Source organism: Chlorocebus sabaeus, chromosome X (genome assembly GCF_047675955.1).
Source record: "Chlorocebus sabaeus isolate Y175 chromosome X, mChlSab1.0.hap1, whole genome shotgun sequence".
Lineage (NCBI taxonomy): Eukaryota > Metazoa > Chordata > Mammalia > Primates > Cercopithecidae > Chlorocebus > Chlorocebus sabaeus.
The window spans coordinates 30,837,563-30,909,651 of NC_132933.1; the positions used below are offsets into that span (position 1 = coordinate 30,837,563).

The following is a 72,089-nucleotide window of genomic DNA, read 5'->3' on the forward strand; positions in this document are numbered from 1 at the left end:
TCTCTTCCCAGCTTTGCTTAGGCCTGGTAGAAGAACACTTAGGGTGTTTCTTTGGGGAGAAGCTACCAGATTCTAGAGAAGTAGCTACAGTGGGGGATAGACTGCACAGAGAATGAAGCCATCTTTACCTGAGCCCTACTCCTTCCAAGAATCATTTCTTACCTAATGATCATGTGTTCATTCAACAGAATATAATAAATCCCTATTCTTTGCCAAAAACTATCTAACTTAAGGCAACATATTAGGGGGAATTCAAAAGTAGCCTAAGAGAAATGAGCATCTACCTTGAGAAAACTCCAGACATCTATACGAAATTATGAGATTGGAAAGGCTAAGTTGAAGGATTTGTATAGCCACCAATGACAGAGTTCAAGAGAAGAGAAAGTGCAAGTAAACTGGTGTTGACCCGAGGACAGCTTCCTTGTGAATTCAGGTGGTGTGGGTATGGGTAGCAGAAATCATCACATGGTATACAATGAAATGATTACTGTGTGTAGCTTTGTTAAAAGAAATTATTGGCCGGGCGCGGTGGCTCAAGCCTGTAATCCCTGCACTTTGGGAGGCCGAGGCGGGCGGATCACGAGGTCAGGAGATCGAGACCATCCTGGCTAACACGGTGAAACTCCGTCTCTACTAAATATACAAAAAATTAGCTGGGCGAGGTGGCGGGCGCCTGTAGTCCCAGCTACTCGTGAGGTTGAGGCAGGAGAGTGGCGTGAACCCGGGAGGCGGAGCTTGCAGTGAGCCGAGATCGCGCCTCTGCACTCCAGCCGGAGCCACAGAGCGAGACTCCATCTCAAAAATAATAATAATAATAATAATTTAAAAAATTATTTTGTTTCAATATAATTTTAGACATTCTTAATAAAAATAGAATTCTGGTTCCTTTAAGAAAGGTATAGGCATATAATAGGTTATTAAAGGCTGCAAAGTCTGTAGTGGAAGGGCAATAACCTCTTCAAAGGAAAATAAAACATTGTCTTAAAAAAGGACATTGGGTAGGGATTGGACAAAAGTGAATGGATTGGAATTTTATGCAGTTGTGGATTGTTTAGTAACCTTTTCTTGACTGGAGCAAAAGCAAAGACTCATGTAGAAAGAAATATAGTAGGTAACCCTGCTTGAGTTTTTTTTTTTTTTTTTGTAAAGTGTACTAAAGAGTAAATTGAAAGAGTAAGAGGACTTGACACCTTCTCACTCAGAGGATCAGGAAATTAGGTAGCTATTTCACATGTATCAAGCACTTACTATGTGTCAAACACTGTGCCAAATGCCTTGTATACACTATTTCATTCAAAGTCCCCAGTAGTCCTGTAAGAAAAGACTTCCAATTGGACGTCTACAGTTAGACCCAAGGTAATGCCATTCAACTAGTGCCAGCCTCAGATATGTAGACATAGTATCTGGGGATACTCATTCTCAGTGGGGCTGGCATTGCAAATGAGACTTAATAGAAGAATGGCACATTTGCAATGTATGTTTAGGCTGGGAACAGTGAGATAAGAGGCCAAAAAGATGGCTTACAGTAAAGAGCCTTAAGTGCCAAATGTGTGGGTTTCAGTTATTTATTTTCTTTTTTATTTTCTGGGATTAAATAATGGAGTATAAATTTAGTTGATGGTCAAAAAGCACAGTTAGCATATTAGGACTCTTGTAATAATTAGTTTTCCTCAGGAAAAAGGGGAAAGGGTTATTTTCTCATATTTGATTCTGTACATTAGGCAAAATAATGGGAAGTGGAGGAGGAGGTTATGAAGCTCTTGAAGGTCTTGCTGAAAACATTTTAAAATGGTTTTACCAACATTCATTTTTTTCCATTCATTTATTCTCTTACTTGACAAATATTAGTTGAGCACCTATAATGTGCTAGGCTTTATATAAGTTGCTGGGTTTATAACAAAGTTTAAGATACAGTTCCTGACCTAAAGTATTTCAGAGATGAATTACAATACAGCAAGTATTTTGATGAGATGAGCAAAAGAAGGGGTGGGAAACTGAAGAGAAGCTCAGCCCAGTCGCAGGGTTTAGTTGCATCTCAACTTTACAACTAAGAATCCTAACAGTGAGACAAATAGAAGCTCAATTTGATTTTTTGTCATGCTCTACTTCCTTTCTGAGCACTCCATCCCTCCAGGATATATGATATGATTTGAAAGTCTATTATTTCAAGAACAAGGGCATTTGTCAGCATTTATGTTCCTGAGGGTCAGTTAGTAGTAGCAGCAGAGGGAAGGCCTTTAAGAGGGCTAAGTGCTACATGTGCAAAGATAGGGTTAAAAGAGTTCTGTTCAGATATCTCATCCTCAGAGATCAATGCCCAAAATAGCCAGAAAGAATATTAAGTCTTAGAAGTAACTTCCTATGAATGACGGATGTGGTGACAGATTGCATCCCGCTGGGAAAACCAGCATCAGCTACTCCGAAGAGGGAGCTTTTAAGTCTTGAGATATCGTTTCTGCACATTGCATAGAGCAGACAACTGCCTTCTCTGAATGGTATGTCTCGTGCTAACAATGGTAGCAAGTCCTAATTCAAACATTTTAGACAAGGAAAGGAAGGAAATTAACACATCTACTGTGCTATTTTCACATGTAAACTCACAATAATCCTGGAAGATAGTAATCAAAAGTCTCTTTTTATAGATAAGAACATCGGACTCAGAAAATTTAATATCCTAATTGGGGTCATGCAACTATAAGATGGCAAAGATTTGAATTCAGCTCCAAATTTCAACAGGCAGCAATAAAGTTATATTCAAAGGAAGATGTGTTTGGAGGGTGGACACACTTACGTGTTGAAAATGTTTGATTTCACTATTCTGTTTCCCTTGCCTCCAATGTAGTTATGGTGCCCTGGGTAATAGCTTGTGGGTGCTTAGGGTTAATCACCATAAATTCCCTTTACAAAGAGCTGTCTTGGTGGATTTGCCACTCTTGTCAAACTCTTGTAGGCACTAGCTAATCAGGTCATGAACATAGTAGTCAAGACCAGAGCCAAACAGAAACTTGTCAAACTATTTTGACTATCTTAACATGACTGAAGCACATTCACAGTAGAAACATTTGAGGAATATTCACAACTGTTGAAGCTCCAGTTCAGTGTAGTTCCCAGCACTCTTTATTTTCACCCCTACACCTACATTTTCAATGTATTTTGAAACTATTTTAGATAGGCCATGTTACTGGAGTGGAAAAGATTTTAAGGAAAAGGCTATGCATAAGAGCAACTTGCTGACAGCCCATTAGGAGGCTTCTGCTGAAAGTCTACCCTGAACTGACAGTAGAGATACAAATCTAGAGTAACCTGGCCAGACTGAAACATTCCCCTAATGGCCCTTGAAATGAGCTTTTGGGGGAAAACAAAAGTCCAAACTGTCATATATAGAAAGGTTGCTTGGGTTGTTTTTGTCTTTTTTTTTTAAGTAAGAAGAAGGGACAGTGAAAATGAGGTTTCCAGATTGTTTGCCTCTGTTTCCACCATTCTCTTTTCAGATGGATTATTTATTTTCTCTTCTGTAAAGAGAGACTACTTTTCCTTGATGCCTCAGTGTATATACATAGCCGTATTTATGACTTTTTCATATGGTGACTGATAAATACCCACTCTCAATACATGTTCAGTTTTTTGGGTGGTAGTGTGAAGAATTAGTCACAGACACAATGGCTATTGATTCAGATTGTTTGTCTTCTCTATGTTATAAATTATAATCCCATTTATCCTGAACATCACTTGACACCAGAGCAAGACAAGATATTTGGGAGGACCCAAGTGAGTCTTTCAGAATAAAAGATTTGCCTTAATAATAGAAATACTACTAGTGGTGATGATGTTTTTGATGGTGTTGATGATGATAATGACACAGTGATGATGATGATGCCCTTAGTTCTGCAGCCCTAATATAATGTAGGCTAGCATTTTCACCTTTAGAGAAGGAACTCCATAGCAATGTTTCTCAATGTGTCTTTTCTTTTCACGGCACATACAAAATAATATTATTTTCACGCTGTAGTAAAAGGAAAAGACTTCTTATTGCCAGAGTTGAATAGTCCAAGACTCTGGCTACTCTAGTGCTACCCCTATGCCGCCGGACCCCTGAGTGCTGGTGGACAATATTTCAGCACACCTGTAACTCTTGCACACAGATTCAAAAAGCCCTCTAATCTAGACAACAGATGACAAAAGGCTTCCTTCTGATTCAGACTCACATAGTAGTTTTCCCAGACAGCCCAAATCTTCATGCATCTTAAAATCCTTTAGAACTAATCTTTAATGTCGTCGATTTATCAATTTCAGCCGAAGTAGCATTGTCTTTTTTTTTTTTTTCATTTAATACTGACAGTTTATTGATATCTTGAAGGTCTTTGAGAACCCTATGTAAATGATTTGCTATCCTAATCACAGATGGATAGTGCTACAAGCTCCCTATTTATCAGCATGGTGAACAGTTTGAGCTACTCTTCCAGGAAAAAGATGGGTTTTCCATTACCCAACTATTTTCTCTCTATCTGAGGGCTTAGAGCCTAAAGGATTCTGTCTAAGGGACTGAGTGGGATTGAGGATTTAGTTTGTTACAACAGAAACATCAACTAGTCTTTGCTATGCTGTCTCCCCTGGCAAAAGTCTCTTTCCCTTTTCTCCAGCCTGGTAATAGCTACTCTTCTTTCAAGTTTAAACTCAGATCCCACCTCCTTCCAGAAGCCTTCTCTGAGCCCTCTCTTCTACTGTGTAGACTTCTCTTCTACTGTGACACCTTCTCCTCCATATACAATATGGTAACTAAAACCTTCTCTTCTACTGTGTCTACCTCTACCATAGCATTTATCACACCTTGTAGGAGATGTCTCTCACTGATGCCCTCTACACTGTGAGCTCCAAACAGGCAAAGACTCTTAGGACTGGCTTCCCAGGGCCTGGGTCAGGGCAAAGGAATTTGTTGAAAACATCCATGAATATGTGAACTGGCCTATATGGAGATCAAATTCACAACTTTGGACTTATGCTATATACCAACTCAAAATGAGAATAATAGTACTATGTATTAAGTACTTCCTGTGTGTCAGGTGTTTGATACATATTATGTCATATAATCATCTCAACAAAACGAGATGGGCACTACTTTCTCCATCTCACAAAAAGCTTAGGAGAAGGAATATAAAATAATTTGCCAAAGGGACGTGGCCAAGCCAGGGTTTAAAACCCAGGTTTGGTGGACTTAAATGTGTTGTTTTTATCAACTGCACCTCAGTATTTTTTCTAAATTGTCCATTCCTAAATGATCATTGATACAGAGCAGACCCTTTTAACAGATAAGAGATTATTATATATTTTACTTTTGAACTTTGGGGCCCTGACATTTCTGGGGCCCTATAATTTTTAGAAGTTGCTTGAACTGTAACCATTCTATAACTGCAGCATTATCAAATGAGATCAGCTCATTCCAGTACTTTTGAAAAATGAAATTCCATAGCGATGTTACCCAGAGATGCAAAAAATAAAGGACATACACAAGCAAGTTCAAGCTAGAGCTCTAAACTATTATTACTATAAACTGTTGTTTTCAGAATATTTCCATTTCTTCTTCTACTCAGGAGACTGCTTTAAGCTCAATATTCAGGATAAGTTATTGAAACATGGGTAATAGTTTTTAAAACTACCTGCTGTTATCACAATTATTATGCTTATAATTATTAATGCTTACCATAATGGTGTCACTCTAAATTTGAAGGGTGAATTAATGATGGCAAGGCCATGATAACCGGCTGCTCACTGTATATTAAAAACAGCCATTGCCAATATATGTGTCCAAGGCTGCAGTGAGCTGGGCCAGTGGAATTTTAAGATTATCTCAGCCGATGGCTTCTCCAAGTTGTCAAATTATGTAACTGATAACTTGTGAACTTACCAAATTCAAAGTTATGAACTTGATCTCCACACAGGTCAGTTTACATATTCACAGATATTTTCAACAGACCCTTTTGCCCTGAGCCAGGCTCTGGGAATTCAGCCCTGAGTCCCTGTCCCCTTGGCACTCACAGCTTAAAGACATCAGTGAGAGATGTCTACTACAAAGTATAATAAATGCTATTATAGAGGTAAGTTACATTTGCTGGTTACAGGCTGTAGATAGTGAGGTAAAAGTTTATGGGTTAAATGTCCAACCCAGGCTATTCACTGGGCTGGGTTCTGGAGCTCAGGTAGGCTTCTAAACTCTACCTACTCAGGGAGCACATGAGGGTCTATGGTGTTCTTTGTTAAGAATGATTGCAGAGCTCCTGGAGGTTCAGCATACATAAGGCTCAATTCCACTAAAATGTACACACTCACACATACACACAGATACACATACACTTACAGAAACACACAATTCTTCCTGAGCTCCTACCATGTGTGAAACCCTTTGATTCTATGGGTGATTTATAAATAAAAACATATAGGATCCCCCTTGTCCTTAAATAGCTTATAATCTAGTCCTTTAGAAAGGTATATATTTAAATAATTTTAATATAAGATTGACTATGTAAATCTTTATAAGGGGTGGTAAAAATTAGGTGCTGTGGGATTACAAGAGAAAGAGAGAGAAATTTCCACCGAGGTCTCTGAAGATATTTATGTGACTTAGGTGGGATTCTAGGAATGCTTGAAGGATGACTGTGCTTTTGAAACATAAATGTCTTTGAAGGGAAGGTAGCTTATATGGGACAGACCAAGCAGAAAGAATAACTTGAACATGTAAAAATCCATGGTGAAGTCTAGATTCACTTTGAAAGTACTAAGGAGAATAATATTGCCAGGTTTAGAAGAGACTTGAATTAGTAAAGGACTTTGAAGACAACATTGCTGGGTTAAGGTATTTGAAGTTTTAAATTTGTCATTGTTGTATCCATGCGCCATTCTAGGCCTGAGGGTGGCTTTATTTGGTCTATGAATCCAGGGCTAACTGAGGGATGTGGTAGAGCCAGTTGAGACTGAAATCTGGGGGGCTTATTTGGTAACTACTATTAGAGTTTGGACAAAAAAAAATAAAGGTTAAACTGAAAGGGGCTACTGGGGTTTCAAGCTCTGGTGGCCTTTAAGAGTAGCGAGACCACATGACAGGAAGTACTGGTTTGAGGAGGAAGGCAGGATATATTGCCAAGTTTAAAATCCAGCAAGAAATAGAGATTTATAACTTCAACTCAGTTGAGGTTAAGGTCAGAGTCATACATTTGGGACTCATTTACACAGAGTTAGCTCTTGCAGCTGCAGGATATGTGACTGCCTAGCAAGAGTGGGCTTTGTGGGAATTGGAGTGTCCCAGAGCTAGAACCTTGGAAAATATCTGTTGAAGAGGCTGGAGGAGAGAAGCTTCTAGTGCAGGAGATATTTTATGTAGCAGCAGGAGCAAAGGCAGCAGCAGTAACAGCAACAGAATATAATTTTAGAGTGACTAAAAAGGGAGAAATTTAAGAAAGAGGGATGGTCAATAAAGAACAATGTAGCAGACAGGGAAAACAGAATGAGACTTAAGAGCATTCGAATTGACATTTTGGAAGTTATAGATGACCTTTTTAAGAGTAATTTTAGTATAGTTGCAAGTCTAATGCTGGATTGCCAGCGGAGGAAAAGGAGAGGAAGGAGGCAGTAGTGCAACAGCCTGTTGCTAGGCATACATTCCTTATCTCCTTTAGTCCTCATAACAGAAATATGTATCAGGATTCCTGTTTTTCAGAGGAAGAAAATAAACTCCAGAGGTAAGAGTTACATTTGTCGAACACTCCCCCTGTGCCAGGCACCTTACTAAGCATTTCACATAATCTATCACATTTGGTGCTCACAGAATTTTTTGAGATAAATACTAATAGTTCCTTATGGATGAGACAATAGGGTTCAGAGGATTTAAATAGTTTAAGATCTCATCATTAGTAAATGTTAGAGCAGGTATTCATCAAACCCTGTTTTGTCCGATGCCAGAGCCCAAGCTAAGGTAATTTACCCAAAGGATAATGTTAGTATGACTCAGCTACAGGTCTTCTTGCGCAAAGCTTAGCATCTCACTTTCTCATAACAACCAAAATGTATTAGGTCTGGGAGTATAGATCCATGGAATAGGGTCATGTCTCTCAAGGGTTACAAAGTGTAGTCCAATAAGTGTTTTAGGGCCTTGACATAAGAAAATATGGTGGTGTTGAGTTATTGGCGCTCTATCTTGGTATAAAAACCAGGATCACCTTTGTACTTTTGTGGTTTACCCAAGCGGTTAAAAGTCTAGATTTTGAAGCCTCACTTTTGGATTCAAATCCCAGCTCCAACACTTCCTAGTTAAATAACATTGGGTGAGTCATTGAACCTTTCCAAACCTCAGTTTTCTCATCTGTTAAATGGGGGTAGTAATAGTACCTATTTCACAGAATTATTTTGAGAATTAATTAAGTTAATAAATATAAAATAGAATGGTGCCTGGCATACAAGAAATGTTAATTAAATGTTCTAGATGTTTTGCAGATCAATAGGTTCCTGCTTTCCAGCTTCTTATAATGTTTAAATCAGACCACTTCTGGGTCTCTTTCTCTGAGAAGACAGAGCAATGGACTTCAGCCCTAATTTTATTTGTCCATTTATTAATTTAGTCTACATATGCACACTGAGTACCTATTTTGTACCAGCTAATGTGCTAGGCACTATAAATATAAGAAAGAAATGACAAGTATGATCTCTCCTCTCATAGAGCTAACAGTCTTGACAGAAGAGATGGGCAAGTAACCAGAAAAACAATACAGTGGGGTCAGTGTTACGGTAGGGGAAGCACATGGCTCTGTGGATGCACACTAGTCCAGGCTTGGGTTTTGATGGAGGCTTGTCAGAAGAGGTGACATTTAAACTGAGATTTGACTTCCAGGTTCTATCCAGCAGCAACAAGGTTGCTGCCAGCTGCCATTCTTAGATCCATTGGAATTGAGTCCATAATGTCATTAAATTTTCCTTTCACTCAGTTTTATTGGTAGCTGTTAAATCCAGAGAAGTCCTGTGCATTGAAAAGAGAGTTCAAGCACTGCCTATGATGTCACAGCTAGTTCTGCTTTGGCACTTTCCTTTGTTAGGGGTGCTAGGGAAACTTATGATGGAAGGATCCCTAAAGCCAGAGATATAGTCCTTAGCTCTCATGATATGAAACAGACTGGGCAGTGAATTAAGACTTGTGCATCATGACCTTGTCCTGAGGGAGGCACCATCTATTATGGGCAATGGAACCTCAGCCTACTCAAAATGATTAAAGATTCTTTGTATGTTTTCTTGGCAAAAATTACATCAGCAAATTACATCCTGTCTGTCTGGACTGCATATAGTTGCTTGGATTGGGAAACTGCGCTTTTCCTGTCTGGCTCATGGTATTTAAAATTCCTACTATCAGCCAGAAAAGACCATGAACTGGTAGGGTTAGATCATAGTTTAACTCTTAGGTCAGTCTCTTACTATTAGGCCTTGAGCAAGTTGCTGATTTTCTTTGAGGTTCAGTTTTCTTTTTGCTAAATGGAAAAAATAATAATTCTTATCTCACAGTGCTGTTATGGAATTAAAAGGAGATAACAGCTTTGTCCCTGAAACATATTTGTACTTAATAAATAATGGCTTACTCTCTACTTACTTTTCTTTGCATCAGAACCTTGATGGCCATGTCACCGTACAAATAGAGTGAACATATTGTCATTTTCAGCCATGGATATATTAACTCATAGTAGGTACTCAATTAGTACTTGTTCTTTTCTTACTCACCTTGTTGTAATTGATCATATTTTCTAATAAAAAGAGGACATTTGGAACATAAGGCAGAAGAGTTATCAGTCTTATCCATTATGACATTTCCCTTCATGTTTAACTTTATCATATAGCCCCCATTATTAACCCTATGATATAACATTTGGAAAACTATAGGTACTCAGTATATGTTTGTTGAGTAATTGAGTAGCTGACTGAATACATAAATGAGTAAGTGATTGACAGGTAAGCTGTGATGAGAATAGGAGCTGACTGGAGCATAAGCAGTGACTAGTAGTGGCATGGTTGTGCTCAGAGGAGGGACATCAAATCAATGGGTCCTGAAAGTGAAGAGGGAGGAGTAGAACCTATGAAAGATGACTGTCTTGTGCCTCACCTTTTTTGTGTGTGCTGGGATTGACTAAACTGATAAGTAGGAGCTTGAAGTGACCACTTGGCTCCTCGGGTGGAGCCCAGCTAATCAAGCTGACTGGCTCGGGTCTACATTTCTAAAAAGAAATCCAGCATTATAGGAACAGAACTTGCAAGTAATGTTGAAGTACCAAAGGAATAACTTTCTGAGGAATTTTTTTTGAAAAACATGCAATGGAATCCTCCTTACATTGTTGCCACGCATGTAAATTGGTACAATTACTCTGGAAAATAATGTGTTATCCTTTGGTGAAGATGTGGATATACCCTACAGTCCAGTAATTCCATCCCTAGATACTCCCCCCCATATGGTTTGAATTTGCGCCCCACCCAAGTCGCATGTTTAATTGTAATCCTCAATGCTGGAGGTGGGATCTTATAGGAGGTGAATGGATCATGGAAGCAGGTTTCTCATGAATGTTTTAGCATCATCTCTTTGGTGCTGTTCTTATGATAGTGAATGAGTTCTCACAAGACCTGGTTGTTTAAAAGTGGGTGGCGCCTCTCCCACCTTTGCTCTTACTCCCACCATGTGAGATGTCTTGCTCACCCTTTGCCTTCTGCCATGATTGGAAGCTTCCTGGGGCCTCCCGAGAAGCAGAGGCTGCCATGCTTCCTGTACAGTCTGCAGAACCATGAGTCAATTAAATCTCTTTTCTTTATAAATTACCCAGTCTCTGTTATTTCTCTATACACGTGTAAGAATGGACTAATACACCCCCTCTAGGGAAGATCTTGCACATAAATGCCAGGAAACATTCTCACAGCAGTATTATTTGTAATAGCAAAAAGGTGGAAACAATCTGAATGTGCATCTACAGAGAAAACTTTATAAATTTGTAGTATATGAATACAATGGAATACTTACAGAAGTACAAATGATTCAACAAGAGCTATGTGCATCATTATGGATGAATCTCAACAATTGCAATGCTGAATGAATAAAAATTATTTAAAAATACATACAGTATGATATAAAACAAAAAGAAAATATTATATGTTGTTTATGGACATATATGTACATAGTATTAAAAATGCATGGGAATAGACAACACAAATTTACAATCAGTACAATAAGTGCTTACTTATTGGGGAGAAAGGAAGGGTATGGAAACAGGAAGAGATGCATGAGTGGCTTCATTTATATCTGTGATGTTTTATTTCATAACATGAGCAGTGGATAGGAGGGGGTTTTAATTATTTGCTATACCTTTTGCAATTCTTAAGTAAACAAATTTAAAAGCTGCATACCCAGAACATTCTCTGGAAGGCTGGGAACAAGGATTTCTGGTAGTGATCTGTCTTCACTGTGATACATACCTTCAAAATAACAAGCAAAAGTGGGAGGTTCTACTTACCCTAGAATATTTTACTATGCACAAAACCTGGGTGCTTGGTGATGAGGTCTGAAGCCAGAAAACAGCTTGACCCTTGGACAAAATTGTTTTGGACAGCAAAGACTCTGATTGTTCAACCTCTTTTTAAATGGGCCTTGCATGGTTAGAAGTACATTTCTGCTGCACTTGATTTGTGAACACATGGAAATTGCCACTTTTTATTTTTCATGGACAGCAAATGTGAGATTAAATGAACAATTTACAAAATTAAATTTTCATCTAACTGCTTTCTGTCAAGCCCAGCACCTCTTGTACCTAGATAAAATTGATTTCTGAGAAAAGTGGTGCTTATGTGAGCTATTTCAGCATTGTTTTAGCACCCCAGGTCTTCTAAAAATTAAGTGCATTGTGGAGAAATCTAGAGTTCCATGTCTAGGGATCCAGGATGTATCTTTATCTTACAGTAGCTGCTAATGCTGAGAAGATTTTTTTTTTTTTTTTTTTTTTAATTTGAGATGGAGTTTCACTCCCTCTGTTTCCCAGGCTGGAGTGCAGTGGTATGATCTCAGCTCACTTCAACCTCTGCCTCCTAGGTTCAAGTGAGTCTCCTTCCTCAGCCTCCCGAGTAGCTGGTATTACAGGCACGCCACCACGCCTCACTAATTTTTCTATTTTTAGTAGAGACGGCATTTCTCCATGTTGACCAGACTGGTGTTGAACTCCTTACCTCAAGTGATCCCTCTACTTTGGCCTCCCAAAGTGTTGGGATTACAGGCATGAGCCACCACGCCTGGCGCAATGCTGAGAAGATCTTAATGCACTTCAATGACTCATTCTCTAGTAAAACAGAACAAGTGGGGCCCTCTTAAAAATTTCATAGGAAGTTCATACAGAGCATTCACAACCATGTCTGAACTTGGCTTTTGCTCTATTTATGACTTTTGCTGAATAATTAGCATTTACAACTGCTGTTAGTAATTTATCATAATTAGTTCCACCAAAGCAGCTTTCCATCATTAGAAGTAACTTGCACATGAGCATAGTCTGAATAAATATCTACATTGCCTTCCAATTAAAATGCACATTATGCATATTATGTCATTGGAGACCTTTTCTCCTTAGTTATTCATATAATAAATGATTAGAAAAATTTCTATAGCGCTGAGGTGGAACCTGGTGATTAATCACCTATTGACAATGAAAGATGTAAACAAGAGGAAGTAATGGTGTCTTTTGCTCTTGGAAGATTTGTCTAGTCATTCCAGCTGCTCTGGATTGAATTGAACATTCTGAATGGGTTATGAGCTTGATTGGAGAGGGTAGCTGCTGACATGAAGGCTGGTCTGACATCACACTTATTTTATTTTCCTGACTTACAGAATATGGCTAAAGGTCTGACTTGATGAGGCCAATTAACTTGGCAATCAGTTCATCCATTCTAAATTAAAACCAAATCTGTAGATTCTTTGACACTTTGGGACCATAGTTTTTGATGAAATGAGAATAATTATTTCCCCTAAGTGCTGATAATTTACTATGTGAGTGTGTGAGTATGTGGGTGGATGATAGTGTTAATCAGTTTTACTCCTGATGTTATTAGCAACACAAAATTTACTATTTTTGCAATGAAATGATTGTGGAAGCCAGTAGGCTAGTGCTATATGATGTTTGTAAGGATTTTCTAGAAGAATAGAAAGAACAGCAGAGGGTCTAAGAATCTTGTATAAAGTTTTCTTGGTGAGCTCCAACCTGCAGAACGTAAACTCCTTGAAGTTACAGATTTGCTTTATTCATCTCTGTATCTCTTATTCTTAGTATAGGATACACTGGAAGTGCTCAATAAATATTTATTGAATGAATGAATGCAAAAAAATAACCAAATTAGCATACCTGGCCGAATTGTTTTGGATCCAATAGATTCAGCGTTCTCATTTATACAATGTGTGGGATGTATCTAACTGCATATGGTGCGGGCACAAACACTGTTATAACCCATATAAGCTGGGCTGCAAAAGCCACTGCGACTTTAGAGGTCCAGTAGGGAAGAAAATAATCCAGGAGAGAACATGGTCAGGGCTGTGGCACTAAACCAGTTTAGCAATCAATGGCTTCTTAAGGAGCAAGCAAGCAGTTAGTGTCCATAGCAGTGTAGCATGTTTGGACCTAGCCAGCATAGACCTACAAGGGGGAGGGTGGCCTAATGTGATTGGATAGTATATGGATGCTCATTAGTAGAAGTTTCCAAGTAATGGTTAGCTCTGTATGCAGAAATATGGTAGCACTGTGATTCTATAAGGTCCATTTGTTTGAGGGCAAAAATAAGGAGTATGTCTCTATCAGCAAAAGATAACCAGGGATTCAGGGATTCAACATCTAGACCCACTAAAGAAACTAGAGTGCAATGTGGAAACAGAGACAGTAATTCCAGTTATATACACTAGTTAAACATAACAGGAAATGGTAAGGAAGCTAAGGTTCATAAAGTACATGGTAACTAATTCTGAGCTTGTCCTAGACACACAGGTATTAGGCTTAGGACTGATAAAACAATTCAAAATCTTCTCAACTGTCAGTGAGGCTCAGGAATGTGATGGACTTCAGTCTGCAATTTTAAAGGCCTTCAGCCTCTATAGCAGGGAGGCATGGAGAAAGCAGAGGCTGAAGGGTCTTGTAGGCAGAAAATCAGTTCAAAACAGTCTTTAACTCTGGAGGATATGTTACAGCACAAGCACCCATTTCAAAAAGGAGAAAGTCTAAATAATTACAACAACAATAGTAATAATAATAGTAACAGCATGACTATAGTAATAACAACATCTATTGCCATTTAATGACTATTTATCATGCTCCAGGGCTGTATTAGGCAGTTTACATATATTATCTCATTTAATTCTTACAACAACCCTAAGAAATAAATTCCAGTATTATCCTAATTTTAGCCACTTGCAAAGATTAAGTAACATGCCCAAATTCACACAGCTAGTAGGTAGGGCTAGGACTTGAAGCCAGACAGTTTGATTCCCAAGCACATGTTTGCTATTAATACATATAATACACACATATAATGCTGAATAAATATTACAAGAGACAAATTTTATTATCAATTTTACTTAAATGTGAAAAAAAATGAAGTGGATCTCAGTTAGTGATTCCAAAAACATGTATTGTGCACCTACTATATGTCAGGCATTGTGAGGTACTGGAGATACAGCAATGAACAAAGCACGCAAAATCACTGTCCTCACAGAGCTTAACGCCTAATATGGGGCCCTGGGATAGTTATTGGCTACCCTTAGCCAACCATAATTTAAAGAAGATAGTTTACAGTCTGGGTTATTCACCTCTTAGACTCTTTGAAAAATTCTGTGGAATGAAATTCTTCTCTGAAAGAGTAAGGATAGCATAGCAATTAAGTGCATGAACTCTGGGGCTAGACTGTCTGAATTCAAAATTTTATCTGTTAGGGTCTGGCCAGTAAAACATAAACTAATCTAGATCATTAAGCTAAACGGAACTTCATATTGGAGGCTGGCTAAATGAGTGATGGACTCAAAAATGAGTGATGGACTCAAGAAGTGGGGCCATCAAGAGATTAGCACCAACAGGAAGCTGCTTCCACTTCTGGGACTATACGGGCAACGGAAGAAGGTGATGTTAACAGAATCTAGAAGCTAGGCTGTCTAGTTGATGCTAAAACCCAGGAAGGAGCTGCTCAGATAGACCTGTGGCTATGGAGAGAGGGCTGTCTACTGGGGCTTTTCTCCAGCTTCTGCTCTACAATTTTTTATATGTGCCTCCCGTTTACCAAACCTACTCAGAAGACAGAGGACAAAGGAAACTTGGAAAGTAGTTGCTTGTGATGAAGAGTGGATCAGGGGAAGGGGGGAAGGATTTGAAGCAGTTAGTGGCTATAAGAGCCAAGTCTTATCATGTATTAACTATCATCATGAGTAAATATCACTGTACCTCAGTTTCTCCACCTATGAAGTTGAGATTTTGACATAGTACCTTCCCATAGGGCATTAGTGAGAATTGAACAAGTTGATACATGTAAAGTGTTTAGGAAAATGTTTGGCAAATAGTAAACCCTCTAGATCTTACTTATAATTTTTACTACATACAATATGAACTGCTAATTGTATTTAATAAAGGATTCATAGTTACAAGAACTGATAGCTCAAGTGTCTCAACAAACACTAATTGGAAATAAATGAATCTGACTATTCTTTTCCATGGCATCCCTCCCTTGAAACCATTCTCATAGACCTGAACAATGATCAGGCCAGAATTAAAGAAAGCTTATGAGTCAGATGATAGGCCCAGCCGCCAACAACCCAACCAGGAAGAAGTACTCAACATAACCTGCTGTGTTAAGTTAGTATGGTTCCAAAACATTAAAAATAAGAAACATAAGAAAACAGTGTTTTGAGTTTACACCACAAATAAGTGCCCTGTGGTCTTTTTGACAAACATATACATTAGTACTAAATCCTCCCTTATAATTACTATCATCAGAATCCTGGAATCAGACACCAAAGCTGGTAATAAAACAGAAAATGCGAATAGGATGGAGATAGGAGCAAAAACAACACAGTAGTCCCCTCCTTATCTGCATTGTATATGTTCCAAGACTCCCAGTGGATGCCTGAAATCATGAATAATACCAAACCATACATACTAGTTTTTTTCCTATACATGCATACCTATGATAAAATTTAATTTATACATTAGGCACAGCAAGAGAGTAACAATAATAACTAATAATAGAATAATTATATCAATATGTTAAAATAAAACTTACTTAAAACTTATAAATTGCTTATTTCTGAAAATTTCTGTTTAATTTTTCTTTTCTTTTCTTTCTTTTTTTTTTTTTTTTTTTTTTTTTGAGACGGAATCTCACTCTGTCGCCCAAGTTGGAGTGCTGTGGCATGATCTCGGCTCACTACAAGCTCCGCCTCCCGAGTTCACGCCATTCTCCTGCCTCAGCCTCCCGAGTTGCTGGGACTACAGGCGCCCACCACCACACCTGGCTTTTTTTTTTTTTTTTTTTTTTTTTTTTTTGTATTTTTAGTAGAGACAGGCTTCACAGTGTTAGCCAGGATGGTCTCAATATTCTGTCCTCGTGACCCACCCGCCTCAGCCTCCCAAAGTACTGGGGATTACAGGCGTGAGCCACTACACCCAGCTGTTTAATATTTCTGACCACAGTTGACTACAGGTAACTGAAGCCACAATAAAAATCATGGATAAGAGGGAACTACTGAAATTCATCAAAATGAAAAAGACAGAGTTCACTTGGTCTACAGATATTTGAATAATTATAGTATATCATTTTAGAATAAAAACAATATAAAATGTTTAATCAGTGAAGGAAGTTATTAGATAAATGTATCATTCTGTATCAAAATGGAGAAACATATAAGGTAGCATATAAATAAAAAGAAAAGACAAAGGAAACTCTAGTCAGCAAAATAGTGTTTAATGTTTTAATGCTGTGAGAGACTCAGTGTTTTTGCTGCTATTTGGCACTTGCTGAGAGACAGATTGGTAGCAGTCTAGCAGGTATTTTATATCTCTAATTTCCTTATGGTGAGCCCATTGGATTACTAAATGTAGAGAAAATTCTAATATCTTTGAAACAAACAATTGCTAATCAGGACCTGGCAAGTAGATTTCTGTAAATACATTTAAAAATATTATTGTTTTATTTACTGGGAGTGCCGATAAAATTGTGGCATAAGCAAAGATGTTGGATATTTTTGTTTGTCTTTGGAATCAGGCTGCATTGGTAAGAGCAGCACTTTGCTGGCAATGTAAGCGGAAAGGCTGGGCCAATCATTCTATTAAGGTAAGCCCTTGGCTTTCTTTTAGCATCCCTGATTCAGGTATTTCAGTCTGAGACTTTTTAGGATATGAATTTTGCAGGTAAATGTCACATGCTCTGCAGCACTTTGCATGTCCAGACTTGGCTGAAATGTTTATTTGGTGGTATTTTATATATCAATGTTTCCTAGACTAGACTGTGGGCATCATGAAGGCACAGATTTAGCTGTCCTGTTTACCATTGTATCCCCATTGCTCAGCATAGTGCCTGGCAAATGCTAGGCACTCAGGAATTATTTGTTGGGTGAATGAATTAAAGTTTCTGGTGACTAGAAGACATATCTATAGGAGTTACTAAAAAAGCAACATGAAAAATTTGCTAGACATTTTCAATGATATTGTTTTTCCAAATGAAGAAAAATGTTATATTCCTAGTGGGAGACTGTCTTTAGAGAACCCTGATTGTTTCTGGGTAATATTTTTTATATAACAAATGTTAGATTAGTAACACTTTGGCTGATGATGATGTTGATGGCTACTTTCTCAGTTTTTCTTGAATGGAACATCCCGCCTCAGCATTTTTAACAGCTGAATTGAGTCAAGGTTCTGGCAATTGAATTTGCCACTTAATGCTTTACCATATATGATCTCTGAAAGTGACGGTAAACAAATTGAGAGTTATGGTTCATTCCTTTTGGAGGCTAATACAATTCTGTCTTGGTATAGTGTAGCTTTCCAAAGTGCATTCCATAGAACACTAGTCCCAGAAGATACTTTATAAGAGGGATAAAAAGATTATATGGTCTAATAACTGGCTCAATGCTGTCTAGTATAGTCCTATGTTGGAAATTCATAATGGACATTAATTAGCATAGCAAAGGCTCTGAGAAGTAAAGAAAGCTATTTTTTAATGTTGAGTTTCTCAAATTGAGTTAATTACAGCTTTCTCCTTTTATTAACATTCCTACAAGATTATTATTCCATTGACCAGACATTAGGAAAATCTAGTAGAATAAAAAAGATTTCTCTGTATCTCTTATTTAATAACTGTGTGACATGAGTCTTAGTCTTCTAGGCCAATTTTTTTCCTATTTTCAAAAGGAGATCATACCACATGTCCTCAGGTCTAATACAAAAGTTTTGTTTTCATACTTTAAAGTCTCTGAAATCAGAATAAGTCTTATGTTCCATTTAACATAATATTTGTTTTCTTAGAAAAGTTATAATTAAATTGATCGTTCATCTCATAATTTAAGCCATTTTAGAGACAAAGAAATGTAGTAAAAGCCTTCCTGTCAATTTCTCAGCATTGCTGTGCAAATCAAATGAGGCAATAGATAAGAAAACATCATATACAAATAACCTATGATGATGGATTTTCTAATGGCTGGTTTGTCTATTTTAAGTAGGAGATGCAAGCTACTAGGCTGACCATATCATTTAATGTCATTTCTTCAGGTGGACATGAACACATTTAATCCAAGTATCATAACTGATTTGTTTCCATTTTCATTTGGTTGTTTGGCTTGATTTATATGACAGTTCTGCTTTAGTACATAGTCACTTCCTCTGTTACAAAAACAAAAATAAACCAACTTTTAATGTTTAGCTAAGATTTCTACCAAAAAAAAGTTTTTTTAAATGTGTTATAACTTCATATGCCATTGAGAGAAATTTGTCACAAAGTGGAGGCTTCTTAGAACCCAGCAGGGGAATTAATTCCTCAACAAGCATTTACTGAATTTCTGTGCCCCCTTTGGCAGTAAGAGCTGTTAAAAATACAGTTAGGAGGCACTAAGTGGATGTTTTTGGAATGACTTTGGGTTAGACTCTGCAGTAGGTATAGAGTACAATAGAGATGAATGAAGGCAGATCACTATCCTGGAACAGCTCATAGTCTAATGGAAAATACAGACTTATTTCCAGGTAAGTGCCATAAGTATTTCTAAAACATGATTGCAGACACAAAGAAATAATTACTGGACTAATTCAGCTTTGTGGAGTTTGAATGAGACTTGAAGCTTCACAAGATGACGTAATATGGGCTAGATATTGAAGAATCAGTATAAGTTGGGGCAGAAAGCATGGAAAACCGGTGAAGACATAAAAACTCCACATGTGCCGAAGCATAGTTTGTTGAAATTTCATGTGTGCCCCAAGATCTGTACAAAATATTGAGTTTATATGATATAATATTTCTTGGATGCATAGCAAAAGACAAGCCCAGAAATATAGTTTAGGTCAAAAGTGAAAGGCCACTGCATGCCATGATAACATTTTTGGACTTTATAGTGAAGATGATGGGGAGCTATTAGAGGATTTGAGTTCCAATAGTAACATGGTCAGTTTTGCATTTTGGAAATATTACTCTGGTAGGAGCCTGGAGCATGGATAAAAAGGTGACAATACTGGAGGAGGGAAGACTGTTTAAGAGCTGTTGCAATAATCTAGCCAAGAAGTGATGTTAGTGAGGGTGGGATGACAATGATTGATTTGAGAGATGAGTCTAAGGTATAAGTTGTAGAGCACAAAGACTAAGTGGATATGGGTTGTATAGAGGAAGAGAAGAGAATCAGAGAAGTCTGCACTTTTGAATTTGAGAGACTAAGATAATGATGTCATAATTTACAATCAGGAGTTTAGAAGGAGGAATGAACTTAGAGACAATGACTTTAGTATCAGTGTTATTTTTAATAGTCAGTAAGACATATGGATAAAAGACAATATTTCTGCCCTTCTAGAGTCTAGTATTTTTGTTTACTAGGCCAGAATTTCATGTATTCTTCAAGTAGCTTCTATACAGTAGGCGCAAAGTCTCCACTGAGCCCAAGGAGAGAATTCCAGCAAGACTCTCCAGCATTATTTTGTGCCATGAAAGGCTTCATAAAAGAGGTAAATTTTAAGGTGTATCTGGAAGAATGAGTGAAAATTCATGAGAGATTTATAAGAAAGCCATTCTAGGCAGGGGAAATAGTATTAACAAAAGCAAAGAACAATGAAAGATCATAGAATTACTGGGAATTTTAAGAAGTAGCTAAAGTGTGCGGTAAAAATGGTGGGAAAAGAGATCTAAAATTGTTTTCACCAGTATCAAAGTTAAAGACTTTATACTTTACCCAGTAGTCATTGAGGAACTAATAAAAATTTAAAGCAGGAGAGTAAGCATCCACAGATTTGTATTTGTAATTGCTGATGAGGCACTGAGTTCAAAAGAGATCAGAAGGGAAGCCTATGATTCCCTTTGTAGTACTAGGTAAAGTCTGAGAACCTTAAGAATACCTAATTAAGGCCTTCCATCAATTCTACCTCCCTAGAGCTTTGGCTCAATTTGAGATCTTCTTGCTCTTATTTGAGATTGTCAGACATTTGTCTTTTACACAAAAACAGCTTCTCTCACTGGAATATGGCATCAAGCAGGCTTGAATTGATTCTGCTAAGTTTAGCCTGCCACACAAACTTTGAGATTTCCCTTGGAAAGGTTATTACTAAGAATTCCCCATTGTGTCTGATATTTTTAAATATTTTAGTAAAGATAGTTCTAATAAATTCCACTGAGTGCCTAGTAGATATCAAATATCTGGTTAAAGGCAGGTTGGGGCCTGGCGCAGTGGTTCACACCTGCAATCCCAGCACTTTGGGTGGCTGAGGTAGGTGGATCACCTGAGTTTAGGAGTTCGAGACCAGCCTGACCAACATGGTGAAATCCCATCTCTACTAAAAATACAAAAATTAGCTGGGTGTGGTGGCAAGTGCCTGTAATCTCAGCTACTTGGGAGGCTGAGGCAGGAGAACAGCTTGGACCCGGGAGGTGGAGGTTGCAGTGAGCTGAGATCATACCACTGCACTCCAGCCTGGGTGCCAGAGGGAGACTCTATGTCAAAAAAATAAAATAAAATAAAAGCTGATTGGGAACCTATCTAACCTATTTAGATATTTCAAGGTATATAAATTGAGTGTGTGTGTACAGAGTAATAGGTTTTTACCATGTAGAGTTTTATTTTGCAGACGATTTGTATTCAGTATTTGTATTCAGTATTCCTTCAGCTATGAACTTTGTTTAAAATGCAGATTCATGATCTCTATTCTAAATCTACTAAATCAAAATGTCTAGCTGTAAAACCCAATAATATCAATGTAAAAGGTCTCCACATAATTCTTATGCTACAATCTTGAAAACCACAAAAATAAGGAATCTATGGATTAAAAATTCATAACGATATATTTAATTTAGAGTTCTACACTGCATGAAGTTACTTTTAAATGTGACAAGATAGTCTTCCGTCTAAATAACTGTTAGTATTCTTTTAAAAATTAAAAAAAATTTTTTTGAGTACATAGGCATATATATTTATGCATTACATGAGATATTTTGATACAGGCATGCAATGCATAATAATCATATCAGAGTAAATAGAGTATCCATCACCTCAAGCATTTATCCTTTGTGATTCAAAAAATCCAGTTGTATTTTAGTAATTTTAAAATGAGTAATTAAATTATTTTGACTATAGTCACCCTGTTGTGCTAGCAAATACTAGGTCTTTTTATTCTAACTATTAATTTGTACCTGTTAACCATCCCACTTCCCCCACACCCCTTACCCCTTACTAGCCCTCCAAGCCTCTGGTAAACTTTATACTCCATGAGTTCAATTGCTTTAATTTTTAGCTCCCACAGATATATAAGAACATGTGATGTTTGTTTTTCTGTGCCTAGCTTATTTCACTTAAAATACTGACCTTCAGTTTCATTCCTATTGTTTCAAATGACAGGATCTCATTGTTTTTTATGGCTGAATAGTACTCCATTATGTATATGTACCACATTTTTTAATCCATTCACCTGTTGATGAACACTTAGGTTGCTTCCAAATATTGGCTATTGTGAACAGTGCTGCAACAAACATGGGAGTGCAGATATCCCTTTGATATATTGATTTCATTTATTTTGGGTATATGCCTAGGAATGGGATTGCTGAATCATATAGTAGCTCAGTTTCTAGTTTTTTTCAGAAACCTCCGTACTGTTCTCTATAGTGGTTGTACTAATTTACATTCCCACCAAGAGTATACAAAGGTCACGTTTCTCCTTGCCTCTGGGGTACTGCTCAAGAAGTCTTTGCCCAGATCAATGTCTTGCAGAGTTTCCCCAATTTTTTGTAGTAGTCTCATATTTTGAGGTCTTAGATTTGTCTTTAATCTATTTTTATTGGATTTTTCAATATGGTGAGAGATACCAGTCTAGTTTTATTCTTCTGTATATGGATTCCAGTTTTCCCAGCACCACTGATTGAAGAGACTGTTATTTCCCCAACGTATGTTCTAGGACCTTTGATAAAAATGAGTTCGCAGTAGATGTATGGATTTGTTTCTAGGTTCTCTATTCTGTTCCTCTGGTCTATGTATCTGTTTTTATGCCAGAATCATGCCGTTTTGGTTACTATAGCTTTTTAGTGTAATTTGAAATCAGGTAATGTGATTCCTCTAATTTTGTTGTTTTTGCTTAGGATAACTTTGGCTCTTCTGGGTCTTTTGTGGTTCCACATAACTTTTAGGACTCTTTTTTCCTTTCTGTGGATAATTTTATTGGTATTTTGATAAAGATTGGATTACCTCTGTAGATTGCATTGGGTAGTATGGAGATTTCAATAATATTGAGTCTTCCAATCCACGAACATGAAATATCTTTCCATGTTTTTCCTCTTCAATCTCTTGCATCAGCGTTTTACAGTTTTCCTTGTAGAGGTCTTTCACTTGTTTGGTTAATTCCTAGGTATTTTATTTGTAGCTAGTGTAAAAGGAATTACTGTCTTGATTTCTTTTTCAGATTGTTTACTATTGGCATATAAAAATACTGATTTTTGTATGTTGATTTTGTACCATGCAACTTTACTGAATTTGTTGATGAGTTCTAATAGTTTGTTGTTGTTGTTGGAGTCTTTAGGTTTTTCTAAATATAAGAATTGAAACCCAGTAATATGCATTTTAAAATGGTCTCCACATAATTCTGCATTCCAGCCCGGGTGACAGAGAGAGACTCTGTCTTAAATAAATAAATAAATAAAAATAAAATAAAAGCAGGTTGGGAACCTATCAAACCTATTTAGATATTTCAAGGTATATAAATTCTGTGTGTGTGTGTGTGTGTGTGTGTGTGTGTGTGTGTAGAGTAATAGGTTTTTTCCATGTAGAGTCATATTTTGAAGACTATTTCTTTTAATTCAGTATTTCTTCAACTGTGAAGCAGAAGGTGTTTTACCCCATAGCCATCACAGCTGGGAATGTGCCGAGTCTCACCTGAAGCCAACAACGCTCAGAGGCTCACCCAAGACCCTCACTGTAGTACTTGGGTGTTGCTGCTGGTTATTTGGAGACCAAGGGCTCTTCAGTTCACGTGTGATCCCGCCAAAACTGGGTCCTTTCATTACAGGCAACAGGCCCTTCTGGCCCAGGGTGTGTCTAGAAATGTCATCTGGGAGCTGGGGCCTGAAAAATGGGCCTCACAACTCTGACTGTTGCCCTGTCTTGCTGTGCTTGAGGTAGTATCTAAGATGCAAGACAAAGGCCTCCTCAGTCTTCTCTCTCCTCAAGTGGAAGGATAGGGTCTCTTTTTGAGCCATGAACTGTGCAGTGTGAGGTTAGTGGAGGGGTGATGCCAGCACTTCCTTAGTGGCCCCAGCTGGTGTCTCAGTAGGTTGTGTTCCCCTGCTTAGTCCACTGACTCTGAGCCCAGTTCAGCATTCTACCCATCAAGTATCATTTAGGGCCCAGAGCACTCCAGCCTACGGTAGTGAAGTTTGCCAGAACTCAAGTGCTGACCATTGGGACAGGTGATTCCTTTCTGGCTTGAGTTGGTTTAAATACCCACTCCATGGGCAGGTACCAGCTGAGTTTGTTCTGGGTTTTCTTTCCACTATAACAGCATAGCACTGAATTCCATGCAGAATTCAATGAATTCTCCCTGTCCCGAGTGTGTAGATTCTCTCTCTGCATCACGTAGCCACTACCTGGGAAATGGAGGAAGGGTGGTGTCTGTGATTCAAGACTGATTTTCATGCCTCTTCAGAGCTTCTTTCAGCAATATGAAGATAAAACCAGGTACTGTGAGTACTCGTCTGATTTTGGGTTCCTATAAAGTGTTCTTTTGGTGTAGATAGTTCTTAATTTGGTGTCCTTGAATGGGGGACAATCAGTGGAACCTTTTACCATCTTGCTGATCCTTATGTTCCACTCCTGGTATCCTGAGGCAGGAGATCAGAAATAGTAGATTAGAAAGTGGATTCAAGCTGCCACCTGTCCAGGTGGTCAATTAAAAAAAATAAGCCACAGTGAAAGTAACAATCAAGTTTTTATTTACTTCCTGTTAAAGTGCAAACAAGAGGCAAAAATGATGCCAACTCCCTAGTGTTCCATTTCTCCCTTGGAAGGGCTCCGGGCAAGGGTCAGATGGATGCAGTGCAGATGAGGGTAGTTCTCACTGCAAAAGAGTCACAAACTAATGGTTTCTTCCTGTTTATAGACTTGTGAGCTGGAGATAAGGAGAGCAGGAAGGGCTAGGAGTGCAAAGGTACTCAGTCAAAGCAGTGAAAAGTGTTTCAGCCAAGACCTAGGCAGAGATGCCTGTAAGTGCCTCAGTTGAAACCCCCAATAAGGAGGTCTCCAAATAGAGATGCTTTAGCTGGGCATGGAGATACATGTGAGCATGGAAGGCTTGAAGGGGTCAGCCTGAACCTTGACTCTAACTCCCCCCAGAAAATTGCAAGGCCCTGGCTGTGGGGAGGGCAGCTTCTCTCCATGAGGCTTGCAAGCAAAGTTTTGCAATTGCCTATGGTCAGGCATGAAAGAGCAACATAGAATTTTGCTCTGGAGCTAAATTCTTCAAGGACTAAACTGTGAACCAGGAGATAGAGTTCTAGGCTGAATTTTACCAGGTTTTCACTGGGCAAAGTCACCTTTCATTTTTGGGCTTCTGTTTCCTAATTTGTCGAGTAGGCTCTAATTCAATAACCTCATGCTCAGCCTGTAAAGATCTTTTCAACTCTGATGTATTGCAGTTTTATTTCTAAGAGAAAGTGGTAAGTGTCCATAGGTGACTATCCTGTCACAAGAGTGGTTCTCATGTAAACTGGGAAAAAACAGTTAATGACCACTAGGCAGCTGTAGTGAATTCTTATAATTTAATATTGCCTTGGCACCCATTTTGAATGCAGGTTTAACTCTCTCCTACAAGAAGCAGGGCTTAGTCACCCTTGCCACAGTTTCTAGTTCTATACCACACTCAAATTGCTCCAGTAGGTGGCCAGAGATAAGAACTTAGATATATTTCTCCTGTCTAGCAAACTGGGCTCCTGACTTTTCCACTGCTTCCTTTAAACACACTATTAAGGCATTTGCCCATGAATTTAAAGTGACCCACATCCTATTCCCTTATCTTCTCTCCCTCTGCCTCTTTCTTCTTGCCTTGTGTGATTTTGGGGAGACAGTACTGCTCTTCTGACTCATTATGCCTTCATTGCCCAGGCAACTAAAAGTCTTTTAACTTATTTCCTACTGTGATGGTGGATTGAATGTGCACCTTCCACTTGAAGAACTAGAGGCTACCCCAGGCTGGGTCTTCTCTGGGACACAAAGTTGATTTTTAAACACTAGAGGAACACCAGTCGGGCAGGCGTAACCTAAAAAACAGACAAGACCCAGGAAGGAATCTGCCAGCATACAGTTTTGCATGTGAGGTGCCTCCTAATCACAGGTGGAACAAGTAGTCATTAGGCTGTCTACCAAGTAAAAGAAGTATACCATGAAAGGCACACGGTAAACACCCATGTCCAACTCCCTTTCATTTTCCATTAGGGCATAGTGGCCAGTTCCTTTGCTACTGAGACCCCAGTTTAGTTGGGGGCTCTCAAAACAGCAGCTGCATAACTCTCAGCCTGAGGATGGTGGCAGCTTCCTTATCTTAGAAAACTAGAGAGGTTTTTGAACACCTTTTTGCTTTCTGGAGATTCTCTTTAGCAAATACTAGGTAAAGGTCAAAGGGAGTAACAGCTCCATTAGAGGTGATTCTTAGCAAGAGACTTTTTTCTCCAATCTGGCTTGCTAGGCTGTACCATTTATAATCTGAAGGCAGAAAGCCAATTTGTTATTGTGGGTAGGGTTGCTAAAACACAAAAGCTTCCATAGATGGGGATTTATATTTAGCAGGTCTTCTCAGCAGCAAGTTTCACATGGTTTTAGCCATCTGAGGTGGAGATAGATAGATGATTAACTGCTCCAGATTACGTCTGTGGCTTACACAACTTTGGATCCCCAGCCCATAACTTGTAGTATGTAAGAAAATATGTAGAATTCATGTTGTTATCAGTAGCCAGTGATTATTGAGAGCTTACTCTATTTCAGGCATTTTAAAATTATTTTTTACTTGTTTAATCTTCACAAGTAACCCTATGAGGTAAACACTATTATCATTCCCATTTTATAAATGAGAAAACTGAGCTACATGACCTACTTGAGATCACATAGATAGTAACTGGCAGAGCCATGATTCAAATCTAAGTGTGTCTGGCTTCAGAGACTACATTCTTAGCCACTACCCTATACTACCACCTTCAAGTCAGGTTAATTCAGTGAAGGCTGACCACATCCTTGGGTGTGGCAGATAACTACCTAGGTCATGTTATTTGTGAATTGCTACAATATGCAGCCAAGTCAACTTTTAGCATTTCTCTCTCTGTTAGACTTTAAAAGTGGATTCATACATAGTTTGATAAAGATATGTAATTTTCCATAGAAACAAATAACCTGGGCCAATGTGCCTGTATATTTGTTAATGTCCTTTTTTTCCTTCCAAGTTTCCATGCAATGGGATGGTCCAGGTTCAATGACACAATCTTGATAGGCCAAGAGTGTAAGATTCAGCTTTGAAATATGACCACTGAAAGACCTTAATGATACCCAAAGGTACAATACTAGGGAAATTGGCTACTTTTGTGCTAGAAATATATTAATAGTAATTTGTCATACAAATGACAAATTACTATTAATTTGTCTGTCAGGATAAAAAGGCTGTTCTAGGTGTTGAGTGTGGGTGGAACAGAGCAGCCCTCTATGGATATGTGTGCATCATGTACAGGAGGAGATGAGATAAATCTGTACTTTCTCCAATCTTTGTCTCTTTGTTTGGATCTGTGCTTAATTACAATGTGGGAAACTAAGGTAGGTTAGACAAATTTCTAGGGCTTGGTATTTTTAGAAGTTTATTGTTAAAGTGCCAGTGCCCTTTGGAAAAGGTGTTAGACGTCATTGGTTCCTTAGCTGTAGCTATATACTAAGGTGGAATCTGAGGAAGCCCCAGTTTATTCAATTTTACTCTGAACTTAAATCTGAAACATGGGATAGAAGAGTGAGGGGCCCTATTTAGGGGGTGATGGGATGGCAGAGATGGAGGGTAAGGTTAATGCTTGGGTTCTGGGTAACTGAGGGAGATAGTACCTCTAACTTTTGGGGAGAGGCAGAGGCAGGCAAGAGAGTCAAAAACTGGCTTTACCTCTCTTTAATTCACAGCCTGACTCAGAGCACCTCTATCTTGACAGGGACAGAATTTCTGAAAAGCCAGTTGGTTTTGCTTTTTTAGCATTGATTATTCCTCCTCACCTCAAATACACTGCTACTTGAATTCTGAACAGTGATACAAGGAGCCATAGTCGAATGCTCAGCAGTCTGAACAAAGTCCATAGAAAGTTCTCTAAATAAATCTAAGACTTCATAGTGAGAAAAGAAAGTGCTTGCTTTTAGAATGTTTTTCTAACTTCAGAAACACAAAACAACACTTCCCTCACAGTGGGAATTAATTGGTTAATGAATTCATTTTAAAAAAGATTTCATCAAGGTGTTCTTAAATAAGAACTCTGGTAATGGAAAAATATGCTTCCAGAAAATTGAGAAAATACGGTGCAACAGAAAGATCACGGGCTTTGGAAAGAGACAACCCTACTTTGTAGTCTTGGCTCTTCCACTTACTACCTGTGTGGTCTTGGGCAAGTTATTTAATTTTACTTTGCCTCAGTTTCAGTTCTCTGATCTATAACATAAGGATGATAACAATATAAAACTCTGCTTCAGAGTTGTGAAGCTTTAGTATGATAACATATGTAAAGTGCATAATACAGTTCCTGGAACATAGATTTTGGAAAATCCTAGTTCCATTCCTTCTCCTGGATGGAAGAGGCTACATTGGGGTACAAATTCTAGAGGGACAGGAGCTACAACCTATGAAATATTGATCCTAATGAAGATATAGCAGCACCAAAAACATGATGCAATTCTGTAAGCAAAGATGATACAGTCTCTACAAATGGCTTGTGCACAATGTCTCAGATAGCAACTTTCTGCAGTGCCTGGAAGAATAGGATGGACACCAAAACATGATGGCAGCATCAAATGCAGTTGGCACTGGCGCTCTAATCACTATCAAATATGGCAAAAGGCCCTTCAGTATGCTCCTACAGAGCCATTCTTGTGCACCAAGAAAGTGGCTACTTAGTTGGGTGAGATTTTCAATGTGAGTTGTCACTAGCAGTTGGGGAAAAGTTCCCATTCCCAGCCAAGACTACAGTACCACAGTACCATTTTAGCTATTCAAATGGAGAAAAAATAAGCACTTATAAATGTTGGAGAGGATGTGGAGAAAATACACTTATATACACTGCTTGTAGGAACATAAATAGGCACAAGCCTTCAGAAGATAGTTTGACAGCTTCTATAAAATATTAAAACAGACCTTTGCATCCACTCAGCACTTCCACTTCTATGTATATGTGCCAGAAACATACCGCTATGTGCATTTGGAGACATACAAAAGCTGATTATTGGATAGTTAGTTGTAATAGACTGACTGTAGAATGGTTAAGCATTAAAGCACATTCATGTGATAATTATACAGCCATTTAAAAATTAAGTGTATTAGGTGCAGAAACATGGAAGTATTCCAGTGATTCATTGTTGAGATATAAAATCAAGTTACAGTAGAGTACATGATATCAATTTTAATACCCAAATGGTATATACTTACATTTGCATTAAAAAAATCTGGAAGGATATGAGTGTTGGTAGTGGGGGGAGATTTGAAGGGTCACATTACCCATTCAATTTCTAGATGTCTGCATTACTTGCAATTATTTAGATGAAAATGTTTTACTGTTGAAAGCTTTTAAGTAAATCATAAAATAATAAAACAAATGTAAGTAATAGATTGGCTTAATCATTTCTAGCCCACATGTGCTTTTACTCAGTTTTCAGATGTTAAGATAGTAATAGTAGCTAGCATTCATTAAATACTTATGTACCAGGCAATATTTTAAGTTCTTTACTAATAAATCTTCATGTATACTTATCTTCACATTATACCTATAAAATCTTCACAAGATCCTTATGAGTTAGAAACTATTTCCACTCACATTTTTGTGGATCAGAAAACAGAATCTCAGAGAAGTTCAATATCACATTAAATCCCATACATCTTGTAAGTATTCTTCTGATATTTGAAGCCAGAGGGCATGGCTTCAGAGCCAGTATGCTTAAGAACTATTTCATAATGTCACTCAGATGAAAGTGGTAGACTACACCAGTCTATATTCTAAGAAGTTGAGAGACTGCTTGGGCAGATTATTGCTCTCGCTCTGTCTCTCTCACACACATACAAACAGAAAGAGAGAGAGAGAGAAATACACACGAAAAATACAATACAGGCTGGGCACAGTGGCTCACACCTGTAATCCCAGCACTTTGAGAGGCCGAGGCGGGCAGATCACGAGGTCAAGAGATCGAGACCATCCTGGCCAATATGGTGAAACCCCGTCTCTACTAAAAATACAAAAATTAGCTGGGTGTGTGTAGTGGCAGGTGCCTGTAGTCCCAACTACTCAGGAAGCTTAGGCAGGAGAATCTCTTGAACCTGGGAGGCAGAGGTTGCAGTGAGCCAAGATTGCGCCACTGCACAATCTGCACTCCAACCTGGGTGACAGAGCAAGAGTCTGTCTCAAAAAAAAAAAAAAAAAAAAAAAAAAAAAAAAAAAAAAAAAAGGCAAAAGCAATACAAAGGTATGTACTATAGAGTGCTAAGGAGATTGAATGCTACAGGAAGCATCTAGGAGAAAGGATGGTCATTGTAGGCTCAGAAAATCATGATCCATACTTGGAGTTGAACCCACAGCCCTCCTTTTCACCTGGTTCTTCTTGAGGCCAAGAATATGCTTAGTGGAAAAGTTGACAAGGGTACTATAACAACTTGCAGCTAAAGAATGAAACAAAGCCTATAAACCTATCCAGACCCCTGCATATATGTTACTTCTCATAGTAGAGCTTGGGCAGTGCAGCAGCCCTGAACCCAACCATGGTAACTGAAGTAGGTCTATTAGCCTGTACTGCAGTGAGATCTGCAGAGTAGGCCAGGAGAGCCATTGTAGCATTTTCTGCCTCAGCCTCATGTCTCATTAATATGGAGGAATTCCAATCTAAGATTACATGAAACATCACAACCAGAAGTCTTTCGATACTCTCTATTCACTCTTTTTATAAATGAAGAAACTGAAGCTCAGAAAACTGAATTAACTTGTTCAAGATCACATTGCTATTTTGGTAACATATATGGCAGAATATTACTTTCCTTTGAAGCAAAACATATCTTTTGACTAAAGGATTTCTTTTGCCTTGTGATTTAGAAAAAGGATTCGGTGGCTTTCATATAGGATTTACTTTCTCCCTCTTTCTCTCTCTAAATACACACATATGCATGCACACACACACAAACACACATACATATACAACAATTTCACTTCTTGATGTTTTTGTTTGTGCTTTTCACTGTAGGTTACCTACCCTCCATATAACATATGGGTGAAATTTGGGTCAGACCTTTTATCTCTAAACATGAAGGGGAAGGGGAAAATGTTTGTTCTTCCCAGTCACCACTTTTCAAAGGGTATCATTATCATGGCCAGAGAATAAATAATGGGACTTCTAATAGAATCCTGAGTACTGGCCCAAGTTTTTAGAGATGGCATTTCATGTGCTTTCTTGGAGGACACAGAGTTAGTACCTCTGAGACATGATCAATTATAAAGGGCCAGGGTTAGAGTTACATAACAGGCCAGCCTACAGGAAAAACTTTATAAAATAGGGGGATGGAAAAAATGTGCTGTGCCATTGCATAATAATCTTGTGAAAAACAAAATGCCTTATTCATTTTAATATAAACACTGGAAAAAAATGTTGAGTCTTCACTCTGTCTAATCACATGCAGGGCTTTGCAATAAAAGTGAGGCTGCTTTTCCCCACTAATAAGCACAAAATCAGTCTTCAAAAGCAACATATTTTATTGCACCTATTCTTGGCTCTTCAACCTCCCAATTTATAAATGATTTTTTCCTAAGTTGGGTGGAGGGGTGGGGAAGAGCAGATCAGGACTCATTAGGTGTCTATAGCTTTCTGAGCTATGTGTCATGGGGCTGTGTTCAAAGTCCTTCCCAGTTCAATAGTAGCATCTATGCTTTCAGGGCCTTTATCCTCAGGCCCAGAAAGGTTAATTTGGGGGTTTATTCATGCAGGGTGTATGTACACAAAAAGGTATGGCAAAAAAGTTTCTTGATGCAACTCTGCTTTGGATAAGCTCTGACCCTTGGCAAAATGGTTATCCATGCTTATTTTAGGCCCAACCAAGCCCATCATTCTTTGATCATCTCTGGGATATTTCATACCTGCCTACACATAAAATCTCATCCTTAAATTTTATTTCCCCATCCAAATACCCAAACAATATCCTGTCTCTTCTTCCTTTATGCTGAAAGAGCTCTTGCCTTTAGCCTACTTCTTGTTCTAAAATGTTTTTAAGGTGAATTCTTCCAAGAAACATTTCTTAGCACCCCTCCCACAGGCCTTGCCTTCCAATATAGATCTAGATGTTTCTCTTCAGGATTATCTTGATACACCTTGCTTTATCTGTCATCATCTACTTACATGGCTTTCTTACCCCATTCTCAGAATGCTCAAGGATAGGGAACAGGTATACTTTGGTTCTGTATCTGTATCAGGTGGCACAGTGCTTGGCCCAGAGAAAGGGCTCAGACAGCCATGCCTTAAATCAAACTAAGTGCTGCTTTACCTGATATCATGAAATAAGAGGGGGCAGTAATAAGATAATTAGGAAAACGCCCCCAGTAGAGTAGATTTTGAGAAGTAGCTGTATTCAAAGAGCCTAAAAGCAAAAAATATGGAGGCCGTAAGTTGCAGCAGAACTGCAATCAGGGATAAAGAGCTTGAATCTGTGACCTGGACATATTTACCTTCAGTTTGTGTCCTTAGAGCCAACCATTGCCAGGATTATTTCCTCAGAGAGGTGTCTTCATTGAGTCATATTTATAACTTATTTACCTAAGTTGAGTTGTATTTCATGGGTAGTTTACCTAGTCCAGAGACTCTTAGTAACATTCAGGAAACACTATGTACCCATGATGAGCAGCAAGAAACAGCTGTCTTGATTGATAGAGCTGCTTATTTGCTGATCAGGAAGGCAGGTGGTACCGGGCCAGGACCTGCTATCATTATTATGGAAAAAGAAATAGCTTTGTTTTAGTAGAAGCTCTACTAGTCAAGGTGGTATTAAAAAATGAGGAATGAGGGCTTTTCTAAGATGAAGAATGTCAATGCAAATGGAGAGGAGGAATATGAGTGTGAGGTTGGGGAGGAGAGAAAAATTACTTGATACCTATAAATTAGAATTGCATCTTAAAATAATAGCAAATACTTACGAAGTATTTACTCTGTGCCAAATAAGATATAAGGATGATCTTATTGAATTCTCACCACCACCTTATGATGTAGTTCTATTATAAACTTGTTTTATACATGAAAATAACAGGGCTTATATAAGTGAAGTGACTTACCAAACATCACAGAATTGATAAGTGGCAGAAATGGGAATTTAAACTTACTTTGTTTGATTCAAAAGTTCAGTTTTTTCCTCTAATTAAAGGTACGATATACATGAAGTAAAAGGCACAAATCTGAAAGGTACAGCTGTATAACATTTTACTTACATATGTAGCTACATGATCACTACCCTGGGTCAAAATATAGAACACTTACAACATCCCAGCAAGTTCCCTTGCACTCCTTCTCCATCAATACTGCCTGCCCTCCACACACACATACACACACAAACAGATAATCACTGTTCTGACTTACATCACCATCTGTCAGTGGCTCTCACATTGTAGATCCCGAACCAATAGCATCAGCATTATCTGGGAACTTATTAGAAACACAAATTCTCTTTGTTATTTACCCATTAGTCATTCAGGAGCAGGTTGTTCAGTTTCCATGTAGTTGTGCAGTTTTGAGTGAGTTTCTTAATCCTGAGTTCTAATTTGACTGCACTGTGGTCTGAGAGACAGTTTGTTGTGAACACTTGGACACAGGGCAGGGAACATCGCATACCGGGGCCTATCATGGGGTGGGGGGCTGGGAGAGGGATAGCATTAGGAGAAATACCTAATGTAAATGATGAGTTAATGGGTGCAGCACACCAACATGGCACGTGCATGACTATGTAACAAACCTGCACATTGTGTACATGTACCCTAGAACTTAAAGTATGTATATATATAAAAAAGATATCACTTAGCCCAATAATAGCCAAGAAAACTTATAATAATAATAATAATAAAGGGAACTTGGACTGCCAGATGTTAAACAGTGTTAAATAATGTAAAACTAGAAAGAAAAGACAGATATATTTTAAAAAAAAAAAATTCTCAGCTCCCACCCCAGACCAACTGAATAGGAAACTCTGTGAGCAGGGCCCAGAAAATTGTGTTTTAACAAGCTTTCCAGGTGAAACTGTTGCACAACTGAGTATGAGAACTGCTGCATAGAGCAGTTCTGCATGTTTTAGAAATTCATATACATCAGTAGAATCATATAATATGTACGTTTTTGTATCTGGCCTTTTTTCTCAGCAAAATGTGAAATTTATTCACATTGTTACTTGTATTAAGTTGATGCAAAGCTGATTATTGTGTTTTTTGCCATTACTTTGGCAAAACTGCACTTAACTTCCTTTTGCACCAACCTAAATATCAGTAATTCTTTTTTTTTTTTTTTTTGAGACAGAGTGTTACTCTGTCGCCAGGCTGGAGTGCAGTGGCGCATCTTGGCTCACTGCAACCTCGGACTCCCTGGTTCAAGTGATTCTCTCGCCTCAGCCTCCAGAGTAACTGGGATTACAGGCATGCGCCACCACGCCCAGCTAATTTTTTTCTTTTCTTTTCTTTTTTTTTTTTTTTGTTTAGTAGACACGGGATTTCAACATGTTGGCCAGGATGGTCTCGATCTCCTGACCTTGTGATCTGCCCACCTCGGCCTTCCAAAGTGCTGGGATTACAGGTGTGAGCCACCGTGCCCAGCCAATTATTTCATTTTAAATTGCTGATTAGCAATCCATTGTATGAATATACAATGTTGTCTCTCTGAGAGATCATCAGTGGAACTTTTGTTAAGGGAAGTATGTTTTCTTACTTTTTTATTTATGGCAAATAAAATTGTGGAATCACAAAATTAAGGCCCAAGTTATGCAAGGGAACAGATCATTATGTCATAATTTCAGAAAGGCAATGCAGCCCTCACAACAAAATCTTTCTTACTTGCTTCCTAATGCCAGAAATTTATTTAATAGGGAGCCAAGACTTTTATTCCATAATAAGCATTAATATTTAAAAGGCATGTGTGTATTCCAAAAATAAAAAAAAATTAAAATTATACTGAAGTGTTAATGACCTATATTTTCCTGACAGTAGAGTATGTATGCTATCACTTACTTATCCAAATCCTCAACTGACATTAATAATCAATCATGCTACTTTTATATTTTGATTTCCAATGGAATCTCAGGATTCCTCTCATCAAATTATCCCAGGCAGGAACTATCAATCCATCACAGCTGACATACCATCTCTGGCTTAATTCTTCTGTGTGTGTGTGTGTGTGTGTGTGTGTGTGTGAGAGAGAGAGAGAGAGAGAGGGAGAGAGGAGGGAGGAGAGAAGAGAGAGACTTTGGTGGGGCTTAGAACTAGAGAGAGGGGATGTATGGATCAAAAGGAGCAGCAAAGTCACATTTTCTCCTGCAATTACATTTGAAAGCCTATGAGGTTTGGGTAGCCAGGATGCAGTAAATTCCTTTCTTTTTCTTTTCTTTTCTTTTTATTTTTATTTTTTTACTTTTAATAACATAAACAGGAGCCACTCAGAATGCATCCTCTCCTCTTACTCTCTCAGAGAAAGAGAACAATCATCATCAATGGCAAATGGCAGTTGTATTGAGGCAACACACTGCCTAGGGCCGGCTTTATGCTCAGGAGAGAACACTGCACCTCCTCCTCATGGTTTCTGGTGCTCTACACATTCAGATTAACTCCTCTAGTAATAAGCTATAGAAATGATCCCTGAAAGTATAGCCTTAGTAAATTATTAGTTAACTGAAGCTATGAGATCAATGTAGTAACAACAAACAATGACAACAACAACTATTACTACTACTGCTTTTACTGAGAGCTTTGTGTTGGGCTTTATGGCCAGTGATTCACCTGAATTGTCTCATTTAATCCTCAAAACTATTCCAGGCCAATATTATTATTCCCATTTTTAATATTAAATTGATGTTTAGATGGGTACCCAAATCCACATGAAAGAACTGAGATCCAAATCCAGGTTATCTGATTTTATATCCCGAGTTCTTTGGAAACCACTACTCTTTTACTGACCCTGAGATAACTGGATTTCTTTAAGGCTACATAGAAGCCCTTCCCAACCCTTATGAAAAGTGTCTGAGTCCACTTTCCTGCCCTAATAAGAATATAGCGACCACCACTGAAGATCTTAAGGTTATCATTCTTATCATCAGTGGTAACATGATAGAATGATTAATATAATAGAACTGTCAGTGGCACGGGTGTAAGAAATTAGGTATAGGTGATTCATCTGCCCCATGGTGTCTTCTCCCCTCTTTAGTTCTAAATACCGTATTACAAAAACACGCACACTCAGAGTTAAATTTTGAATTATGTATGAAACTAAATGTATCAATAAATTTATCAAACATGTAACACATGTCTACTATGTACCATGTATTAGACTTAAAGCTCCAGGAGAACAAAGACCCATCTTGTTCTCTTCGATATTCCCATCACCATACACCTGGGAAAATGTAGGTGCTCAACAAATATTTTTTGAATGGATGGAGGGATGAATGTATAAATGTATGCACAACTGCCATTATACTGAACTATGGCATAGGCGCTTGATGCCTAATGTTGGTAATTTACCTAAAATGGTGGCATTAGTACAGGGATCTTGTGCGATGGGTAAGTTTTATGTTTCTGCCTGTTAGACATCTGGAATTACCGTGAACAATCTGTAAGGAATAAGCAAAATTTGGTTTTCTGTGTATCTGATATTTTCCCCTGATAACTTAATGGTTAAGGTTTTATTTTCAACAGAAACTTGCTTCCTTTTTTAGAAAAGCTGAATATATTAACATTGACAGGATAATATAAATACTGTGTCCTTTGTGATTTTTACATTGGATGCTACATTTTAAAAAATGCAAAATAACAAAAGGAGAAATGGAATTCCCAACCATCCATTGCATGGTTAAAATGCATTACATGGTAAGGTAGTCTTTTTCAAAAATAAGTCAGCGTTGGTTCAGTATTGAGAAAATGCTTCAGTGGTTTTATAAAATTGAAAGTAGCACATTCCTAATCTAGTGAAAGTGAACTTTCAAATATGTCTCATTTTCTCCTGAAATTATGCACAGAACCTGGGACAATGGCAAGCAACTTACCCAAGCATATTTCTATGGTAGCTCAGATTTCCTATTTTTCTGCCTCACACCAAAGCAGTACAAATGGCACACTTGCAAAGTTGGAATGGTGCCCATGTCCACTCAGCATCAAATGCAATTGGTTGCTGTTGAGCAGGAACTAGGAGGCTTACATTGCTCATAAGAACAGTGCCAGTCACTCAATTGGAACCACCCTTTAGGCCCAGATGGGTGAAGCAGATTATTTTTCCTTAAAGGGTAAAGGGAATGATGAACATATTTCTTGCTATCTCTTGCAGCCCCAGAGTGAAAATCATCTGTGAGGAAGGTCACAAATACCAATACAAACTTTTCCTTTTGGTTCATATTATACATTCTAGGATTATGTTCCAAGAAATGTTACCAACAATAACAATCAAGGGCTTGTGTTCCAGAGTGACACCATGATTTGGAAGAGGAATTCAGGTGGGTTTTTTGATAGTTTATAGGTAATGATTGCTGTGGTGCCCAGGTATGAAGATATTTGATTATATCAGTCCTAAAGCTGATCTTTTGAAAGATTTTGACAGCTTGTTGAATTCTTTTAACCAAGTCCAAATTTCTTAGTTTTCTGTTGCTACTGTAACAAACTGCCACAAACTTACTGGCTTACAACAACACTAATGTATTATCTTACAGTTCTGAAGGAAAGAAGTCTTTGAAGTCAAGGCATCCATAATGCTATGCTACTTTTAAAACTCTGGGAGAGAATCTGCTTCCTTGCCTTTTCATTCTTCTAGAGGTCACCTGCATACCTTGGCTTATAGTCCTTTCCTCCATTTCCAAAGCACATTACTTCAACCTCTGTTTTTGTAGTCACATCTCGTTTTTCTGTTTTTGACCTTCTTGACTCCCTTTTCTAAGGACCCTTGTAATCATTTGGGGCCCAACTGAATAATGCAGGATAATCTACCCATCTCAAAATCTTTAAGTTAATCACATCTGAAAAAATCCCTTTTGCCATGTAGGGTAACGTATTTATATGGCTTAGGACGTAGACATCTTTGATGGGCCGTTATTCTGTCTACCATACCAATCTATCTGTAATGATACAATGCTTTACACTTACAGTTAAGGCACTTGCGTCCATGAGGCCAAAACTGCTTGCCTGATGTTCATAAGTACCATTCTTATAAGTATATAATAAGATTATCAAGGGTTTACCATTTAATCCTAATAACAACTATATTAGGTAGAAATTATTATAATCCTCATTATGAAGATGCAGTTGTGGAGCTCAGAGAAATTAATAAACTTTTCTAAGTTCACAGAGCTAGTGAGTGTCAAAGCTAGGACTCAAATCCAGGTGTTACTTTAAAGCCCATGAAATTTCTAGTTCTTTACTCTGCCTTATTAGTTTTTTGTTGAGTTTATTTGCTTCACTTTCTGGCCATAGTATATACCTAAACCTTGTCCATTAATACCACAATTGGGTTGCTTTGGGCCACATGTGGCTAAGTCAGGGCTAATTCAACATTGCCACAGCAAGTACAATTCTGTTTAATTCAAGAAACATTTATTGAGAATCAATATATGCTCTACCCAGTGCAAGGCCCATGCCTCACTAATGGTGATGACTCATTTGAGCCATATTGATATGTTATATTACTGCCAGAGAATTAGGCTGCAGCCAAACTATTTCATGGTTATCTTTCAGGATGAAAGAGAGCAGATACCTCTTGAGCAGTTCAGTATAAAGGCCATGCCTTGCCACTGGGAAATTGTCAAGTTTTATAAGCTCCTTTAACACTGAAATCCATCTACCTCCAGGAGATAAGAGATAGTTTTCTGCATTTTTTAACCATTCAAAAGATAGTCCCTAAGATAAGCAGCATCCCTGGGCTTATGAAGGTAGAAATACAGCTGTGGACCATTGCAGGCTGGTTTACCCAAAGTTAACATGACTATATTTGAAATTTTTCCTTCTACATTTCTGTTAATATTATATGACTTTATCTTTTCAGGGACAGTGGAAAGTCAAACCCAAAGATGATGCTAAGGTGACATTAATCTGATTGTTATGTTGGCCAATGAATGCATTACTCTTTCAGAAGCCACCCTTTAAGCAATCCATCTCAGGCTTTGTAACTCCCCCACATTTCATACACCACCTTGCCCAGATGCTCTATATCCTTTTATACTCTAAGCTCAAACTGATTGCTCTTGTGTCTCAGTGCCCCATGAAGCTTTATTTTTCATAGTTATAATAAACATTTATCATTATTAAAATATATAACTTTGTTATCCCTCCAAAATAATGATTTTACCTGTTAAAGGATCAATGGAGAGTATATTAGTCAGGGTTCCCTAGAGGGACAGAACTAATAGGATGGATATATATATATATAATAACAAGGTCCCACAATAGACTGTCCCAAGCTTGAGGAGCAAGGAGAGCCAGTCCGAGTCTCAAAACTGAAGAACCTGGAGTCTGATGTTTGAGGGCAGGAAGCATCCAGCACCGGAGAAAGATGTAGGTTAGGACACTAGGCCAGTCTCACCTCTTCATGTTTTTCTGCCTGCTTTATATTCGCTGGCAGCTGATTAGATTGTGCCCACCAGATTAAGGGTGGGTCTGCCTTCCCCAGCCCACTGACTCAAATGTTAATCTCCTTTGGCAACACCCACATGGACACACCCAGGATCAATACTCTGCATCCTTTAATCCAATCAAGTTGACATTCAGTATTATCCATCACAGAGTTGGGGGGGGGGAGAGAGAGATTGAGATTGAGATTGAGATTGAGATTGAGATTGATTAAGATTCAAATATCTCACTCCTGGAATTTTTTTTTCCTTTCCTCCTGAATCTGCTCCTTTATCAGAACTTCTTATTTTGCCATATTCTCTTAATATTCCAAATACAGAGTAGACTCAAGAGCTGCTTTTTCTCCATTTATCAAAAGTTACCTAGATAAACTATTGATTTTTGGTTTAGTTTTATACTTTTAAAAATGTTAATATGTGTCAGGCATTTTGCTAGGTTCTAGAGAGACAAAAGAAATCAGACAAATCTCATAACCTGGCGGAGCTTTTAGATTAAGAAGAAATAGATATAGTAACAGAATGTTTTGGTGTGTCTCAGTATAGACAAATACACATAAAGCTATGGAAGATTAGAATTCTTGATAAGCTAACTTATTTTGCTGGATGTATACACTGTCATTGGGCAAAAAATTGGCTTACCGCCTTTCTTTTCCAGGTGTGTGGTCCCACCCTGATTCAAACTTGGATCAACTTAATCTCAGACTGTATTACAATAATCTCCCAGCTAATTTTCATGTTTCTTCTCTGGTGTTTTAATTTCCCTACTATCCATTGGCCCTTTCCATCCTCTACACTGAACAGATTAATCTTTATGAATTAAATATTTATTTGCAAAAATCATTAACTGTCTCTCCACTTACCACTCCCAGTTCTGAAATCTTCATCGACTTTCTACCGCTTTCAAGATAAAATATACAGCCCTTCATCTGGCATTTAGTACTCTCCATAATGCAGTCTTCATCCATGGGCTCAGCCCCATCTCCTATAATTTCTGCCATAACCAACTTTCTACTCAAATTAAATCTGTGTGTAATTGCTCAAGCTTTCAGATATATTCTGCCTCTGTAATTTGCTCACATGACTCTTGTCAGAATGTTTTCATCTATCTAATCCCTAGGCAGAACTAAGTCTCATTCTTCCCTCAAGAACTAGCTCAAGTCCCATATCCTCTATAGATCCTTCCTAGTACACCACATCCCTCTCTGATCATGGCTTTCTCCAACAGACTTCAGTCACGTAGCCTTTATCATTTGCATATGTAATCCTCTCCTGCACTTACTCATCATGTACAATTCCAGTCTCTCTTACTGGGCAATAATCCTGTTATGGACAGGGACTCTATATTGTGCCCTTAGTATCTCCAGAGTTTAATTAGCTCGGAAGATTTTTATGATGATTGTAATGAGTATACAATCATCATATATCATTGGTATATTTATGTGAAAATAGAACTCTTTGGAATCCCTTATTTTTACCGTGTATAGAGGGGCCACATACATTGCTTACATGAAAAGCCAAGATGAAAGCTTTCTTACGGATAAAATTAAACCAGAAGTATGAGCCCAAATGCTTATAGGGTCCAGGGAGAGAACATGATTAGGCTGGAGATAAACCAATATTTATTTAACAAACCTTTACACAGTGCTTATATTACACAGTCTGCTTAGCATTATTTTAATTGCTCTACGAGTTTTAACTGATTTAACTCTCACTGAAACCCTACCATTACTATCCTCATTTTAGAGGTAAGAAAACCATTATACAGAGATTAAGTCATTTTCCCAGGGTTATGTGGCTAGTAGGTGATAGGTACTGAATTTTAACTCATACACTCTGACTTCTAGACTCTGTATTCTTAATAACTGCATGGAGCCGAATTTTCAAAAGAAAATGGTATGTATAATGGTGTACTGGAGAGTGTATAACTTAAAGGACATTTAAATTTATTTAAAAGGAAATCATGAGCCAAAATAAACAGGTCTGTGGGCCAGATCAGCCAAAGTTCTCTGAGTTTGCAATCCCTGGACTGAATTAAACAACGACAGGCAAAAGTTTATTCTTCTATCCTTAGTAACACCACTTATATTACAGGGCAGCAGGAAGCATTTCTGATTTTATCCTCTTTACCTTGAAATAAGTCATATGCCCATTATGGGGATTTGTCAAAGAAAAGGAGATATCAGTGTTCACTGTCATCACTTTATATGTTTAGGTTTGCAGATACAACTTGCCAGAGATTTATGAACCTTTCAAAGGAACTAATGGCTCCCCTGCATTTGCTCCCATAGCATTTTTTTATACCTTTACCAAGATATTTATCAAATGTCACTCCCTTTTTGAAATGAAGAATTTTCACTTTTTCTTAGTGTAAAAGATCATCCAAATGCTTACTTACAGATTTTAACAGCTTCTAACAATTTTGAAGTGTATTGATTTAAAATATATTTAGCAAGTTTCTATTAGTGTCTAACTTGAACGTTTCGCTTTCTAATACAGAACATATTCTTTTATAGTGCCTCTAGATATAAATTCAGACTTTTACCAGTCCAGAACTTTAAAAAGTAACATACATTAATCTGCATCTTTGACATGTTTACAGCTTTATTTCAATGTTTGTTTTGATTGGGTTCAAAGAAATAAATGCAAACATGGCATACATTTGAAATGTCTACATAGCTTAACAAATACAGGAAGTAGAAAACTTCAGTCACAAACTCAAATGTAAAAGAGTGTAGTGTTATTTATTTCTCTTCAACTGAAATTCACCTAGCTTTTAACCTGCATTTCAACTTTCTGCAATAAACTTAGTCCTACAATATAATATAACTTAAGTATTTCTGATTTTAAACTCAGTGCATTATGATTCTCACTGCTCAACTCTTCCTTCTTCCCTTCTCTTCTGGGCATTCTAATTTCCTTTGGGTCTGAATGTCAATCTGCTATTCTTATTGACTTTATAAGATTATTCTGCTGCATAAGGAAATAAAAATCACCTGTAATTCTAAATCCCAGGAAAACGTTAATAATATTTTAGGATATTTCTTTTTTTTCTGTGCATACAGATCTGCATAGAAAAACATGAAATATATGTTTCTGTGTGTGTATAGGTAGGCTCTTTATTTTTTTGGCCCATATATCTTTAGATATTCTCCAGAGAGGAAGAGATGAAAGGCAAATTTTCTGGGTGAATTATTGCCTCTTTGGCATATCTCCCCAAGGCCCCATAGACCATTCCTTGCCCTCCTGTGGGAGTGGGAGAGATTAGTCTATCTAATACCAGTTATTATCTTGTGACCCTCACAAGTAAACATCACGGAAATAAGTTCAAGCTGGTTTTTGCTCAAATCCTCTGGTGATTAATCCAAACCATACAGAGTGGTGCTGGTAGACAGTGGATTTAAAAATTGATTAGTGAGTCCCTGATTTTTCTCTCTTATCCTATCTATTTATTGAGGGTGTGTTCACTGCACTTTCTCATTTTCCCATGAGGATTTTTTCTCTAGCTCTGTGAAGAAGGATGTCTACTCTCTTTTCTTCATGCCACCCTCTTTTCTCTTCAGTTCATTTGTTCTTATTTCCTTTTATTATTTTATTTTCCTTTATCCTGAAGTCCCTGCTTCCCATTTTTTCTGTGCCTGTTATCATACCATCAGATATTTGCAAGTCCTACATCAATGTCAACTTTCTCTCCCCACTCCTTCCTTGTATACCATTGGTTTCCAGCATGGATTGTCAGGTAAAACTGCTTCTTCTTCCTGGTAGAAAGAGTGGGGAGCTCTGAGTCCTATAATTGGAAATGGGGATGGGGTAAGAAGAATGTCAGGGTGATTCTCCACTCTGGATTACTGTCTGCTATTTAATTTTTTATATTCTTGAAGAAAACCTAAAATAAAAATAAACAAAAAAGTACATCTCACACAAGGAGAATTTCTTTTCTGCTAAAAATCCTTCATTGAACCATCATAAGACATTAATTGATTCCTTGCCAGCATAACCGTGACCTTATTATTATAGAAATAGTTTGTCCCCTTCTCAAGTTGGATTACATTGCACAGCCTTTTTCCATTAACTTGACATTACATGGCATCATTGAGCTATCCTTTTTATTCTTACAATCATATAGCAAACACTTTCTTTTGTGATTATTTTTGAAATATATTTTTTAAAATCATCACATTACTCCACCATGTTTATGTACCACAATATATTTAATTATTCCCCAATGTTAGGTTGTATCTATGTGTATTATAAAATTTACAAAAATTATCTGGTATATCACTTGTGCATGTCTAATAATTTCCGTAGAATGATTTCCTTAAAAGTAGAATTTGGGGCCAAAAGATAAAATGGGTTGCTTTTTATTAAAATAATTTACATGAAAAAGTAATTATAATTTTAAATTATAAAAGTAATACAAACCAGGCACTAAAAAAAGAGAAGGGTATAAAATAGAAACTATAAGTCACTTCTGTCATCTCACTCCTTAGAGATCATCATTTTATCAGGTTAATGTCTATTTTTAGTATGAACAATTTTAATACTCTTTTAAATATTGTCAGCTGGTATCCACAAAGGTCAACCATTTAAAAATCCCACTAGCAGTTGACAAAAGTGCTGATTTCACTATATACTCATTAACCTTATGGAATTCACATTTATTAATATTCAACATTTGATGAAGATTTAGAGTTTGAAAGTACTTTTTTTTACATTAACAATACTGGATATATGTATACTTATCATTTATACACACATATTACAAATATTTGCTCCGTCTTGTAACTAAATTTTTTGATGTGTTTTTATGTAGTTTTTGCATTTTTTTGTAGTCATATTTATCAGCCTTTACCTTTGTGATTTATTTTTGCTTTTATATTTAAATGGTCTTCTTTTTCCCATGAGCAAATAAATGTTCACCTATATTTTCTCACAACCATTTAAAATTTGAAATTCTAATATAATTTTAATTATAATATATTGCAAACATAAGAAAAGTATATAAGTTGAATATACTCAATATCTATGAACCAAACATAGATTTAACTGATGCTAACATTTTGCCATGTTTGTTAAATTTTTTTTGGCAAACAATTACAGCTATAGCTAAAGTCGCACCTCTATCCCTTTGCTCTCCCTTTCTCTGCTGAAATTTGCATAACTTTCCTGCATGTTTTTATATTTACTACATATATTTATAACCATAAGCACTACAAATTATTGTTTTGTGTGCTTTAACATTCTGCTAGATACAATCCGTTTCCAACAGATCTTTGTCATCTAACATTATACTTTTAAAATTTATCCAGATAGGTGCCTCTATTTCTAATCTATACATTTCTACTACCTTAGCACATGTAATTGTATAAATGTGGAGTTCTTTGTGAATTACTGGTTCATACCACTTATATATTTTTAAATTGTGTTGTTTTTTAAAAATTATGGATATTTGGAAAGCTCTTTATATTCTTGATCCAAATCCTTTGTGTGTTATATATGTAAAAAGTATCTGTTACACATCTGTAATTTTTCTTTTAAATTTATAATTTGTGACATACCCAAGTTTTATTTTTGTTTTATTTTTTATTTTTTGAGACAGAGTTTCGCTCTTGTTGTCTAGGCCAGAGTGCAATGGCATGATCTCGGTTCACCACAACCTCCGTCTCCCGGGTTCAAGTGATTCTCCTGCCTCAGCCTCCCGAGTAGCTGGGATTACAGCCATGTGCCACCACGCCCGGCTAATTTTGTATTTTCAGTAGAGACGGGGTTTCTTCATGTTGGTCAGGCTGGTCTTGAACTTCTGACCTCAGGTGATGCACCCGCCTCAGCCTCCCAAAGTGCTAGGATTACAGGCATGAGCCATTGCACCTAGCCTATTTATTTCTTTTTTCAACTTTTATGTTAAGTTTAGGGGTATAAATGCAGGCTTGTTACATAGGTAAACTTGTGTAATGGGGGTTACACAGATTATTGCATCACCCAGGTATTAAGCCTACTACATATTAGTTATTTTTCTTGATCATCTGCCTCCTCCCACCCTCCACCTTCTGAAAGGCCACAGTGTGTGTTGTTCCCTTCTATGTGTCCATATTCTCTCATCATTTAGCTTCCACTTATAAGTGAGAATATGCAGTATTTGGTTTTCTCTTCCTGTGTTGGTTTGCTAAGGATAATATCCTCCAGCTCCATGCATGTCCCTGCAAAGGACATGATCTCGTTTCTTTTTTATGTTTGCATAGTATTCCGTGGTGTATATGTACCACATTTGATTTATCCAGTTTATCATTGATGGGCATTTAGGTTGATTTCATGTCTTTGCTATTGTGGATAGTGCTGTAATGAACATACTCATGTGGTGCCTTTATAATAGAATGATTTCTATTCATTTGCATGTGTACCCAGTAATGGGATTGCTGAGTCAAATGGTAGTTCTGCTTATAGGTCTTTGAGGAATTGTCATACTGCTTTCCACAATGGTTGAACTAATTTATGCTCCCACCAAGACTGTATAAGCATTCTTTTTTGTTGTTTTTTTTATTTGACAACTTTGCCAGCATCTATTATTTTTTGGCTTTTAAATAATAGCCCTTCTGACTGGAGTGAGGTGGAATCTCATTGTGGTTTTTATCTGAATTTCTCTAATGTTGAGCTTTTCTTTTCATATGCTTGTTGACTGCATGCATGTCTTCTTTTGAAAAGTATCTGTTCATATCCTTTGCCCACTTTTTAATGGGGTTGTTTCTTTCTTGTAAATTTGTTTAAGTTCCTTGTAGAAGTTGGGTATTAGGCCTTTGTCAGATGCATAGTTTGCAAAAATTTTCTCCCATTCTTTAGGTTGTCTGTTTATTCTGTTGATTGTTTCTTTTGCTGTGTTCTTTAGTTTAATGAAATCCCATTTGTGAATTTTTCCTTTTTTTGCAATTGCTTTTGGCGCCTTCATCATGAAATCTTTGACTGTGCCTATGTCCTGAATGGTATTGCCTAGGTTGTCTTCTAGGGTTTTTATAGTTTGAGGTTTTACATTTAAGTTATAATCATACTTAAGTTTTAAATTTTAATACAGCTCTGTTTATCCACTATATCCTTTATTATTTGTTTTTTTGTTTGTTTTTTTTTTTTTTTGGTAAAAAGAGTATCTTAATTCAATGGCATACAAATATTTTCCTTGATCTAGAAATGTTCAAACTTGGATTATCAACTTTAGGTATTTGATTCACATGAAATTACTTCTGTGTATGGTGTGGGGTAGGGCTGTCTTTAAATAAATATCAAATGGGCACAGCACCATTTAAGTAATGATGTAGTAAGGGAACCTCTGCCATATACTAAGTTACCATATAAATACTCATCTTTTTCTAGGCTTTCTATTCTGTCCCATCATTTTATTTCTTTATTGCTGGCTCAAAACCTGCTTTTTAAGTCACTATACCTTTATGATGAATCTTTATGTCTGGTAGGGCAAGTTTTTTTATTATTATTCTTTGACATTTTTATTATTTTTAAGCCTTTGTCATCTCCAAATTAACTTAAGGTCAGTTGGCCCATTTCTATGAAATACCTTTTCAAAATTTTAATTGGAATTCTTTTGAATTTGTTGATAACGGGAACAACTGTGAACTTTAAAGTATTTTCTCTGTGTTAACAAACATGGTACATCTGTCTTTATGGTTTGTCTTTTATAGCATTATCGTCTGTGAATGATAGCAATTGTAGTTCTTCATGTTTAGGCCTTTAATTTATTTTTCTTTTCTTTTTTTTTTTCTACCAACTGGAACCTCTGCTATATGCTCAATAGAAGCAGCAATAGTGGTCATTCTTGTCATTTTCTCAACTTGAAAAGGAACACTGGATTTTCCATAATTTTTCACCATCTATGAGAAACTTTATTTGTTCGCATGTTTTTTCATTTCTTTTTAAAAAATTTTCCTTCAGGGGTACATGCGCAGGTTTGTTACATGTATATATTACATGATACTGAGGTTTGGGGTATGATTGATTCTGTCACCCAGGTAGTAAGCCTAGTCACCAGTAAATAGTTTTTCAGTTCTTGCCCCTCTTTTCTCTCCTATTTTGAATTCCCCAGTGTCTGTTGTTCCAATCTTTATGTTCATGTGTACCCAATGATTAACTCCTACTTATAAGTGAGAACATGTGATATTTGTTTTTCTTTCTCTACATTAATTCACTTAGGATAATGGTCTCCAGCTATATCATGTTGCTGCAAATGACATGATTTTGCTCTTTTTTATGGCTTCAGAGTATACCATGGTGTACATATACCATATTTTCTTTATGCAATCCATCTTTGATGGGCACCTGGGTTGATTCCATGTCTTTGCAGTTGTGAGTCATGCTGCAATAAACATACAAGTACATGTGTGTTTTTGGTAGAACTATTTATATTCCTTTGGGTATATACCCAATAATGAGATTGTATTTTAAACATTTTACCAGTAAGCACCTCATTTGCTGTGGGATATGGAATCAACCTAAATGCTCATCAATGGTAGACTGGATAAAGACAATGTGGCACATATACACCATAGAATATTATGTAGCCACAAAAAAGAATGAGATCATGTCTTTGCAACAATATGGATAGAGCCAGAGGCCATTATCCTAAGCAAACTAACACAGAAACAGAAAACCAAATACTACATGTTCTCACTTATGAGTGGGAATTAAACATTGAGTACATATGGACATAAATAAGGGAATAATAGATACTGGAGCCTACTTGAAAGTGAAGGGTGGGAGGAGGGTTAGGATTGAAAAACTGTCCTGTACTATGCTTATTACATAGGTGATGAAATAATCTGTTCGTTAAACTCCCATGACACTTCATTTACCTATATAACAAACTTGCACATATGTATCTTTGAATCTAAAATAAAAGTTTAAAAAAGTGAAAAGTAAAAAAAAAAAATTCCTTTTTTTTCTTCTTGTACTTTATTGGATTGTTTAAATTTCCTTTATTCTCAAGGATTTGGGGTCAACTTACGTGCCTATTGCCTAATGCTCTTTGCTCTGTCAGTACTTCCTTTCTCTTTCTTGAGAGTACTTATATGCATTTAAACAATTCTTGTTTCCTTTTGTCTGTGACATTAGTACACTATCTTGCTAGAAATGGAAGTCTGCAATTAATATTTTTAGTCCATATGGAATTTATCTTAGAGGGTCATATAAACTAAAAAATCTACTTCTAAAAATTTGCCAAGTTGCCAACCAACAGTTCCAGTGTCATTATTGAAAAATTCCTCCTTTCCTTATTAATTTGGAATGGTGCCTAATCATATACTCTTCTTCTATGGGTTAAGATCTACTTCTGAGACATCTATAATATCATGTAAATATGTTTGTCTATTCTTATATTTATATCTTATTCTAATGATTATAATTGTAGAATACATTTTAATGTCAGATAATGTAGCAGCCTCTTCATTACTCTTTCTTTGCAAAATTTTGTTGACTATTTTATCTGTTTTTTCTGATGAATATTTTAAACTTTTGGTAAATTTTACATAAAAATATGTTTCAAATTTTGTTTTCAAATAATTAAACTCTTTTAAAGTTACCTTATGTGAATATGTTATTTTAGGTACTTCAGTAAGGTCCAATGTTTGTTACATATATTCTACATTCTTATTTATTACTAAGCATTTTTGGTTAATATTTTCTAGATTAAAAATAAACAATGTAAGATAGTGACATGGCAAAACATAATAATACAAAAATACATACAGTGAGAAGTATATCTTTCCCATATGCTATGTCTCTGTGTCTGACAGTATCATTTTGGAATGCATTTGTTTGCAAATAACAAAATACAACACTAATGATGGGTAAATACATAAGGAATTTGCTCATTCTATGAAGTAAGATCTCCAGGATTAGGCAATCTGGAGTTGGTATGACTGAGAGAAGGCATCAGGGACCCAGGCATCTTTCATCTTTCTACCCTGCTGCCCTTAGCACACGGACGTTCATCTTCATGTTTGCCACCTTATGGTATTAAACTTCCAGTCATGAGTTCATGTTCACAGCAGAAACAAGGAGAAGAGGTATGACTGCTGCAATTGTCTGAATGTTCGTGTTTTCCTCAAATTCACATGTTGAAATTCTAACTCCCAAGGTTATGATATTAGTAGGTAGGGCCTTTAGAAGGTAACTAGACCATGAGGGCAGAGCCCTCATGAATGGGATTAGTGCAACTTAAAAAAGAGGCTCAGAGACACCCTCATCCCTTTCACCATGTGAAGTAACAGCAAAAGGATGGACATCTGTGAACCAGGAAGGGGGCCCTCACCAGATACTGAATCTGCCTTAATCTTGGACTTGTCAGTCAATAGAGTTGTGAGAAATAAATTTCTGTGGTTTGTAAAATACCTTGTTTATGGCATTTTTTGATAGCAGCCCCAGACCAAGACAACTGCCAACCAAGTCTTTGTCCTTTAAAATTTTCCTATAAGTGTCATCTAGAAAGTTGCTGTTAGACCTAATTGGCCAGAACTTGGTCTCATGTCCAGCCAGGCCAAAAGTGTGAGAAAGCAAATACTTTTAGCTGGACATGTTGCTTTCCCAAATAGAATTTGTGTTATGCTAGTAAGGAAGTAGCAGTGAATAGACATTGATAGGCATCTAACTACCAGTTCCTGCCTCCTCCCATCAGCTGTCACTGTTAGCTGTTTCTGTTTTTTTGTTCACTAGTTTATCTGTATTTATGTAACCATATATTTTGTGTGTTCTGTAATTCCACTTGTCGTTAAATTTAGTTCTATATTTAAGTAAATTTAATGCTCACTAACATTCTTTTCATATTGGGATTTTTTCCCCCATTCTTGTCTTGTTTGACTTCACTTTAACCTCAAGTATTTTTTTCTGAGAATTGCTAAAGTTTACTCTATTTCTGCATTCTTGCATGTTAAAAACAGTTATCAGTTACCTTTATGGTTGAAGGATAGATTGAATAGACATAGCATTCTTGGGGCATAATCTCTTTCTCTGAGGATTTTCTGAATATTGTTCTACTGTATTTTAGCAGGAAGATTGAGGTCAACCTGAGGGTTTTTTTGTTTGTTTGTTTTGTTTTTTGTTTGTTTTTTGCTTTCAGTATGTTTTTAATGCCATGTTTGTTGTTGTTTTTTATTTAACTTTTCAGTTCGGGGTACATGTGCAGGATTTGCGGGTTTGTTGCATAGGTAAATGTGTGCCATGGTCATTTGCTGCACACAGATCAACCCAGGTATTAAGCACAACATCCGTTAGCAATTCTTCTTGATGTTCTCCCTCCTTCCACCCACCCCCGACAGACCTCAGTGTGTGTTGTTCCATCCACTGTGTCCATGTGTCCTCATCGTTTGGCTCCCAGTTACAAGTGAGAACATACGGTGTTTGGTTTTCTGTTCCTGTGTTAGTTTGCTGAGAATAACAACTTCCAGCTCCATTCATGTCCATCCAAAGGACATAATCTCTTTCCTGTTTATGGCTGCATAGTATTCCATTGTGTGTATGTAGCACATTTTCTTTATCCAGTCTGACATTAATGGACATTTGGATTGATTCCGTGTCTTTGCTAAGGTGAATAGTGCCACAATGAACATACATGTGAACGTATCTTTGTAATATGATATATATTCCTTTGGGTATAAACCCAGTAATGGGATTGCTGGGGTCAAATGGTATTTCTGCTTCTAGATCTTTGAGAAATTGCCACACTGTCTCCCATAATGATTGAAGTAATTTACATTCGCACTAACAGTGTAAAAGCATTCCTTTTTCTCTGCAACCTCACCAGCATCTGTTGTTTCTTGATTTTTTAATAATCACCATCCTGACTGGCATGAGATGGCATCTCATTGTGATTTTGATTTTCAATTCTCTAACAGTCCGTGATGTTGAGCTTTTTTTATATGCTTGTTAGTTGCATGTATTTCTTCTTTTGAAAAGTGTCTATTGGTGTCCTTTCCGCAATTTTTATGGTGTTTGTTTCTTTCTTGTAAATTTGCTTAAGTTCCTTGTAGACTCTAAATATTAGACCCTGGTCAGATAGATTGATTGCAAAAATTTTCTCCCATTCTGTAGGTTGTCTATTCACTCTGATGATAGCTCTCTTTTTTGCGTGCAGAAGCTCTTTAGTTTAATGAGATTCCATTTGTCAAGTTTTGCTTTTCTTGCAATTGCTTTTGGCATTTTCTTCATGAAATCTTTGCCTGTGCCTATGTCCTGAATGGTATTCCCTAGATTTTCTTCTACAGTTTTTATAGTTTTGGGTTTTACATTTAAGCCTTTAATCCATCTTGAGTTAATTTTTGTATAAGGTATAAGGAAGGGATTCAGTTTCAATTTTCTGCATATGACTAGCCAGTTCACCCAGAACAATTTATTAAATAGAAGACCCTTTCCCCATTGCTTGTTTTTGTCAGGTTTCTGGAAGATCAGATGGTTGTAGATATGCAGTCTTATTTCTGAGTTTTCTATTCTATTCCACTGGTCTATGTGCCTGTTTTTGTAACAGTACCATGTTGTTTTGGATACTGTAGCATTGTCATATGCTTTGAAGTCAGATAGGGTGACACTTCCAGCTTTGTTTGTTTTGCTTAAGATTTTCTTGGCTATATGGGCTCCTTCTTGGTTCTGTGTGAGTTTTAAGATAGTTTTTTCTAATTCTGTGAAGAATGTCAGTGGTAGTTTAATGGGCATGACATTGAATCTATAAATTACTTTGGACAGCATGGGCATTTTCATGATACTGATTCTTCCTATTCATGAGCAGGGAATGTTTTTCCATTTTTGTATCCTCTCTGATTTCCTTGAGCAGTGATTTGTAGTTATCCTTGAAGACGTCCTCCTCTTGCCTTGATAGTTGTATTCCTAGGTATTTTATTCTCTTTGTAGCAATTGTGAATGGGAGTTCATTTGTGATTTGGCTCTCTGCTTGCCTGTTGTTGGTATATAAGAATGCAAGCAATTTTTGCACATTGATTTTGTATCTTGAGACTTGCTGAAGTTGCTTATCAGTTTAAGAAGCTTTGGGCCTGAGACAATGGGGTTCTCTAGATGTAGGATCATGTCATCGGTAAACAAAGATAATTTGACTTCTCTTCCTATTTGAATACACTTTCTTTCTCTTGCCTAATTTCTCTGGCCACAACTTCCAATACTATGTTGATTAGGAGTGGTGAGAGAGGGCATCCTTGCCTTGTGCTGGTTTTCAAGGGAAATGCTTCCAGGTTTTCCCCATTCAGAATGATCTTGGCTGGGAGATTCTCATAAGTGTCTCATTATTTTGAGGTATGAGCCATCAATACCTAATTTATTGAGAGTTTCTTTTTTTATTACTATACCTTAAGTTCTAGGGTACATGTGCATAACATGCAGATTTGTTACATATGTATACTTGTGCCATGTTGCTGTGCTGCACCCATCAACTCATCAGCACCAATCAACTCGTCATTTACATCAGGTATCACTCCCAATGCAGTCGCTCCCCCTTCCCCCCTCCCCCATCCCCCCTCCCCCTTCCCCCCTCCCCATGATAGGCCCCGGTGTGTGATGTTCCCCTTCCCGAGTCCAAGTGATCTCATTGTTCAGTTCCCACCTATGAGGGAGAACATGCGGTGTTTGGTTTTCTGTTCTTGTGATAGTTTGCTGAGAATGATGGTTTCCAGCTGCATCCATGTCCCTACAAAGGACACAAACTCATCCTTTTTTATGGCTGCATAGTATTCCATTGTGTATATGTGCCACATTTTCTTAATCCAGTCTGTCACTGATGGACATTTGGGTGCATTCCAAGTCTTTGCTATTGTGAATAGTGCTGCAATAAACATACATGTGCATGTGTCTTTATAGCAGCATGATTTATAATCCTTTGGGTATATACCCAGTAATGGGATGGCTGGGTCATATAGTACTTCTAGATCCTTGAGGAATCGTCATACTGTTTTCCATAATGGTTGAACTAGTTTACAATCCCACCAACAGTGTAAAAGTGTTCCTATTTCTCCACATCCTCTCCAGCACTTGCTGTTTCCTGACTTTTTAATGATTGCCATTCTAACTGGTGTGAGATGGCATCTCATTGTGGTTTTGATTTGCATTTCTCTGATGGCCAGTGGTGATGAGCATTTTTTCATGTGTCTGTCGGCTGTATGCATGTCTTCTTTTGAGAACTGTCTGTTCCTATACTTTGCCCATTTTTTGATGGGGTTGTTTGTTTTTTTCTTGTAAATTTGTTTGAGTTCTTTGTAGGTTCTGGATATTAGCCCTTTGTCAGATGAGTAGATTGCAAAAATTTTCTCCCATTCTGTAGGTTGCCTGTTCACTCTGATGGTAGTTTCTTCTGCTGTGCAGAAGCTCTTTAGTTTAATTAGATCCCATTTGTCAATTTTGGCTTTCGTTGCCGTTGCTTTCGGTGTTTTAGACATGAAGTCCTTGCCCATGCCTATGTCCTGAATGGTATTACCTAGGTTTTCTTCTAGGGTTTTTATGGTATTAGGTCTAACATTTAAGTCTCTAATCCATCTTGAATTAATTTTTGTATAAGGAGTAAGGAAAGGATCAGGTTTCAGCTTTCTACTTATTGCTAGCCAATTTTCCCAGCACCATTGATTAAATAGGGAATCCTTTCCCCATTTCTTGTTTCTCTCAGGTTTGTCAAAGATCAGATGACTGTAGATGTGTGGTATTATTTCTGAGGACTCTGTTCTGTTCCATTGGTCTATATCTCTGTTTTGGTACCAGCACCATGCTGTTTTGGTTACTGTAGCCTTGTAGTATAGTTTGAAGTCAGGTAGCGTGATGCCTCCAGCTTTGTTCTTTTGACTTAGGATTGTCTTGGCAATGTGGGCTCATTTTGGTTCCATATGAACTTTAAAGCAGTTTTTTCCAGTTCTGTGAAGAAACTCATTGTTAGCTTGATGGGGGGATGGCATTGAATCTATAAATTACCTTGGGCAGTATGGCCATTTTCACGTTATTGATTCTTCCTATCCATGAGCATGGTATGTTCTTCCATTTGTTTGTGTCCTCTTTTATTTCACTGAGCAGTGGTTTGTAGTTCTCCTTGAAGAGGTCCTTTACATCCCTTGTAAGTTGGATTCCTGGGTATTTTATTCTCTTTGAAGCAATTGTGAATGGAAGTTCATTCATGATTTGGCTCTCTGTTTGTCTGTTACTGGTGTATAAGAATGCTTTTGGTTTTTGCACATTGATTTTGTATCCTGAGACTTTGCTGAAGTTGCTTATCAGCTTAAGGAGATTTTGGGCTGAGAAAATGGGGTTTTCTAAATATACAATCATGTCATCTGCAAAGAGGGACAATTTGACTTCTTCTTTTCCTAACTGAATACCCTTGATTTCTTTCGCTTGCCTGATTGCCCTAGCCAGAACTTCCAACACTATGTTGAATAGGTGTGGTGAGAGAGGGCATCCCTGTCTTGTGCCAGTTTTCAAAGGGGATTTTTCTAGTTTTTGCCCGTTCAGTATGATATTGGCTGTGGGTTTGTCATAAATAGCTCTTATTATTTTGAGATATGTTCCATCAATACTGAATTTATTGAGCGTTTTTAGCATGAAGGGCTGTTGAATTTTGTCAAAGGCCTTTTCTGCATCTATTGAGATAATCATGTGGTTTTTGTCTTTGGTTCTGTTTATATGCTGGATTACATTTATTGATTTGCGTATGTTGAACCAGCCTTGCATCCCAGGGATGAAGCCCACTTGATCATGGTGGATAAGCTTTTTGATATGCTGCTGGATCCGGTTTGCCAGTATTTTATTGAGGATTTTTGCATCGATGTTCATCAGGGATATTGGTCTAAAATTCTCTTTTTTTGTTGTGTCTCTGCCAGGCTTTGGTATCAGGATGATGTTGGCCTCATAAAATGAGTTAGGGAGGATTCCCTCTTTTTCTATTGATTGGAATAGTTTCAGAAGGAATGGTACCAGCTCCTCCTTGTACCTCTGGTAGAATTCAGCTGTGAATCCATCTGGTCCTGGACTTTTTTTGGTTGGTAGGCTATTAATTATTGCCTCAATTTCAGAGCCTGCTATTGGTCTATTCAGGGATTCAGCTTCTTCCTGGTTTAGTCTTGGAAGAGTGTAAGTGTCCAGGAAATTATCCATTTCTTCTAGATTTTCGGGTTTATTTGCATAGAGGTGTTTATAGTATTCTCTGATGGTAGTTTGTATTTCTGTGGGGTCAGTGGTGATATCCCTTTTATCATTTTTTATTGTGGCTATTTGATTCTTCTCTCTTTTCTTCTTTATTAGTCTTGCTAGCAGTCTGTCAATTTTGTTGATCTTTTCAAAAAACCAGCTCCTGGATTCATTGATTTTTTGGAGGGTTTTTTGTGTCTCTATCTCCTTCAGTTCTGCTCTGATCTTAGTTATTTCTTGCCTTCTGCTAGCTTTTGAATGTGTTTGCTGTTGCTTCTCTAGTTCTTTTAATTGTGATGTTAGAGTGCCAAATTTAGATCTTTCCAGCTTTCTCTTGTGGGCTTTTAGTGCTATAAATTTCCCTGTACACACTGCTTTAAATGTGTCCCAGAGATTCTGGTATGTTTTATCTTTGTTCTCATTGGTTTCAAAGAACATCTTTATTTCTGCCTTCATTTCATTATGTACCCAGTAGTCATTCAGGAGCAGGTTGTTCAGTTTCCATGTAGTTGAGCGGTTTTGATTGAGTTTCTTAGTCCTGAGTTCTAGTTTGATTGCACTGTGGTCTGAGAGACAGTTTGTTATAATTTCTGTTCTTGTACATTTGCTGAGGATTGCTTTACTTCCAATTATGTGGTCAATTTTGGAATAAGTGTGATGTGGTGCTGAGAAGAATGTATATTCTGTTGATTTGGGGTGGAGAGTTCTGTAGATGTCTATTAGGTCTGCTTGCTGCAGAGATGAGTTCAATTCCTGGATATCCTTGTTAACTTTCTGTCTCGTTGATCTGTCTAATGTTGAGAGTGGAGTGTTGAAGTCTCCCATTATTATTGTATGGGAGTCTAAGTCTCTTTGTAAGTCTCTAAGGACTTGCTTTATGAATCTGGGTGCTCCTGTATTGGGTGCATATATATTTAGGATAGTTAGCTCTTCCTGTTAAATTCATCCCTTTACCATTATGTAATACCCTTCTTTGTCTCTTTTGTTCTTTGGTGGTTTAAAGTCTGTTTTGTCAGAGACTAGTATTGCAACCCCTGCTTTTTTTTGTTCTCCATTTGCTTGGTAGATCTTCCTCCATCCCTTTATTTTGAGCCTTTATATGTCTCTGCATGTGAGATGGGTCTCCTGAATACAGCAGACTGATGGATCTTGACTCTTTATCCAGTTTACCAGTCTGTGTCTTTTAATTGGAGCATTTAGTCCATTTACATTTAAGGTTAATATTGTTATGTGTGAACTTGATCCTGCCATTATGATATTAACTGGTTATTTTGCTCGTTATTTGATGCAGTTTCTTCCTAGCCTCGATGGTCTTTACATTTTGGCATGTTTTTGCCATGGCTGGTACCAGTTGTTCCTTTCCATGTTTAGTGCTTCCTTCAGGGTCTTTTGTAAGGCAGGCCTGGTGGTGACAAAATCTCTAAGCATTTGCTTATCTGTAAAGGATTTTATTTCTCCTTCACTTATGAAACTTAGTTTGGCTGGATAAGAAATTCTGGGTTGAAAATTCTTTTCTTTAAGAATGTTGAATATTGGCCCCCACTCTCTTCTGGCTTGTAGAGTTTCTGCCGAGAGATCTGCTGTTAGTCTGATGGGCTTCCCTTTGTGGGTAACCCAACCTTTCTCTCTGGCTGCCCTTAAGATTTTTTCCTTCATTTCAACTTTGGTGAATCTGGCAATTATGTGTCTTGGAGTTGCTCTTCTCGAGGAGTATCTTTGTGGCGTTCTCTGTATTTCCTGGATTTGAATGTTGGCCTGCCCTACTAGGTTGGGGAAGTTCTCCTGGATGATATCCTGAAGAGTGTTTTCCAACTTGGTTCCCTTTCCCCCCTCATTTTCAGGCACCCCAATCAGACATAAATTTGGTCTTTTTACCTAATCCCATATTTCTTGCAGGCTTTGTTCATTTCTTTTTCTTCTTTTTTTTCTTTAGATTTCTCTTCTCGCTTCATTTCATTCATTTATCCTCAATCCCTGATACTCTTTCTTCCAGTTGATCGAGTCGGTTACTGAAGCTTGTGCATTTGTCACGTATTTCTCGTGTCATGGTTTTCATCTCTGTCAGTTCGTTTATGGCCTTCTCTGCTTTAATTATTCTAGTTATCAATTCTTCCACTCTTTTTTCAAGATTTTTAGTTTCTTTGTGCTTGGTACGTAATTCCTCCTTTAGCTCTGAGAAGTTTGATGGACTGAAGCCTTCTTCTTTCATCTCGTCGAAGTCATTCTCTGTCCAGCTTTGATCCGTTGCTGGCAATGAGCTGCGTTCCTCAGTTGAAAATGCAGAAATCACCTGTCTTCCGTGTCGCTCATGCTGGGAGCTGGAGACTGGAGATGTTCCTATTCAGCCATCTTGCTCCGCCAAAAATTATTTTCTTTAAGAATGTTGAATATTGGCCCCCAATTTCTTCTGGCTTGCAGGGTTTCTGCTGAGAGGTTGATTGTTAGTCTGATGGGCTTTCCTTTGTAAGTGACCTGGCCTTTCTCTTTGGCTGCCCTTAACCTTTTTTCTTTCATTTCCACCTTGGAGAATCTGATGATTATGTTTCTTGGGATTGATCTTCTCAGGGAATATCTTACTGAGGTTCTCTGGATCTCCTGAATTTGAATGTTGGCTTGTCTGACCAGGTTGGAGGAATTCTCCTAGATGATACCCTGAAATATATTTTCCAACTTTATTCCATTCTCCCTGTCTCTTTCAGGTACCCCAATCAGTCATAGGTTCGGCCTTTTTATATAATCCCATATTTCTTGGAGTTTTTATTCATTTATTTTCATTATTTTTCCTCTATTCTTATCTGCCTGTCTTATTTCAGAAACATAGTCATCAAACTCTGAGATTCTTTCTTCTGCTTGGTCTATTCTGCTATTGATAATTACAATTGCTTTGTGAGGCTCTTGTGTTGCGCTTTTCAGCTCCATTAGGTCATTTATGTTCCTCTCTAAACTGGCCATCCCGGTTATCAACTCCTGTATTGTTTTATCATGATTCTTAGCCTCTGTGCATTGGGTTAGAATATACTCCTTTAGCTCAGCAAAGTTCGTTATTACCTACCTTCTGAAGTCTACTTCTGTTAATTCATCCATCTCAGCCTCAGCCTCCTTCTGTGCCCTTGCTGGATAGGTATTGCTATCATTTGGAGGAGAAGAGGCACTCTGGTTTCTTGAGTTGTCAGCATTTTCCCACTGATTCTTTCTCATCTTTGTGGTCTTATCTGTCTCTGATCTTTGAGGTTGCTGACATTTGAATAGGTCTTTCGTGGGGTCGTTTTATGTTGATGCAGTCATTATTGTTGTTTTATGTTTTTCTTTTAACAGTCAGGCCACTCTTCTGTAGGGCTGCTGTGGTTTGCTGGGGGTCCACTCCAGATCCTAGCTGTCTCAGTTTTCCTGTACCTGGGGGTATCACCAGTGAAAGCTGTGAAACAGCAAAGGTGGCAGCCTGCTCTGTCCTCTGGAAGCTCCATCCCACGGTGGCACTGACCTGTTGCCGGCCTGAACACGCCTGTATGAGGTGGCTGCAGACTCCTGCTGGAAAGTCTCACCCAGTCAGGAGGAATGGTATTAGGGACCTTCACAAAGAAGCAATCTGGCTTCCCTTTGTTAGAACAGGTGTGCTGCATTGGGGGAGACCCTTCCTCATGGAGACCATTGGTATTCTCCAGAGCTGGCTGACTGAAAAGGCTGTCTACTGAACTGCAGAGATGGCAACTGCCCCTCCCCCCAGAAGCTTTGTCCCAGGGAAAGCTCAGAGCTCTGTCTGTATACCCCTTGCTGCGGGGGTAGGAGTGGTAAGCTAAAGCCCCCACAGAGAGGTCTTGCCCAGTGAGGAGTTAGTGTTCTGCTTAAAGAAGCAGTCTGGCAAGGCTGCTGTGCTGCACTGTGGGAAACCCCTCCTCAACCAGACTGCCTGTATGCTTCAAAGCCAGCAGGCTGAAATGACTGAGTCTACTGAACAGCAGAAGGTGGCCGCCCCTCCCCCTGGGAACTTAGTCCCAACTCAGGCAGTCTCCAGCAGGCTGGTGGCAGACGGCTGAATTCCAAGCCAGTGGTCTCAATCCACGAGGTGCCATGCAAGTGGGGCCCACAGAATGATGCCCCTTGGCTCCCTGGACTCAGCCCTTTTCCTAGAAACATGCATAGAGGGATCTCCCACCTTGCTCTGGATCCCAGGTGTGTATGCAAAACTCCTGGGTGTGCCTGAGCGGCCACTCTGCCAAAACTCCACCCCACTCTGTTGATCAGACCCAAGGCACTAGTGGTGTGGGTTCACAGGAGATCTGCTAATTCACGGGTTGCAAAGATCAAATAAGAGAAGCATAGGTTCCCAGGTGGGGTCCCATGATCACTCACTGCTTCCCTTGGTTGGGGGTGGGAGTTCCCTTGGCTCTGTGCCACTTCCAGGTTGGCTATTGCTCTACCCTCCACCCACTTCGCTGTTGATGGGTGGAGCTGTTTGCCTAGTCAGTCCCAATGCAAAAACCCAGATATCTCTGGTGCACATGTTGAATTGACTCATACCTTTCATTCCTCTCCATGAGCGCCACAGACCACAGCTGCTTCCAATCGTCCATCATCTAACCACTTCCTTAGCTACCCAAGTGGAACTCCCAGAGAGGCAGGACACAGGGAGCCAGTTCCTCTTGGGTTGACTTGGTGCTGGGGTCCAGGGCCCTGTATGCATCCAGTTCGGACCCCAACTTCTCTGGGTGACTGTCGGTGGCTGTCGGTGGCAGCAGCTGGGGCACGAGCCCAGATGGAGAGTGCTGCCTACCTGTGATGAAGGCACTGCTGACTTGGCCCCTGAGCAGGGTGGGAACTTGGTCCTATGGTCCACCAGCGGGACTGTACAACCACCTTCCTTCCATCTGCTGGCTACCAGCAGTGGCTACTGCTGTAGCCAAAGCTAACACTACAGCTGCCGCCCAGCCGGGAGTATGTCATGATGTAATGTCATCAGCTGCATTGCCGCCTTTCTGGGCATCCAGAGCTGTCCAAGTCCTTTACCTGAGTTTTTATTTCTATACATAAGTGATTCTTTTGCATCATGTCTATAGAATTCTTTGATTTTGTAATTAGCTAATTTTACAAGGATTTGTCTTTTTATATTTGTCCATCTTCTTTTCTAGAACATTGCGAGTTCATTCAGTTTGTATATTCTGGTCTTCTTTTATATAACTAAGGTGTCAAATGGGTCGGATTTTATTAATGCAATAATCAACTTTATCTGTCTTTTACTACTTTCCTTCAAGCATGCTTTGTTGCACGTTTCTTGCTCCTGAGTGACATGCTGGATAGATCTCATAGCTTCTTGGTAATTTTCAGTTATTCATTAAAAATATATTTTTAGATATCACAAACTCAATCTAATCTAAGTAAAAAATTTTTTCTTACATGTAATCTAAAACTTATCCTTTTCTTCCAGCTCAGATCTTGGTCAGTTTTGGAAATCTGCATTCAGAAGGAAGTTATTCTACTACTTCCAGTGGAGCAAACACAGACACAGACGTACACCTTTTTACTATATACCAGTAATATACCTCTCCATCACTGTGACAGTCAAAAACATCCACACACATTTACAAATGTCCTTTGTCAGTGGTGTCAACCGGGATGGTTTTGTTTCCTAAGGGACTATTATGGTTAATTTTAGATGTCAACGTGACTGAATTAAGGGATACCTACATACCTGGTAAATCATTATTCCTAGGTGTGTCTGTGAGTGTATTTCTGGAGGAGATTGGTGTTTGAGTTGGTAGACTGAGTGGAGAAGGTCAACCCTCAGTGTGGGTAGGCATCATCCTACTAGCTGGGGGCCAAAATGGAACAGAATGGAGGAGGAAATGTAAATTTGTTCTCTCTCTTGTAGAGGTGGGACAACTTTCTTCTCTTGCCCTTGGACATCAGAACTCCAGGCTCTCTGGCCTTTGGACCCCAGGACTTATTATACCAGTGCCCATATCCCTACCGTTGATTCTGGGGCTGATTGTGAGGCTTTCAGACTTGGACTTACTGAGTCATACTACTGACTTCCCTGGTTCTCTAGTCTATTATGGGACTTTTCAGTCTGCATAATAATGTAAGCCAATTCTCTTAATCACCCCCCCCAAATATATATATATTATTATATATATAACATATATAATATCTATAAAATAGATATTATATAATATAATATATATAAATGTATAAATATATATATAAAATATCCTATTGGTTCTGTCTTTCTGGGGAAGCCTGACGAATACAGTAACATTTGGCAGTATCTAGAGGCATTTTTGGTGGCTACAACTGAGGAGGCCAAGAATGCTGTTAAACATTCTACAGTTCACAGGACATCCCCCACAAAAGGAATTATGTCGTCCAAAATGTCAGTAGTGTTGAGGTTGAGAAACCTACCCTAGAAGGTAAAAGATTTTACCACATCCAGCTGAGAACCACTGAAAAACTGGCCAGCAATGACGTTTTTGTGTTATAGAATTTCTCTGTAATTATATTGCAGAGCTGATTGCTAATGACCCTTTCCCCCACCTCATTCATTGATGGATGACATATCTGTGCATTCTCACATTCATCCCTTATTCTTCTGCCATTCTATAGTTTTAAGAGAGCTCAGGCACAAATCTTTAAGAGATTATTGATGTGGCCCCTAAGGATGTACATCCCCTTTTTATAGAACCTTCTATGTTACCAAAGATCTGCTGAGATCTGTGTTCTACTCTTGGTTTCCTCATTCAATGAGGTCAATTGTTTTCCACATTGGACAGCCTTATGCATAGATTGTCACTTGAGAGTATTTTTAAAAATGTTTCATTGGGGATGTAGCTTTTCTCTATTTTTTATTCTCCTTGTTGTTTTTAGCTTGTTTTAGAGAAGAGCAACAGACATAGTCACACTTACTTTGACATCTGTGATTTGAAGTTATTTATACCTAATTATTACATGTTTTTTCTCACTACTTGAAATAAATATACTTTATAGTCTACCTTCTAACGTGTTATTTTTGATAGAAAAATTCTTTTATCCATTTAATTTGAGAATAATTACCTTATTAAACCATCTTAAAGCTTCTATCAAATTTTCAGTGCAATCTCATTGTTTTTCTTGGTAAACAGTGAACAAATACTAAGAATTTTCCACCTATTTTTCAATGATTAAATCCCTTGAAACTTCTGTTATGTCCTATTGAATTGGCAAAAACTTTGAGGTATACACTGTATTTAATGATTGAGGTAATAAAGGACATTCTTTTCTTAACACTGAGAATACCACTAATGCTTTATCTTAATATATTTATGCATTCATTCCTTCATTAACTATTTTAAGTACCTGCAATGTACTAGCACTGTGCTACGTACTGCATGTACAATAATGTATAAAACAGTGATCTCTTTACTCATGGAGTGAACAATCTCATGGTAATACAGATGTTAAATAAGCATTCATGAAAATACATTTATAATCACTACTTATGAGGAGATCCAATTTAAATTATAGATTAGGAAAAATCTACTTTGAATTAAAAAAACACATAAGCTGACTTCTGAAGTATAACTATGAGTGAAGGTGAAAGAGAAGAAATAATATGTGCCAAGGCCTTGAGATATATTTGAGGAACTTAAAGAAAACCAGTGGGGCTGGATCTTAGTGGGCAGGGAAGTGTACTGGCCAAAGACAAGAATAGCAGTGATTGGTAGTTCAGGATGTTGTTAAGGTTTTGGTATTTTGTTTGAAATTCATGAGAAACAGGTGGATGGTGGTATGATTTAGAGGAATGAGGAACACTGAGAAATGGGGAGCCTTCTTTTGGTGGGATAGGGAGATTGAGTGTAGTTCTGGACTGTTAAGTTTAAGAAACTTGTGAGAAATAATACAGGCATACCTTGGAGATAGTGTAGATTTGGTTCCAGACCACTATAATAAAGTGAATATTGCAATAAAATGTTACACAATTTGTTTGATTTCCCAGTGCATACAAAAGTTATGCTTACACTATACTGTAATATATTAAGTGTACAATAGCATTAAGTCAAAAAAGGAACAAAATACATAACTCAATTTAAAAATACTTTATTTCTAAAAATGCTTGTCTGAGCCTTTCAGAGAATTGTCATCTTTTTTAAGGTGGAGAGTCCTGCCTCCATGTAGATGACTGCTGACTGATCAGGGTGGTGTTTGCTGAAGCCTGGGGTGGCTGTAGTAATTTTTAAAAATAAGACAACAATGAAGTTTTGTCACATCAATTGACTTTTCCTTTCTCAAAAGTTTTCTCTGTAGCATAAAATGCCATTTGGTAGCATTTTATCCACAGTAAACTTCTTTCTGCATATACTTTATACTCTCCCAAATCTTAATTACAAATAGCCTACAGTTGACCAGAAGCTTTACTGGAAACATAAACAGCTGATTAACACATATTTTGCATGCTATATTTATCATGTGCTGTATTATTTTAATAAATTAAGCTAGTGAAAATAAAATGGTATTAAGAAAATCATAAGAATGAGAAAATATATTCAGTATTTATTAAGTAGAAGTAGATCATAATAAAGGTCTCCGTACTTGTTATCTTCACATTGCGTAGACTAAGGAAGAGGAAGAAGAGAAGGGGTTGGTTGTGCTATCTCAGGGGTCAGAGGCAGAAGAAAACCTGCATATAAGTGGACCAGTACACTTCAAACTTCTGTTGTTCAAGGAACAACTGTATTCTAAATTCTTTGTTTTCATTCCGATAATGTCCACAGTATCTTCAGGAGTAGATTCCATCTCAATAAATCACTTTATTTGCTTTATTCATAAGAAACAACTTCTCATCCATTCAAGTTTTATCATGAGATTTCAGCAATTCAGTCACATCTTCAGGATCCATTTCTAATTCTAGGCCTCTTGCTCTTTCTACCACATCTGCAGTTACCTCTTCCACTGATGTCTTCAGGCATCAAAGTCATCCATGAGGGTTGGAATCGACTTCTTTCAAACTCTTGTTAATGTTGATATTTTGATTTTTTCCTATGGATCATGAATGTTCTTAATGCAAATCCTTTCCACGGGGTTTTCAATGTACTTTTCCCAGATCCATCAGAGGAATCACTATCTATAGCAGCCATTGCTTCATGCAATGTATGTCTTAAATATAAGACTTGAAAGTCAAAATTACTCTTTGAACTGTGGGCTGCAGAATGAATACTGCATTAGTGGGTAGGAAAACAACACTAATTGCCTTGTCATTTGAGCTCTCAGGTGAACAGGTGCATTGTCAATACAGTGATTTTTTGAAAAGAGTCTTTTTTACTGAGATGTAGATCTCAATGGCAGGCTTAAAATATTCAGTAAACCATACTGTAAACATATGTACTATCATCCAACCTTTGTTGCTCCATTTATAGAACACAGAGAAGACTTGGCATAAATCTTAAAGGCCCTACGATTTTCAGGATGGTAAGTTCACATTGGCTTCAACTTAAAGTCAGCATTAACCCCAAACAAAAGAATTCTTCCTTTGAAGTTTTGAATCCGTGCATTGACTTCTCCACTCTAACTATGAAAATCCTCAATGGAATCTTCTTTCTTTCTATAGAAGGCTGTATTGTTTACATTGAAAATCTGTTTTTAGTGTAGACATCCCCATCAATTATCTTAGCCATAACTTATGGATAACTTCCTGTATCTTCTACATCAGCACTTGCTGTTTCATCTTGCGCTTTTATGTTATGGAGATGACTTCTTTCTGTAAAACTCATGAACCAACCCTGTTAGCTTCCAACTTTCTTCTGCAACTTCCTCACCTCTCTCAGCCTTCACAGAATTAAACAGAGTTAGGGCCTTGCCCTGGATTATGCTTTGGCTGAAGGGAATGTTGTGGCTCGTAAAATCTTCTATCCAGACCACCAAAGTGTACTCCTATTAGCAGGAAGGCTGTTTTGCTTTATTATCATTTGTGTGTTCACTGGAGTAGTACTTTTAATTTCCTCCAAGAAATTTTCCTCTGCATTCACAACTTGGCTAACTGATTCAAGTAGCTTTCAGCCTATCTTGGCTTTTGACATGCCTTCCTCACTAAGCTTAATCATTTCTAGCTCTTGATTTAAAGTGAGAAATGCGCAGCTCTTTCTTTCCCTTGGACACTCAGAGATCATTACATGGTTATTAATTGGCCTAATTTCAATATTGTTCAGTTTCAGGAAACAGAGAGGCCTGAGAACAGAGAGATGGAAGAATGGTTGGTTAGTGGAATAGTCAGAGCATACACATTTAGCTGTCTTATAAGGGCATGGTCCATGGTGCCCTAAAACAATTACAAATGTAATATGAAAGATCAATTTCTACTGCAACAGGTATAAGAGTAATGATAAAATTTGAAATATAGTGAACATCACCAAAATGTGACACAGAGATATGAAGTGAGCACATGCTCTTGGAAAAATGGTACCAGTAGACATACTGGGTGCAGGCTTGCCATAAACTTTCAGTTTGTAAAAAATGCAATTATCTGCGAAGTTCAATCAAGCAGGGCACAATAAACTGAGGTATGCCTGTAAGTCCCAAGTAAGTACATAAATATTCTGTACCCACCTGAAGCTCAGAAAAGAAGTTGTTATAACAGATTAAGGAGCCTAAGAAGAGGCAGCCAGTAAATTGGAAGGAAATCTAAGGAGTTTGAAATGTAGAGAGGTAAACTCAGTCAAATACTGATGTCAAAAAGTAAAGTAAGATGAAACTAAAGAGTCCACTAGACTTAGCAACATGGAAATCCACTAGATTTAGCAACATGGATATCAACAGACTACTTAGGCAAGAGACATTTCAATGATCTGATAAGGACTAAAGCCATGGAAAAGGGAATGGAAAGTATGGAGGTGGAGTTAATGTACAGACAACTCTGAGGAAATATGCTTTTGTTGAGAATGGATATGGAAAGGAAGAATGTGTGATAATGAAAATTTTATTTTAGATGGAAGATAATGAAACATCTTTGGACACTGATTATAAAGATGCTATAGAGAGGTGGGAAGATATCATAAGCATAGCACATGCAAAAAATCTGATATTTGACAGCATGATGGCTACTTTTCTATTACAATTAAAAGACAGTGGGCGAAGATGAACACAGATGCAAGTAGGTTTGAAGATTTGGTATAGAAGATAGAATAATGCCTGATGCTGTTTTCTATGTGAGATATGAGGCACAATCATTCACAAGACAGATATTAGCAGGTGGAAAGTAAATTGGTTGGGTTAGAAGAAAGAATAAAATGAAATCTGGTCCTTGCTGAAACAGAGAACCGACTTACTAGAGAAACATAAGATTTGTGAAGTATTTGGTACCAAGTTGATAATGTTTCATAAATTTATAAGTAATGCCTAATTTCTTTCACTCTGGAATTTTCTATATTAAATAAAACTTACAGTTGTAGTCACAAATTATGGGGGTGATGGGGTTCATCCAGTGTTGGTATTTTACCAGTAGCATAAAATAAGAAAAGGAAAAGAGCATTAACAGCCTTTATGAAAGTCTGATTGGATAATGAACCATCAGATATAATCTAAACAGAGAGAAAGTAAAGCAGGAGGGGAGTGAAAGACTAAGAGAAAATGGAGAGGAGGTCTTGATGACATAGAAGACCTGTTTCAGAGAAGCTATATGGGCAAGCAAACTGGAAGAACAGAAAGTTGTGTCACAGAGTGGGATGTCTGAAATAGTGACTTCAAGAGGGATGCAACTTTTGATGACAATGAGGAGTAAGTCTAACGTGTTTGGGAATGGGTGGCTAAGATATAATGGAGAAGAGTGTTTTTCTGCTTCTTTTGCAAAGACAAAGCAAGAGCTCTACAAGTGTCCCTTTATGAGTGGTAAAAGATGCTCTAGTCACTTGCATTTTGCCAGCCAGTCATTTTACAGTTGCTTTAAGTGGAAACAAGTGCCTTTGTTCCTAGATTTCTGGTCCAGGTACCTTCAGTAGGGTACTTCAGATTATGCAGAAAATTGCCCCAATTTATCATTTTCTATTAAGGCCTTGAAATGATGAGTCATTTGCCTGATTTCCTACTTTGAGTCCTCTGAAATCTGTGCTCCAAATCTTTCTATACTTCCATGGACATCTCCTTGCTCCTTCATTTCTTAATTGACCTGTTTTACAAAAGCTGGAAAATGGAAGCAAATATTTCTGTTATTTTTAATCTATCATGGCACGTACAGATTCAATATAAAAATGGATTTTGCAAAATTTCTAGGAGTTAATTTTCTTCTTTTGTTTAGCATAAACCAAGTACTGCAGACTGGTGGGTGTCCTGGCAACAAAGTATAGAATTAGGAATTCAGAGAAATTTCTCTGATCCAGCAAAGCAAATCACAGAACTTGAACTCTTTCTGAAATCATGTTGTTTCATAAGCCCATACATGACAGTTCCTGGGCCTACAGTTTTGTTAATTTTGCTAATTTTCTATTAAGGCTAAAACATTTTAGCTCTTCCCCATTTCTTTTTCAAAGTAGCCTTAAAACAGATAGCAACAGGATTCAAGATGGATGGTTCTGCACGCCTTAGCTTGGGTGAGCTCCAATTCCGGTCCCTAGCCCAACCTGCTTTGTTTGTGATCCTGCCCACATAAAGGGTTTTTTTTCTTGTCCCCACTCTGATCTTTCTGATACTTGACTTTCCCCTGGTGCATTTATGTACATAGTTGGTACCTTTATGTAATTGTTCTCATCATTCTTAAATGGTTAATTTTAGTTGGTTTTGTGTCAAACCAATTTCTATATCTCAGTTGGAAAATCCTCAAGGGCGGAGTTCATGTTGTCTATATTTTGAATACCCTATGCAGTCAAACCAAATAGAAATTTTGTTATCTCATTTTCTTATTAATGTTCTCTGTGCTTTGAGGAGAAAGAAGCAAATAATTAGAAAACTAGTTAACATGAGGAAATTAGTCAAACTCACAAATATGAAACCTTCCAAGCTCTGTTTTAGGCTGAACTCACAATAAGCCCAATTTGAAACTATATTCCTCTTCCTCTGTACTCTCAACAAAAGTAGCTAATGGAGAATGAAGTCAAGTTCCCACTTGAGATGTCAATCTTTAACTTTGGCTTTATTACTGGTCTTGTTGGGTCTTTTATAAAAATTTAAATTTAAGGCGGAGTGCAGTGGCTCACGCCTGTAATCCTAGCACTTTGGGAGGCCGAGGCGGGTGGATCACGAGGTCAGGAGATCAAGACCATCCTGACTAATATGGTGAAACCCCGACTCTGCTAAAAAAAAAAAATACAAAAAATTAGCCGGGCGAGGTGGCAGGTGTCTGTAATCCCAGCTACTTGGGAGGCTGAGGCAGGAGAATGGCGTGAACCCGGGGAGGCGGAGCTTGCAGTGAACTGAGATCGTACCACTGCACTCCAGCCTGGGCAACAGAGTGAGACTCCGTCTCAAAAAAAAAAAAAAAAAAAAAAATTGTAGTAAGAACGCTTAACGTGGATCTATTAGAGTGCACAATTTAATGTTGTTAACTGTCGGCACAAAGTTGTACAGAAGGTCTCTAGAAGTGACTCTTCTTGTATTACCAAAACTTTAAACCCATTGATTAGCAATTCTTTATCACCCCCTTTCCCCTACCCCTGGTCACTACTGTTTATCTCTCTGCTTCTATGTGTTTGACTATTTTAAATACCTCATGTGAGTGTCGTTATGGAAGATTTTTCCTTATCTGAGTGGTTTATTTCACTTAGTATAATGTCTTCAAAGCTTATCCATGCTGTCACATACTTCAGAATTCCCTTCTTTTTCAAAGCTGAATATTCCTCTCTCTCTCTCTCTCTCTATATATATATATACACACACACACATACACACACATATATATATACACACATACACACATATATATACACATACATATATATATACACACACACACACCATGTTTTTCTCATGCATTCATCCATCAATTGACATTTAGGTTGTTTCTATATCTTGGCTGTTGTGAATAGTGCTGCACTAAACATTATGAATGCTAATATCACTTTGAAATTCGAATTTTAATTACTTTAGATAAATATCAAGAGGTGGGATTGCTAAATCATATGGTAGTTCTATTTTCAAATTTTTAAGAACCTCTATACCGTTTTCCAGAGCTGCTACACAATTTTGCATTCTGATCAACAGTGTATTAGGGTTCCTATCTCTCCACATCCTCACCAGCACTTTTTGTCTTTTGCGTTCTTTTTTATAATAATAGCTATCCTACCAGGTTTGAGGTAATATCTCATTGTAGTTTTGATTTGCATTTCCCTAATGATTAGTGACTTGAATATCTTTTCACGTACCGGTTGGCTATTTGTATGTCATATTTGAAGAAATGTTTATTCAAATTCTTTGGGCATTTTTTAGTCAGGTTATTAGGGTTTCTTTTTTCTTTTGCTATTGAGTTGTTTGAGTTCCTTATTTATATATTTTAGAAATTAACCCCTTATCTGATATATGGTTTGCAAATATTTTCTCCCATTCTGTACATTGCTTTTTCACTCTGTTGTTTGCTGTGCAAAAGCTTTGTAGTTGGATGTAATCCCACCCATCTATTTTGGCTCTTGTTGCCTGTGCTTTTGGTGTTGTAACCTTGAAATTATTGTCAAGTCCAGTGTCAAGAAGCTTTTTCCCTATGTTTTCTTCTAGGCATTTTAGATTTTTTACTCTTACATTTAAGTTTTCAGTCCATTTTGAGTTGATTTTTGAGTATAATGTAAGATAAGTGTCCAGTTTCATTCTTTTGCACTGGGATGATATACAGTCTCTCCAACATCATTTAAGGAGACTATTCTCCCATTATGTTTTGGCACTCTAGTCAATGATCAGTTGATTGTGTATGTGTGAATTTATCTCTTGTCTCTCTATTCTGGTGCATTCCGCTGTTCTATATGCCTATCTTTATGCCAGTACCATACTACTTTAATTACTGTAGCCTTATAATATGTTTTGAAATCAGCAACTGTTGTTCCTCCTGTTTTGTTCTATTTTCTCAAAGTTTCTTTGACTATGGTATTAGTCAGTGTTCTCTAGAGGGACAATACTAATAGGATATATATACACACATACACATAGAGAGAGAGGATATATATATATATATAGAGAGAGAGAGGATATTATATAGGATAGATATCCTATATATATAGATATATAGATATATAGGATATCTATCCTATATATAATCCTCTCTCTCTATATATATATATAGGATATCTATCCTATATATATCCTCTATAGATATCCTCTATAGATATCCTATATATATATCCTCTCTCTATATATGGAGTCTATTATAGAGTATTGACTCACATGATCACAAGGGGAAGTCCCACAATAGGCTATCTGCAAGCTGAGGAGCAAGAAAGCCAGTTCGAGTCCCAAAACTTCAAAAGTAGGGACGCAGACAGCACAGCCAGCCTTAGTCTGTGGTTGAAGGTCCAAAAGCCTAAAAGCTGAAGAACTTGGAGTCAAATGTTTAAGGGCATGAAGCATCCAGCATGGGAGAAAGATGTAGGCTGGAAGACTCGGCCAGTTCTCCTTCTACGTTCTGCCTGCTTTTTATTCTAGCCATGTTGACAGCCAATTAGATGGTGCCCACCCAGATTGAGGGTGGGTCTGTCTTTCCCTGTCCACTGACTCAAATGTTAGTCTCCTTTGGCAAAACCCTCACAGATACACCCAGGAACAATACTTGGCATCCTTCAATCCAATCAAGTTGACAATATTAACCATTATAACTATTCATGGTCGTTTGTGGTTACATATGAATTTTAGGATTGTTTTATCTATTCTGAAAAAAAAAAAAAAAAAAAAAAGCCAATGGGATTTTTCTAAGAATTGCATTGAATCTTTATATCACTTTTGGTGGCAGTGTGAACATTTTAAATAATATTAAACCTTTCAATCCATGAACATGGGATGTCTTTCTATTTATTTGTGTCTTCTTTAATTACTTTCATGAATGTTATATAGTTGTTTTATCCATTTGTGCTATTCCGTTATATGAGACTGAACTTTAAAGAGTTGAAGCTTCTCAGATTTGTGAGGCAGAGTCTAGAAAATTCTGTGGCTGCACACAACAGCCTTATTTTTCTTTGTTGCAACTTTTTTGATGGCTACTGTAATGCATACAGTAATTAATAT

General features: G+C 37.6%; 1 non-coding gene across 1 annotated transcript; it reads right to left on the reverse strand.

The window, feature by feature from the left end:
* Positions 1-35,613: 35,613 nt before the first annotated feature.
* On the reverse strand, positions 35,614-35,833 carry LOC119621035 (small nucleolar RNA U3). Its single transcript, XR_005237566.1, has one exon. It is a non-coding gene; the product is annotated as a small nucleolar RNA U3 (small nucleolar RNA).
* Between the last annotated feature and the right edge of the window lie 36,256 nt (positions 35,834-72,089).